Raw genomic sequence first — 72,089 nt, 5'->3', positions numbered from 1 at the left:
GTACATGAAAAACAAAAGATACATGACCCGGAAATGAAGTGGGGCCCACCAAATCAGCTGAAAAGAGTGTACTGCAATCACTGATCAATGCCACCTGCTGTAGAACCACCTGCATCCATTAAAGATGGAGCGCCCCCGGCAAAATGGACGTTAGTACTGTCGAATAGTACTAGTATATATAGCTAAAAATCCACTTTCAAAATAGAATGCCCATATGATCTATACGTGGAACACATAATATAATGTAATTGAAACAACCTGTACAAACAAGGACATCAAAAGGGGCACCTATTGTCTGCATTAATAATGTGTCTCATTAGACCGTACTTAGTGTTCATATATCATATTATACACTTATGCATTTCAGAGACCGTCCATAGTGTTTATTCATACCGTACACCTATACCTCTCATGCACAATGCACCTATGCGTTTCATACACCGTCCACAAGATTTCATATCACAGTGGATTTCATAACACAATGTACCTATATGTTCATAGACCATCCACAGGATTTCATATCACAATGCACCTATAAGTTTCATAGACCATCCACATGATTTCATATCACAATGGATTTCATAACACAATGTACCTATGCGTTTCATAGACCGTCCACAGGATTTCATATCATAATGTACCTATGCGTTCATAGACCGTCCACAGGATTGCATATCACAATGAACCTATGCATTCATAGACCGTCCACATGATTTCATATCACAATGGATTTCATAACACAATGTACCTATGCATTCACAGACCGTCCACAAGACTTCATATCACAATGTACTTATGCATTCATAGACCGTCCACAGGATTTCATATCACAATGCACCTATGCGTTCATAGACCGTCCACAGGATTTCATATCACAATGTACCTATGCGTTCATAGACCGTCCACAGGATTTCATATCACAATGCACCTATGCGTTCATAGACCGTCCACATGATTTCATATCACAATGTACCTAGGGGTTCATAGACAGTCCACGGGATTTCATATCACAATATACCTATGCATTTCATAGACCGTCCGTAGGGTTTCATATCACATTGGAAACAAAAGTACAAATACGTACATCTCATAACCTTTCACACCACATATCACCTAATCCGTACTTTCAACCACTTACATCCTTATTATTCCATTGGCTCTCTTGGCCATACATATGTTTCTTTATTTATGGCGCAATGGCCGTATTTCATATTCCATTCTTTCATTTCTTCCCTTTCATAGATCATCATCATAATTATCAACAAGTAGAATATTCTGGAAATCACAACTTTAAGTTCATTAGTAATGAAGGCTTTAAACACAATCGATTTCTTTCCAATAAATGGAGTAAAATGATTGGAAATCGAAGCACAAGTTAAAATCATACACAATTTCCACTCACGAATATGTAAGAACGCAAGACACATTGAAAACTACTTACAAAGCATAGCATTAGCTAAAACAGCCACATATGGGCATCACTTGAGTTCATAACTTTTAGCCGATTATATTGTCGAAGTTAATATTGGAATAGTTGAGTCAAAGCTCATTTCATAATCTTTCTCACATTATTTCATTTTATGGGCACCATTGGTCACAAGTATAACTTTCACTATTGGCACGTTGGCCACACTTTATATCCCTAATTCACTGATTTCACTTCCAACCATCTTTATAGGTTATGAACAATAAGACATTCCCAATCAAGACTTTAGGTACACATATGAGCAATTAAAAGTCTTAAGAATATTGAGATTTTCTCACACCATTTGGCATACTAGCTTTCATTTGAAATATGATTCAAAGCCACAACATGTTAATACGCAACCCATACTTTGAAACTCACGGAAACATTATCGAATTCAATTCCAAGAGAGAGTTTAGCCAACATACCTCAAATTCTTCCCTTAATGACACTACAACGATGCACTACACTAATCAACTTCAATCTACAATAACAACATCCAATGAGACAAATATTAGTAACAAATCCCATAGATTCATTGTATTCATAAATTTCATCGCCAAGATTACCATTCATCTTCTCTCTTATTTTCTCAAAAGTACTATTCATGCCATGAACTGGAGTTTTATAATCCAATCTTTCAATCATTAAAACTTGTAACAAATTCTTCAAATACTTCTAACTATTCATAATAAACGAGTTTGAAGCATTGGAATTACCTCTAGTAGATCAATCTTGAAAAATTACAACTTTGGTGATTTTTGTGTTCTTGAGGAATTGATGATGAAATCTTGTATTTGGATGTAAGAATGATGTTTGAACTCATGTATATTGAGTAATAATCAACCCAAAACATCATTAACAACTTACCTTGGTCAATTGGACTTGATTTGAGCTCAAAATCGCCCCTTCACTTCAAGAACTCTAACCCCCAAATACACAAAATGCCCTCCTTACCCGACCTTGTATTTATAGGCCCAGATTTCTGGGTTTCGGATGCGGCCCTGGATGCTTCGCATCCCCACTTCACTCCTCTTTGAAGCTCGGATACGGACCTGGACGCTATGGCAGCACTTCACTGCCAGCCTCTCTTTCGGACGCGGCCTCCGATGCTTCGCATCCGCAGGCTCCTCTGCCAGCCATAACTTCTTGTAGGAATGTCCAAATGACAAACGGTTTGAAGATTTAGAAACTAGACTCAAAGTAATTTCATTTTATAGGTCATACATCACCTAACTCCTAACATATATATAGATATGACCGTCCAAATTTTAGTTTTCTGCGTACTCATTTGGAACTTTAGTCTATCATGAAATTTCCAACTTGACTTGGACTTAGGGCTCTCCCTAGATCCCCACATCACTTATAATATGACTCGTACACTTATTATCGTATCCGATTGATATCCATCCCATTAATAGTTATCGTCTGCAAATAAAATAATATAATTAGCGCACATCAACCTTTTTAATAGCGCTTAAGCACATCAACTTTCTTAATGGCGGAAAAGTGCATTTCTGCTGTCCATTATGCGACCGCAAAATCACTCTGTGGACCGCATAATGGCCGCAGAGTGAGGCAGTTAATTGGGTCAGTTGGAAGCAATTATGCATAACTATTATGCGGTGCATTTTGTGACCGCATAATAGCTATGCAGACCTCATAGTGACCGCATACACAGACAATTCTTTTGGCTATTTTGTAACCAATTATGTGACCAATATGCGGTCCGCATATCGGTTATGCGATCGCATACCTTGTTCCAGAGCTCCATTTTTGGGTTTATTAAAACCCGACCCTATTTCGTTAAATACACCCTTTGGGCCATAATCTCATATTTTAGAGTGAGAGAGAGTGCCCTAGAGTGAGAAGGTGTTCTTCAATAAGTTTTCTTCAATTATTGCTCATGTTTTGGAAGATTAAGATGGGAAGCTCACTAGGTCTTCATCCTAGAGGTAAGATTCTACACCCTAAACCCTAATTTCGAAATCTTCTGATAATGGGTAACTAGCAAGATAATTTTTGGGCATGAGAGTTGTTTATTTTACATGCATGTGTTATCAAAGGGTGTAGGAAGATTGTTGAGCTAAAAATGGTAAAGATTGGGTTGTGGGATAAAGGAATCCTTCATAAAAAGGACATTGAAACCTTATGCACACCTAGTTTTGATAAAATGCTCAAGTGAGATAGAACCATGTTCATCTTCCAAATTTTGATTCAATTTGTTATATTTCTATAATAGATTGATGTTGCTAAGAATTTTGGAATGTTTTAGTGTTTAAGGAAGCTCAATTAAGGTATGTTGGCTACACTCTCCTCTTATAATTGAATCCCACGATATTCATGTAAATTGTGAAAGTCCCGAGTGATTCATTATGAAACTGGCTATTCCGAGTGGGTTGAAAGATATATGTTCAACAAGCATCCCAAATGCTTCATTCATGTTATGTTACCAATTGAGGATGTGTTAAAATATGGGTTGTGCATTAATAATGTTTCGACTTTAAGTCAAGTTTAAATGAAGGCTATTATGCAAAATTTTGTAAAATATCTCTATGTGCCTTAGACTCTAAATTGCTCACATGTATACTACACACCTTGATTTGAATTGTATTTGTTGTTGATAATGATAATGATATTTGAAATTGATAAGGTGAGCATGAAGTACTGAATATAGCCAACGTGCCAAGAATGATCATATAATTATGGCCATTAGTGCCAATAAAATGAAAAGATGTGAAAGTAATACGAAATGCGATGATTGATATAAAAAGGCTGATGTCTCAAATAAGACAGCCTAGCCGGTCGGGTCGTGATCGGACACCATGCCGCACACATGGTGGTGATTGTGCTGGAAATTATAATTGAAATTATGATTGTGGTCGATGTCCCTAATGGATAGCCTAGTCGATCAGGTCGTGATCGGACTCGTGTTAAAGACGGTGGTATTGATATTGAGAGAAATAGTGGTTGACGTCTCTAATGAGATGTCCTAGCCGATCGGGTCATGATCGGACTCCGTGCTGAGAGTACGGTGGTACTGGTTTTGTGAATAATGGTATTGTGAATAATGGTATTGTGGACAATGGTATATCGATACAAAAAATATCCCAATGTGAGATATGGAAATTAATTTGAACATTGTCTTGATCCTAAATTGAGGTTTGATGTTGATTAAGGCTTTCATTGATATTATGATAATCTTGTTTGTATTATTTGTCATTCTATTGAGAGGGTGTTTAGTTATACATACTAGTTCTATTCGACGGTACTAACGTTCCTTTTGCCGGGGGCGCTGCATCTTTAAATGGATGTAGGTGGTTCCACATCAGGAGATATTGGTCAGTGATAGCAATACACCTTCTTCCCAATTGACTTGGTGAGCCCCAGTTCATCCCGAGGTCATGTATCTTTTGTACTTTGTGTATTCGATTTGAGGTATAGCCGGGGCCTTGTTGCCGGCATTATCATTGTACTCTTCTTTATCTATAGAGGCTCCGTAGACACAGTATGGGTTGTGTATTGGTGCTGGGAAAAACAAACTATGCTATGTTGTGGTTGTATTACTTGTCCATTTGAGACTTTAAAAATGGTGAAACTTATGGTAAGAAATTGGTAATTGCAGACATGACCACTTTATTGTTTAATTAAGGAAAATATATATTCTCTTTATTCATGAATGAGTTTGGGTAGAAGGAATCTAATAGGCTTGCTCGGTCGGGTTCACTCGGTTGAGCGCCGGTCGCGCTCTACGGTTTTGGGGCATGACACTTTCTTATGGAGTACATACAATGTTGTTGTGAGATTGTTGTTACAAGACCATTTTTTCTTCAAGTTACTATGCTTAGGTTGAAGCCTTCTTCCTTATTTCCTCAGCTAGTCTTTCGTTGTAGTATTTAGGGAAGACCTTCTGAATCAGACGGAATTTTTGATGTTCTTCCCAGTGAGACTATCTTTTATTTCCATAATATTCATACGGTACCTTTAACTACCCCAACTCTTATCTGAATATTTCTCAAGTATTACGATGACATTACTGCGAGGCTGAATTCACTATATTGGGTTTTACTATGTTTATCTAGCATGATTTGCTGACTCGTCTGTAACCTCCTGTTTAGCCATAACTAGGCTCTTCCTGAATCAATTACTAACTACTCGTTGGCCAATTCTCATATCAATATTTTGCGTAATCTATCTTGGGTTATTTCCTTTGTCTTAACTTACGTCTCCCACTGGCTCCTTATCTATCAATAACATCTCGGGCATGGACCCTTACTTCGTTTCCTTGACGTCGTGTTTGCATAATGTTCTTGAATCGTAGCATATCTGTAGGCTTTGAATAAGTGCAATCTCATCCCTTTTTCATATTTTTTTTGTTGCATTCTTCCCTTATCATTCCATAATTACTAGAACCACTTAATTCTGACTTATTACCACGTCACTCCATATTCCCCCCTTTAGGGGAGTACTAAGAGTTAGAGCTACGACGACCTACCTATAGACGTTTTACCTCTTCATCTTTGGCATCCTTTCACATCATCGATGACCCTTACTCGCCTTGCGGTATTCCTTCTGTACCAAGGATAACAAAATTCCTTACTCGCGATGGTGACACTTGTGCAACTGGCACATACAGTCCCTTAAGCTTAACTTTGCTCACATTGCTTGCTTTAGAAAAGCTTCTTCCTAAATGACCTTTAAAGGGTATTCTTCTGTCGTCCATTCTATTATCGCCGGGACGCAATTTGTGAAATTCTCATGATGCCGACTATCACTCAGTCCCTAGTTCATGTTTGGTTTATCTTGTTCATCAGTCCATGCTGATTTCTTATTACTCTGGGGTCTAACTTTTTCTTTTTGGTAGTCGCGTTGGAGTCACGAACTTATTTCTCGAAATGAGGATATGACTTTATGGCCTATACTCTTTTGTCATCTCAAGGCCTGTCACATCTTGTCTTTTCCTTTACTTGACTATAGACTCTGTAATACTATCATTTTTTTGATCTACCATTGTCATCCATGTATCACATCTTACTCATAATGCTTCATTAACTCTCTTCTTATTTTCCGCTAACATTTATGTCTATCACTTTATTCTGAAACTCGAACAAGACATTCTTTTGCTTTTAGCTCTCCTTGCTGCATCTACCGGCCCATCGGGTTGCCTAACAATTTTTCTCTACTAGGGACGGGAGTCACACTAAGATAATATTTATCCCTTCCAGGCTTCCAATGCCTATCTTTGTAGTACTCATATCTAGCTGTACTATTTTAGAGTGCACCATATGGGTGTCTCATAAGGAGATCTATTAGCACATTTGCAATATCCTTCGGAAATGTCAACTACACTAACAATCCATCCACCATTTTGGGTTACTCTAACCCCAGCCGGATCCTAATATCCTGTCCTTTTCTTAAACTACACATGTTAGCCCCCAATAGGGTATAACTGAGATGGGTGTGGCCAATTCTACATACATCTGTTACTATTGAAGGTAAGTCACAATGCTTATATTTTTCTGCCGGAGTTGAAAATACCGATAATCTTCATTAACTGGGTATCTCGTACCCTTCTCATCTTGCTCCTTTTACTTGTTGAAGCTTGTATCTATCTTCTGAATCTCTCATTGCCTTTCACCATAGAGGTGGATAGATATTCTTGCCTTAAGGCTCCTTATCAAGAAGCTTACACGTAAGGTACACACATGTTCTGCTGAAGACCTCACATTTATCCATCATAGGAATGATGCAAACTCGAGTTCCTCTAACTCAACTCTTCCACAATTATATCTCTTACCAACCATCTTTATGGATGTAGGTATCATCGTATTATGAATAAAATAGAGTTTAGGAAATTGAGTTCTTACAACTGAGCTCTACCACACGATCTGGAGTAAGAAGTAAGAGTGAGAGTCTAAAATGCCCTGTAGCCTTCTGCTTATAAGTGTGGTGCACAACACACCCATAAACAAGACTCTATTAGACACGGCTTGTAGACTCCCTAGGACAGAACTGCTCTGATACCACTTTTGTCACGACCCAAACCGATGGACCGCGACGGGCACCCGGTACCTTACTCAACCGAGTACCAACATAACGTATCTTTTCATATCATACTATCATAGATAACTAAGCCGGAGAGGCTGCTGTGAGATATGTAGAATACAACATGTAATACCAACTTATACATAAGACATATGGGCCTCTAAGACCAAAATAACCACTCGTACACTGAACATAGGCCAACAACGCCATACAATCTTTTACGTACATGACATCTGTCTACAAGCCTCTAAGAATACATAATTGTCATAAAGGTCGGGACAGAGCTCTGCCATACCAAACAATACATATCTGAATCATACTTACCATACAAGCAACTCAGGAGCAAGTAGAGTGCACCAACATCTTCCACTGAGCTGATCGCCTACTTGGAGGACTCTCGACCTGTCTATCGAGACCTACGGGCATAAAACGCAGCGTACCCAGAAAAAAGAGACGTCAGTATAAATAATGTACCGAGTATGTAAGGAATGAAAATCAGTAAATAATAGACATGAGAGAAACATGGAGTAAAATACTCGACATGTACGTCTGCATAGCTCTGTGAATCACTTCATTTTTATAATGTCATGCATATGCGTATAAATGTCATACCATGCATAGGTATATGCGTTCATAACATCATCAAGCCTCTGAGGGCATCCCATCATATCATTTCGGCAACTATGGACAAATCATCAATGTATACCAGTTGATCAGGTGGTGGTGCGTATATAACGCCTGATAGCATCAAGGACAAGGATAGAGTTTTGGAAGCTCCAAGGCCATTTACAAGATCTCAAACTAAAGAGGTGCACTCTAAGGTTGCTGGACTTCAATGGCAAATTAAAAAGCTTTTAATTGTAGAGGAAGAGCTCAAGCCCAAAGTAGATGAATTATCCAAGTTTTACAATTATTTGGTGATCCAAATTGAAGTCCAAGAGGAGGAAGATTGGGCCACCAAATCAGCCCTTGAAGTCCACCAAAGGGGCTCAAAATGAGCTTAAAAGAGGTCCAAAAGGGGGTTTTTCAAAGGGAGCCCAATTGGAGTCCAAATCAATGGCCCAAAGGGATTTGACCGCCCCCCACCTAATTGTAATGACTTTTCTTACTCCTTAGCAATCACCCTACCTAATTGTAATGACTTTTTATGCCTTAGCAACTACCCTACCTAATTTTAAGGACTTTTTGTGCCTTAGTACTCCTATAAATAAGAAGTTCTTCTCATTCATTGAGACACTTCATTATTGATTAAGTATATCATACTTTGAGAGTTCTTTTGAACCTTTGTTACTTGTACTTCGAGATTTATCTTTCAACCTTTACTAGTTCATAGTTCAAGGTAGTAAGATTACTTCTCTATTGTGATATCTTTGATTCCTTTGTTGTATTCTTAGAAGGCGATTAATACTAGTTATTAATTATTGTCTCAAGTTACTCGTAAAGCGGTCAAGATCCGAATCTATTATTTTGATTTGCTTTTAAGTAAAGGCGTTTGATTTCTTCAATAAATCAAGTCGTTGCTTTGATCTTGTCAAGGCTATAGAACTTGCGTTCTTGGAATTTCTTGGAATTCTTTCCTTGAATTTTCCCATATCCTTTATTTTCTGCCATCTAGTTCTAGTTGCTCAATTCCTTATTGTTATTGCTTCCGCATTTACTTTTCAAATTTTTACTCTAGTTTGGATTCCCGACCTTGTCGTTATCAAGTGGTATCAGAGCGGTTCTATCAAGGTTTCGTTCTTGATACTTCTGGGGATTTCTTGAATACTAAGAGCAAAAAAAAACAAGTTAAAAAGAAAAACAAAAAAAAAACGAAAATCAATTTTAAAAAAAAAATTGCTTGCTCTCCAGGAACTTTCTTTTGTATTTAATTTGTTTCCGAAAACTATCAAAGGAAACAAGAAGAGGGGATCCCAGATTTCAAAGATAAGAGAAAAATTCAATTTTCTTACTCTTTCTAATCTAAATATATAATCATTTCCTTTTTGTTCGTGTATTGTTTCAACCGAGCCTAATAGTTCTAGGATTTGGTTCTTCTTTCATTTGTTCCCCAAAAATCTATATTTTACTACTAAGAACTTTATATGAGTTGGGTTTAACAATAAATCTACAAAGTATTTCGTTCAAAGGTTATTTCGAGAGAGAAAAAAAGGCAAAGTGTGCGTGAGAACAATTGATGAAAAAATCAATTTTCTGATATAGTTTTATTATTTAAGATGTCACATACAGGTAGTGATGATGAATGAAGGGTTCTCCAAGAAGCCGAAATCAAAGCAAGAAATGATTTTACCTTTCAAGCTATGCATCAACAATTCGAAAGGTGGAATTTGCAACTCCAAGAGATGAGGGACATCATTGCTCAGCAAAATGATACAATAGTTGAACTTAGAAGGGAAAATAATGTTAGGCCCCAAGCTAGAAGAAATATACCCCTTGCTCCCATTGTAAATCAAGAAAACTCAATAGATGATTTTAATGATATCGATTTTGATAGGGTGGGAAGAGATAGGAGGGGACAAAGAAGTAGAGTAGAAGATGATAATATAAATAGTATAAAGATGAAAATGCCATCTTTCAAGGGAACAAGGGATCCAGACTTGTACCTTGATTGGGAGAGAAAGGTTGAAGCCATATTTGACTGCCACAACTACTCTGAGGGTAAGAAGGTTAAACTTGCTATTGTTGAGTTTTCTGACTATGCTGCTATTTGGTGGAAAAAGCTTACTAGGGACAGATTGCAAGAAGGACAAGTACCAATTGCTACTTGGGCTGAGATGAAGAGGGTGATGAGAAAGAGATTCATACGATCACACTTTCAAAGAGAGCTACAACAACGCCTTCAAACATTGAAGCAAGGGTCCATGTCTGTGGATGAGTACTTTAAGGCTATGGATATGGCTATGATCCAAGCTAATTATATGGAGGAAGAAGAGGCTACAATGGCTAGGTTTTTAAAGGATTTAAATAAGGAAATAGCTGATGTAGTAGAATTACAACAATATGTAACAATAGATGAGTTAGTTGATTTGTCTGTAAAGGTAGAAAATCAAAATAAAAGAAAGCAAGCTAGCTCATGGAAAGGTCGGTCAAACACCATCTCCCAGAAGCCATGGTCGAATCAAGAGATGAAGAGTTCTTCTAGACCTCAAGAAGACAAGGATAAAGGTAAATTTGAGAACAAAGAGGGAGGTAAAACCTTTAACCCTAAACCTTTTACACCTTCCAGTTCTATTCAGTGTCATAAATGTAAAGGAAGGGGACATATGATGCATGAATGTCCAAGTAGAAGAAACATCATTCTTAGAGAAGATGGAGGATATGAGAGTGAAAAAAGTGAGGGAGAAGAAGAGGGAGATATGAGTAATGATGATGATATAGAACTACCTAATGATGGCATGATTGGGGTAGTTAGGAGGATTATGACTATCAATTTGGGAAGCAATAGTGAAGAACAAAGGGAGAATATATTCCATACTAGGTGTGGGATAAAGGGAAAAACTTGTTCTATGATCATTGATAGTGGTAGTTGTGCTAATGTGGTGAGTTCATACTTTGTGAAAAAATTGGGACTTGCATGCATGAAACACCCTACTCCCTATAGACTCCAATGGTTAAATGATAGTGGTGAACTAAAAGTAAACAAACAATGCATGATTTCATTCAATGTTGACATATGAGGATGATATTCTTTGTGACATAGTCCCTTTGCAAGCTTGTCATATCTTACTGGGTCGTCCTTGACAGTATGATAGGAATGTTTTTCATGATGGAAGGAAGAATAGATATTATCTTGAGCTAAATGGCAGGAAATTTACTCGTGCACCTTTATCTCCTTCTCAAGTGTTTGAAAATCAACAGAGATTAAGGGAAACAATGGGAAAACCAAGGGGAGGGATTAAAAGTGAGCTTGAGGAAAAAGAAAAGAAAGGAGGCCAAGAGTTGGAAAAAAAGAGAGATGGCCGAGAGAAAGAGAGAGAGGGCAACAATTTGAGAGAAGAGATAAAAAGGGGCTTGAATGAAAAAATAGAAAGTCTTGGTGAGAGGAAAGAGGCTAAGGAAAGAAAAAAAGAGAGTTTTTATATAAAAGCCAAAGAGTGTTTAAATGCAAGAAAAGAGGGGTTGCCCATAATACTACTTACTTACAAAGAAGTTTTGATTAATTCTGAGTTACTAACTTCTTCTGTGCCAAGTAGTATTTCTTCTCTTTTGCAGGATTTTGAAGATGTCTTTCCTGAAGATATTCCTAATGGATTGCCACCTTTACGTGGCATTGAGCATCAAATTGATTTCGTGCCTGGATCACAAATCCCAAATAGGCCTGCTTATAGGAGTAATCTAGAAGAGACAAAAGAGCTTCAAAGGCAAGTTGAGGAGCTGCTTGAGAAAGGCTTTGTGAGAGAGAGCATGAGCCCTTGCTCTGTTCCCGTCCTATTGGTACCCAAAAAGGATGGAACTTGGAGGATGTACGTGGATTGTAGAGCAATCAACAAGATAACGGTAAAGTATCGCCATCCTATTCCTCGTCTTGATGACATGTTGGATCAATTACATGGATCCAAAATCTTTTCTAAAATTGATCTAAAAAGTGGTTACCATCAGATTCGAATGAATCCTGGAGATGAATGGAAAACTGCTTTTAAGACCAAATATGGGCTTTATGAGTGGTTAGTTATGCCTTTTGGCTTGACTAATGCACCTAGCACTTTCATGAGATTAATGAATCATATCTTTAAGGATTTTCATGGAAAATTTATTGTGGTGTACTTCGATGATATCTTGATCTTTTCTAACACTTTAGAAGAGCATGTAGTACACCTAAAACAAGTTTTTGAAGTTCTTAGAAAGCAACTCTTATTTGCTAATCTTAAAAAGTGTACTTTTTGTGTGGATCGTGTGATTTTCTTGGGTTTTGTGGTTAGTTCTAAAGGAGTTGAGGTCGATGAAGAGAAAATTAAAGCAATAAAAGAATGGCCAAAACCTAAGAGTGTAACTGAAGTTAGGAGTTTTCATGGACTTGCTAGTTTTTATAGGAGGTTTGTGAGAGACTTTAGCACCATTGCTTCTCCTTTAACTGAAGTTATTAAAAAGGATAAGATTTTTACATGGGGAAAAGAACAAGATGATGCTTTTAACTTGTTGAAAGAAAAGTTATGTTCTGCTCCATTGTTACAATTGCCTGATTTTTCTAAATCTTTTGAAATTGAATGTGATGCTTCTGGCAAAGGAATAGGTGCTGTTTTGATGCAAGATTCTAAACCTATTGCCTACTTTAGTGAGAAGTTGAGTGGAGCCACATTGAACTATTCCACTTATGACAAAGAGCTATATGCTTTGGTAAGGGCTTTAGCCACATGGCAACATTACTTGTGGCCAAGAGAGTTTGTCATTAAAACTGACCATGAATCCTTGAAATACTTGAAGAGTCAAGGTAAGCTTAGTAGAAGGCATGCTAAGTGGGTTGAATTCATTGAAACTTTTCCTTATGTAATTTCTTACAAACAAGGGAAAGAGAATGTTGTTGCGGATGCACTTTCAAGAAGGTATGTCTTAGTTTCTACCCTGACTTCTAAATTGATGGGTTTTGATCAAATCAAGGGACTTTATGCTAATGATGTTGATTTTGGCAAGATTTTTGCAGATTGTAAGTTGGGTCCTTTTGAGAGGTTTAACCTACAAGACGGGTTTCTCTTTAAGAAAAATAAGTTGTGTATCCCTAATTGCTCTTTACGTGAAGTATTTGTAAGGGAAGCACATTGTGGAGGGCTTATGGATCACTTTGGAGTCCCAAAGACGCTAGACATACTTGCTGAAATTTTTGTTTGGCCTGGAATGAGAAAAGATGTTGAAAGAATGTGTGCACAGTGTTTGGAATGTAAACAAGCTAAATCTAAAGTGTTACCACATGGTCTTTACACGCCACTACCTGTTCCTACTTCACCTTGGATTGATATTTCTATGGATTTTGTGTTTGGTTTGCCTAGAACAAGGTATGGTAAGGATAGTATATATGTTGTGGTCGATAGGTTCTCCAAAATGGCTCATTTTATTCCTTGTTTAAAGACTAAAGATGCTTCACATGTTGCTGATCTTTTTGTAAAAGAAGTTGTCAAATTGCATGGTATACCTAGAACTATTGTTAGTGATAGGGATGCTAAGTTTTTTAGCCACTTTTGGCATGTATTTTGGGGGAAGTTAGGCACTAAATTGTTGTTTTCTACTTCTTGTCACCCACAAACTGATGGACAAACTGAAGTAGTTAATAGAACCTTAGGAAACATGTTGAGGGCTGTTTTGAAAGGTAAATTAACTTCTTGGGAGGCTCACTTACCTATGATTGAATTTGCTTACAATAGAACAATCCATTCTTCTACAGGTATGTCTCCTTTTGAGGTTGTTTATGGTTTTAATCCCTTCACTCCCCTTGATTTATTACCATTACCTACTAATGATATTGTTAATCTTGATGGTAGGACAAAGGCTGAGATGATGAAAAAAATTCATGAACAAACAAGGCTTGCAATTGAGAAGAAAAATGAGCAAACTGCCTTGAGAAAGAATAAGGGTCGAAAACAAGTAATTTTTAAACCTGGAGATTTAGTTTGGGTTCACTTTAGAAAGGAGAGATTTCCCTCCAAAAGGAAGTCAAAGTTGCACCCTAGAGGAGATGGCCCATTTCAAGTCCTTGAAAGGATTGGAGACAATGCTTACAAGCTGGAGCTACATGGTGAGTTCCAAGTAAATGCTACATTCAATGTTGCTGACTTGTCTTTGTTTGATGTAGGATCGAATTCGGGGACGAATTATTTTCAAGAAGAGGGGAATGATAGCATCAAGGACAAGGATAGAGTTTTGGAAGCTCCAAGGCCATTTACAAGATCTCAAACTAAAGAGTTGCACTCTAAGGTTGCTGGACTTCAATGGCAAATTAAAAAGCTTTTAATTGTAGAGGAAGAGCTCAAGCCCAAAGTAGATGAATTATCCAAGTTTTACAATTATTTGGTGATCCAAATTGAAGTCCAAGAGGAGGAAGATTGGGCCACCAAATCAGCCCTTGAAGTCCACCAAAGGGGCTCAAAATGATCTTAAAAGAGGTCCAAAAGGGGGTGTTTCAAAAGGAGCCCAATTGGAGTCCAAATCAATGGCCCAAATTAGTAGTTTTAAGGTCCAAATCTGCCCCAAAGGGATTTGGCCGCCCCCCACCTAATTGTAATGACTTTTCTTACTCCTTAGCAATCACCCTACCTAATTGTAATGACTTTTTATGCCTTAGCAACCACCCTACCTAATTTTAAGGACTTTTTGTGCCTTAGTACTCCTATAAATAAGGAGTTCTTCTCATTCATTGAGACACTTCATTATTGATTAAGTATATCATACTTTGAGAGTTCTTTTGAACCTTTGTTACTTGTGCTTTGAGATTTATCTTTCAACCTTTACTAGTTCATAGTTCAAGGTAGTAAGATTACTTCTCTATTGTGATATCTTTGATTCCTTTGTGGTATTCTTAGAAGGCGATTAATACTAGTTATTAATTATTGTCTCAAGTTACTCGTAAAGCGGTCAAGATCCGAATCTATTATTTTGATTTGCTTTTAAGTAAAGGCGTTTGATTTCTTCAATAAATCAAGACGTTGTTGCTTTGATCTTGTCAAGGCTATAGAACTTGCGTTCTTGGAAGTTCTTGGAATTCTTTCCTTGAATTTTTCCATATCCTTTATTTTCTGTCATTTAGTTCTAGTTGCTCAATTTCTTATTGTTATTGCTTCCGCATTTACTTTTCACATTCTTACTCTAGTTTGGATTCCCGACCTTGTCGTTATCAACGCCGTAACCTTTTTCCATATTATATATACATATATACGCGTATATAACACCATCTAATCATGGGTCAATGTACATGTATAAATGCATGAAATGCATAAGAAATACGTTAATAAGATTTCTCGGAATGTCATAAAAATAATATGCCTGTCGGATAAACTTTATCAAATACGTATTTTTCTGAGCCTTATGAACAGAAGATATAATAATAATTCACATGGGGAATCAAGAATATAGACACCCCTAGTATTTCTATGAATGGAGTTATTTATGGAAGTTGCGTATTTTGTTCGTTTCATTTGTATTATTTGGACCATGCCAAAAGAAAGAAGGGATAGCCTTAACATACCTGAACCGATTCTCTTGACAATTCCTTTAACATCGTTGGTTGCGACAACGCATAACGGCGGATCAAAGTAGGGAAAGATCCGTATGATATTCTTGTGGAAGAAAGCACCGTACTCCCTTAAAATCGCAAATCTCACGCTTTATCGTATTATAAAGTTTCAAATGATCTATTTGAGCTTCATCCATTAGCAAGCTTTGCATCCAACGTTGCTGGTCTAATTCAAGTCCATAATGAGGCAAAATAAGGTAGTAATCATATCCAACTCCTAGGAGATTAAAGCTTCTCCATGTAAAATATGTCTTTCCCACTTGCTAAAATATGTATCTATTATTTTTTGTAGGCTTAAAGGCAATCTTTCAACTAAGTTAGAAAGGGTGTAAAACACAACAGAAACTATCTACCTTAGGATTGTATAAATTAATCATACATATGAAAGTACATTAGAAACCCAACCAAGGTAATTCCAAGAATTCTTACGTGTAAACAAGGCATCTTATGTCTTGTGACTCATAATGACATTGGTGCCACTTTGGCTTAGTTTAATGTCATATGGCAGTCCCAAAAAGGATTCTTATCCACTTAATACCATAATTATCCCCATAATTCTCTAATTAATTAGGTAATATCCCATTACACAATAATTAAGAATCATCTCAATTTTCTTAAAATAGCTCGGGCCGTATTTTATCCCAAAATATCAAACTTTGATGAAATTCCTTTTTTTTTGATTTACTTACCCTTTCTCCTTCACGAATTTACTCGTCACGTGTTTGAAATAGCATAATGCTTATAATTTCAAAAAAACCTCATTCCCGAATTCACGTCGATTAACTTACGACGAAATTTTAACGTACAAAAATGCGGGATGTAACATCTCATTTCTGAGATTTCATTAATTTATTTATGGCGTACTTTCACGTACGAAAATATGGGGTGTAACAATATAATATATACTGGTACTCCGTGTAGCCACACTATCTCCTTAATATATAACTTTTCATAGTCTTTTGCTGTATATGTAGATTTGACCGGTAGGAAATGAGCTGATTTCGTGATCCTATCGACTATCACCCATATGGAATCGAACTTACAATGAGAACGAGGTAAACCCGTGACAAAGTCCATATTTATCGCCTCCCATTTCCATATTAGAATTTCTACAGCCTGCAATAATCCATTGGGTTTTTGATGTTCAATCTTAACCTGCTGACAGTTAGGGCACTGAGCAACAAACTCTGCTATATCCCTTTTTATTCCGTCCAACGAATATACTTCCCTGATATCATGATACGTCTTTGTTGCTCCTGGATGGATAGAATAACAAGAATAGTGAGTTTTTCCCATTACCTGCCGACGCAGCCCTGCAATATTAGGGACATATAATCGTCCTCGATATCTGAGGACCCCATCTTTTGTAATCTCAAACGGTGTCTTCTCCTTCTGAGGGGTTGTATCCCTATAATGAACTAACACAGGATACTCGTATTGGCGTTCCTTCACTTCAGTTACTAAAGAGGATGTTGTCGTGTCCTGAATAGTAATTCCGGTATCACCTGAATCTAATAATCGAACTCCAAGACTAGCTAACTGATGAATCTCATGGGATATTCCCTTCTTCTCTGGCTGTAAATATGACAGGCTACCCATAGATCTACGGCTGAGGGCTTCGGCTACTACATTTGCTTTCCCCGGATGGTATAAAATATCAGCGTCATAGTCCTTTAGTAGCTCTAACCATCTCCTCTGGCGTAAATTTAATTCCTTTTGCTTGAAGATATACTGAAGGCTCTTATGATCCGTATATATATATCAACATGAACGTCATACAAGTAGTGCCTACACATCTTTAGTGCATGAATCACCGCGGCTAACTCTAAATCATGGGTCGGGTAATTCTTCTCGTGCTTTTTTAGTTGTCTAGAAGCATAAGCTACAACCTTACCATGCTGCATCAGTACACAACCCAATCTAACGCTCGAAGCATCACAATAGGTAGCATAACCATCGGTTCCCTCTGGGAGCATTAGAATCGGTGTTGAAGTTAATCTGTCCTTCAATGTATGGAAACTTCATTCGCAAGCATCAGTCCATTGAAACTTATCTCCCTTTTGAGTCAACTTACATGGGTATTCTAATCCTGTACAATTCATGAAGTCCCTTTATTCCAAATCATTACTCGATCGAAGGCCCAAACATCATCATTTATCTACCACAATTATGCCCTTATTCCTTTACCAGGGCAGTATTCCATCTCTTCTAAATGCTACTAGTCTTAGACTCCATTGAGTTCATTCAGGCTATACTGAGCTTTCTATAACTTAGAGAAATCATCAGCTCTCTTATTTTCATGGGCTTAATCCCGAGGACTTATCCATTCTCGTCACCTTGTCACTCACCTTTTCTTATCCTTACTCCTGTCTTCCTGAAACCTTGTCGCTCTACCATACTTTAGCTTGCGACCTATACATATCTATTTATACTTATTCGCAACCCTTCTTCACTTGCTTGCAACATAGATTATCTTATGCTTTTATAGAACATCAAGCGAGACATCACATCGTCACCACTTTTGTCAAAGGTGATAAAAGAGCAGAAAATCCCTTTACAAGTCTCATGCAATAACCTGCCAAACCAAGAAAGCTACGAACCTCCGTCGGTATCATGGGTCTAGGTCCAGTCTTTACTACCTCAATTTTTTGTGTATTAACCCACCTTAACCTGAAATAATATGCCCAAGGAAAGCTACAGAATTCACATTTAGAGAATTTTGCATACAACTTCCCTTTTTGTAGAACTTTGAGCACAGTATGCAAATGATCTGCTTGCTCAATCTCTGCACGAGAATGCACCAATATATAACCAAATAATACAATCATGAATAGATCTAGAAAGGGTCTGAACTCACGTTTCATGAAGTCCATGAATACTGCTGGGGCATTGGTCAAACCGAAGGACATAACACGAAACTCAAAGTGCCCGTATCTGGTCCTGAATGTTGTCTTCGGAATATCCTTCTCTTTAACCCTTACCTGATGGTACCCGGACCTCAAGTCTATCTTCGAGAAACACTTGGTACCTTGCAACTGATCAAATAAATCATCATCCTCGAAGGGGGGGGTACTTATACCTTATTCAACTGTCTATAATATATACACATCTGCAAGGAACCATCTTTCTTCCTCACAAATAATACAGGTGCTCCCCACGGTGACGTACTAGGTCTGATAAAGCCTTTTTCAAGCAAGTCCTTTAGTTGTTCCTTCAATTCTTTCAGCTCTGCGGGTGCCATTCTATAGGGAATAATAGATATTGGTTGAGTGTCTGGTAGTTGGTAAATAGCAAACTCAATTTCCCTCCCTGGCGGAAGACCCGGAGCTCATCGAAAACATCGGGAAACTCATTAACCATAGGGATGGATTGAATGGTTGGTGACTCTACTTTCACATCCTTTACCCGAACTAAGTGATAAATGTAATCCCTTCTGATCATTTTCCTTGCCTTGAGATAGGAAATAAATCTACCTCTCGGCGATGTCGTAATACCTTTCCACTCCGAAAATAAGCTATTCTGGAAATTGCAATCAAACCATCTTTGATCTACACTCGATGTTAGCATAACATAAAAACTAACCAATCCATACCCATTATAATATCAAGTTTTACCCAATGGAGCACCACATATCTTATCCTTGTTTATTATTAAACCTATCCCGGGCCATTACGGGCCACATCCATATATGTAAGTAGCAATATTAGGACTTAACTCGCATAACTAGTTTAGAAAAAAGTTTATATAGATACATAGGGGTCGACAAGGCCGTTGACATGCCATACCCAAAACTATACACGTGATACTGTCTACAAAACCTCTAAGAAACATAACCATCATATATATAAGTCGGGACAGGGCTCCCTACATCCTCATAAAACAACCTAACATATTCAGAACCCTGACTTGGTAATACTCTAAGAAGAAGTGGAGCTCACTAACCAAAAGCTGACATCTGGAGGAAGTCTACAGTAAAGGGTCCTTGCCTCGTCCTATATGAGAGGCTCGATCAGACACACTTCGAAGCGGAATCTTCATATCCTTATCAGTTACCTTCCTCCTCTTGGCCTGACTACTATCCTCTTCCTCTGCATATCCTATAATATACATAGACGAACCTTGATTGACGGACTCCCAAGACTGTGGACAATCTGGAACCTCAGAAGAACTGGTGTCTATAAATACCCTGACATAGTTTTGAGCCTGAGGGAAACCTGGTTGTGCTAATTCGTGCACCACTTCCCTTATACCCTTATCAACGGGCCCTGATAAGGAGACTAAGGGCCTTGGTGAGGTCGGAACTCATCTCACCCCATCTGCTGCTGGCGAGATCGAAATTGCTCGAACGGATGACTCATATGGATCCTCGGAAGGATCCTCCTCAATAGAACCCATGATCTCCGATGGGTCTGTCTCCATAGTGTAACTTATATCTCTTTCTAACACTTTCATAGCCTTCTGACCCATGCTAGCGGCTTGCGCCTGTCGTCCAGTAGTAATAGGCATCACTAAAAACATAAATAAGGCAAAGATTAGGAGTAGATACTTACAACTCAGTTCTATCGCACAATATGGATTAAAAGGAAAAGTAACCATCCTAAATATCCTGTAGCCTCCTGTTTATAAGTGTGATGCACAACACACCCATAAACAAGACTCTACTAGACACAGTCTATAGACAGCCCTAGGACAGAACTGCTCTGATACCACTTTTGTCACGACCCAAACTGATGGGCCGCGACAGGTGCCCGAGTCCTACCTGTCGAACACCCTTAAGCATGCGTCTAAGATATAAACATGAATAACATATGCTGAACTACGAGAATAGCATACGTGAGGAAACCTGTTCAAAAGACATATATATACATACACATGTGAAATACGTAGGGCAATCCGACAAGGCTGCCATAGATAACTACATATCCAAAACTAGAAGCCGACAAAGCCACATACTACCTAACTATACCTAACTGTCTACAGGCCTCTAATAGAATATACAACTGTACAAGGACGAGACTGGGCCCCGTAATACCCATATATGTATATAAGTATATCGTACCAAAATCAAAAGCAGCTCTGGATCAAGTGGAGCATGCCAACTATCGCTGATCAAGGATCCTAAGAAGGGGGACCGTCAACTTGTCTACCTATACCTGCGGGCATGAAACACAGGCCCCGGGAAATAGGGCGTCAGTATGAATAATGTACTGAGTATGTAAGGCATAAAAATTCACACATAACAGACATAGATAAAACATGAAATAAAGAATTCTGCCTGTAAGTCTAGTCACCTTGTAAATCCTGAAACATTTATAATGTCATGCACGTGCATATAAATATTGTGTCATGCATAGGTATAGGTGTACATAACGTCATCAAGCCTCTGAGGGCTTCCCATCATATCATCTCGGCCACTGTGGGAAAAATCATCAACACATATACCAGCTGATTAAGTGGTGGTGCATATATAACGCCGTAACCTTTTTCCATATTCCATATAAATATAATATACGCGTATATAATGCCATCTGGTCATGGGTCAATGTACATGTATAAATGAATGAAATGCATATGAAATACATTAATAGGATTTCTCGGAATGTCATAAAATCAATATACCTTTCGGATAAACTTTATCAAATACGTATTTTTTGAGACCCATGAACAGAAGATATAATAATAATTCGTATGGAGAATCAAGAACATAGGCATCTCTAATACTTCTATGAATAGAGTCATTTAAGAAAGTTGCGTATTTTGCTCGTTTCATTTGTATTATTTGGATCATGCCGAAAAGAAAGAAGGAATAGCCTTAACATACCCGGAGTAGGGAAAAATCCGTATGATATTCTTGAGAAAGATTGCACCGTGCTCCCTTATAATTGACAAATCTCACGTTCTGATATATGACTTTCACGTTCTTAAGAATGGATATGTGACTCTCACGTTCTTAAGAATGAATATGTGACTCTCATGTTCTTAAGACTTACAATGGCTCTCCTTTATTAAATGGATATGTGACTCACGTTATTAAGACTTACAATGTCTCTCATTATTAAATGGATATGTGACTCACGTTCTGAAGACTTGACAAATTTCACATCTCTAATCTTGCCACATAATATAATTACTTAAGAGTCACAATTCTTGGGGTGGCTTGCTGCCACGTGGGGGAGGGTCTAATCTTATCCAATTCTTTAATTAATCACCCAATAATTACTTAATTAACTAGTTAATCTCCCATTACCCAATAATTAATCAATTACCCACATAATTAAGAATTACCTTAACTTACTTAAAATACTACTCACTTTTAACATACCTTATACATCTTACTATTATGGTCATGTAGTACCTTGTGTGGCACTAGTCCATAAATATGGGGTATTATAGCTTGTACCGTATTTTATCCCAAATCGCCAAACTTCGACGAAACTCATTTTTTTCTATTTTCTTACCCTCTCTCCTTCACGAATTTACTCAACACGTGTTTGAGATAGCATAATGCTTATAGTCCCAAAATAACCTCATTCCCGAACTTACGTAGATTAGCTTACGACGAAACTTTAACGTATGAAAATGCGAGATGTAACACTAGGCTATTGGGTACAGACTTGGTTCAGGATGCCTTGGAAAAGGTTAAATTGATTCAGGATCGACTTCGTACAACCCAGTCTAGGTAGAAGAGTTATGCAGATCGGAAGGTTCACGATGTTGCATTCATGGTTGGGGAGCGAGTCTTGCTCCGGGTTTCGCCCATGAAAGGTGTTATGATATTCAGAAAGAAGGGCAAGTTGAGCCCTAGTTATATCAGACGTTTTGAGATTCTTGAGAGGGTTGGAGAGGTGGCTAACAGACTTGCACTACCACCTAGTCTCTCTGCAGTTCATCCAGTATTCCATGTTTCCATGCCCCGAAAGTATCACGGCGATCCGTCTCAGGTGTTAGACTTCAGCTCAGTCTAGTTGGACAAGGATCTATCTTATGTTGAGGAGCCAGTGGCCATTTTGGACATGCAGGTTCGAAGGTTGAGGTCAAAGAATATCGCTTCAGTGAAGGTTCAGTGGAGGGGTTATCCGGTTGAGAGGCGACTTGGGAGACCGGGCATGATATACGCAGCCGTTATCCTCATCTTTTCACCACTGCAAGTATGTCTTTATACTCGTTTGAGGACGAACATTTATTTTAAGAGGGGGAAGATGTAACGACCCAGCCGGTCGTTTTGAGAGTATTAGCCCAGAACCCCTACTTATCGCTCCCTCTATTTCATTTTTGGGTTACGTGACTTGTCGGGAGGATTTGTTTTTGGTTTCAGAGTGAAATGAGACACATAGTCCCTAAAATAGAAGTTTAAGTCATAGGAATTGACCGTAGGTTGATTTGGGTGAAGACGACTTCGGAATGGAGTTTCGACGGTTCCAATAGCTTTGGATTTTGATTTGGAGGTCCAAAGGTCATTTTAGCATCAATTGGCAAAAGTTAGAAAATTGGATGATATTTTGGAATGTTTCACCGAGAATGGACTTTTTCTAATATCGGGGTCGGATTCTGATTCCGGAGAATTGAGTAGGTCCGTAATGTCACTTATGACTTAAGTGCAAAATTTGGGGTCAATCGGACTTGATTTGATGGGTTTCGGCATCGGATGTAGAAATTTGAGGTTTTAAAATTCATTAGACTTGAATCGATGCGCAATTCGTGTTTTTAGCATTGTTTGATGGTATTTTTAGGCTCGACTAAGATAGTATGATGTTTTAGGACTTGTTGGTGTATTTGGTTGAGGTCCCGGGGGACTCGGGTGAGTTTCAGATGGTTAACGAATTAAAATCGGACTTAGAACAAAGCTGGGATTTTCTACCTTCTAGTGCAAACGCATCTGCGGAATTATTCTCGCAGGTGCGCTGCCGCAAGTACGACTGGTAAGGCACAGAAGCAGATTTGGGGCTTGGCCTGGGGATGCGTTGTAGGCGCATGAAGCTTTCCACATCTGCGAGCCCGCAGGTGCGAGCCAGGCGCCGCAGATGCGGAGTGAAGGGGAGCAGCTAGTTCCACAGAAGCGGCAGTGTCGACCGCAAAAGAGAGGCTGCAAAAGAGGACCTCTTGTCCGCAGAAGCAAAAGAAGCACAGAAGTATGGAGGACCTCACATCTGCGAGACTGCAGATGCGTTTAAGTACTCCGCAGAAGCGGAAACACTGGTCAGGCTACAGAAAAACAGAAGGGGTCCGGCATTTTGTCATTTTTGGACCTTTCAAACATGGGTTGAGGCAATATTTGAGCGAGAATTCACGGGAAAACTTGAGGTTACTTGTAATCATTGTTAGTCAATAATATTGAATTATCATTGAGTATTTCGACTAGATTACGTGTTTTTGAGGTGAAATTCGAGGATTTGAGCCTAGGGATTTGAAAATAAGATTTGAGGATTTGAAGGTCGAGTTGATATCGGATTTTGATAAGATTGGTATGGTTGCACTCGTGGTCGAATGGGTGTTCGTATTTTTGTGACTTTAACCCTATTCCGAGACGTAGGTCCGGATTGACTTTTTGGGCCGAGTTTTCAATTCTTTGCTAAAGTCATAATTTCATTATTTAAATTAGTTGCTTGTAGTTATATTTATAGAATGTAATTGTTTTGGATAGATTCGAGCCGATTGGAGTTGGAAAGTCGAGGGAAAGGCATTCTTATCGATTAATTGAGCGAGATTTGAGGTAAGTGACTTGTCTAACCTTGTGTGGGGGAACCTCCCCTTAGGATTTGGTACTGTTGTAAAAATTTTGATATGTGGGGACCGTGTACGCGAGGTGATGAGTGCGTACATGTGCTAAATGTGGAAATTTTGGTTCTTGTTGAGTAGTCTTCTTTTAAATTTCTTAACTGAGTTGCCTTAGCATATGTAGTTGTCATGTTTAGCCTAGTATCGCATGTCTACGTGTCTTAACTTTTACTTGAAATTTTTGCAACATACTTAGTTGAATTACTTGCCTCCATGATCTTGTATTCAGTCTTTACTTGTATGATTCCTTGCTGTAAATTCGTTGTTCCATAGGTTATGAGTTGTGTATTTACTTTTGGGACTACAAGGCGGTACCTCAGAAGCTCCCCGTGTCGTATATTTACTTTGGTGACTATGAGGCGGTACCTCGGGAGATCCGCTGTTGTATATTTACTTTTGGGACTACGATGCGGTACCTCGGGAGATTCCCCGTTGCATATTTACTTTTGGGACCGAGACAGTACCTCGAGAGATCCCCCTATTGTGTATTTACATTTGGGACTACGAGGTGATACCTCGGGAGCGCCCCTGTTGTTTTCCTCTATTTGGTGTGTTGTTACCTTTCTTAAATTTCTCGTTGTTCATTTCTCAGTCACTTCATTATATTATTATGTTTTCTGCCTCATTACCTTTTATTCCAATAGGGCCCTGACCTGACCTCGTCACTACTCTACCAAGGTTAGGCTTGGCACTTATTGGGTACCATTATGGTGTACTTATACTACACTTCTGCACATACTTTTGTGCAGATCCAGGTTCTTCCTACCAGGCCAGATACAAGTGAGCTGGACCGTACGTGGAGACTTCAAGGTATATCTGCCAGCATTCGCAGACCTCGGAGTCCCCCTCTATCCTTACTATGTTGTTTCCCTTATTCTCTCTAGACTCTAATGTATAGAGATACTTAGTATTTTCTCTTAGAAGCTTGTGACTTATTTCTACCAGATTTTGGGAATTGTCATTATTTGAATCGCAGGTTCTATTTATATTTCATGTGTTTAGATTTGAGTTCAGTTTTATATTCAGTTATTCCGCAAATTGTTAGGCTTACTTAGTCTTAGAGACTAAGTGCCATCACGACATCCTACAGACGGAAATTGGGGTCATGATAGTTGAACACCTAAGAAGGAATTAAAAAGTAAAAAAACTATATTAGTGTATTATTGCTTCAAAAAGAAAAAGTATGAAGTTTTTTCTCTGTAAGTAGTAAATCACTTCAGACATCAAAAGCGGAAGTAATCATGCATTAGTTAATTACTGTAGACAAAACATTCTATAGTTAAGCAAAATACAGTATGAAAAAACTTCAGACATGTGTTTTTCTGTAAGCATGAAGTCAAAAAGATCATAAATTCGGAAGTTAATAAATATACTTACAAATATTTTGCAAGCCAAGTCTATCTTCTTATTTATCTCTTCTTCTACCCATATTGATACTTTGTGAAAATTTTCATGTGTTGTTTTTCTCCGTTCATAAAACCATTGTCCCAACTTTTCTTGAATGACATCTAACATTCTTAAAACAGGCATCTCTCTCGCTTTTAGTAATATGGAATTCATTGATTCAACCATGTTTGTTGTCAACATATCATAATGTCGTCGTGGGAACCATGATCAAGCCCATCTCTCTGGTGGCTCTTCCATTATGTAATTGTATGTTTTCTTGTCGACACTTTTGATCTGAGATATTAACTCATTAAAATCTTCACGTCTGTATAACCTTGCAGCACTTTGGAAAAGATTTATTACCGTGCTTTTTGCATGTCTTTGCTTTAAATTCTTCTCAAAGTGATAGAGGCAAATACCATGGTGAGCTTCAGGATAAATTTGTCTAATTCCATGTGCGATCGATTGGTTTCTATCTGATAAGAAAATCAGTTCACGGCGAATTTCAATTACTTTTCTCATTTCCCCGAAGAACCAAGTGTATGAATCATTATTTTCTGAATTTGCTACACCAAAAGATAGAGGAAAGATTTGATTCTTTGCATCCTTTGATACAACAACAAACATAACACCACAATATTTTGACTTTAAAACGTTGCATCTACTGTAATCACGGGTCTACGAAAATGCCAACCAGCTATTGATACCACAGGAGCAAAGAACATGCAAGAAAACTTGTACAGTGAAACACAAAAAAACAAATCATAAGGTATCACGACCCAAATCTCAACCCGTCGTGATGGTACCTATCATGTTACTAGGGAAGCCGACAACCCATTCATACCAACACTTTCAAATTCATATTATACTAAAACAGGTTTAAAATAAGTAAAACTCTCATAAAAACTGTATGAAAACATCACAACTTAATACAGAAATTCCCAAAACTCGGGTGTCACTGAGTACATGAGCATCTACACAAATACTATTACATTTTGCATTTTCGTACGTTAAAGTTTCGTCGTAAGTTAATCGACGTAGGCTTGAGGATGAGATTATTTTTTTGTAGTTATAAGTACTTATGTTATTTATAACAGGTGATAAGTAAGTGCCGTGAAGATTAGAGGGTAAACAAATCAAAGAAAAGGAGTTTCGTTGAAGGTTGTCAATTTGGGATAAAATACGGTCCAAGCTATAATACCCCGTATTTATGAACTAGTGCTATACAAAGTACCACATGACCATGATAGTAAGATGTATAAAGTATGTTAAAAGTGATTAATATTTTAAGTAAATTAAGATATTACCTAATTACGTTGGTAATGGGTAAATTGTTAATTTGAGTGGGAATTTAACAAATCAATTAGAAATTTGTGGATAAGTTTTTTTGTGGAATCATCACCCCAACGTGGCATCAAGGTGGTTATGTTTGCTAAGACCAAACAATGAATCTTGGGCTTATGTGGCTAGGTGGCATATTTAGGGGATTTTGGCAAAGTAATCCATGTCAAGTTGGGCCCACAACCCACTATGATAAGAGACCTCCCTAATTCATTAAAGGGAGATACATATATCTGCAAAGTAATGTGTGAAAGCTAGTGCCATACAAGGTACCACATGACCATGATAGTACGGTGTATAAAGTATATTAAAAGTGATTAATATTTTAAGTAAATTAAGATATTACCTAATTACGTTGGTAATGGGTAAATTATTAATTTGAGTGGGAATTTAACAAATCAATTAGAAATTTGTGGATAAGCTTTTTTGTGGAATCATCACCCCAACATGGCATCAAGGTTGTTATGTTTGCTAAGACCAAACAATGAATCTTGGGCTTATGTGGCTAGGTGGCATATTTAGGGGATTTTGGCAAAGTAATCCATGTCAAGTAGGGCCCCCAAAGGGAGATACATATATCTGCAAAGTAATGTGTGAAAGCTACAAAGGAATTCATACAAAACTACTTAATGTAATAGCAGCGTGACATGCAATTCTAAGGGAGCATGGTATAACCTTTCTCAAGAATATCATACGGATTTTTTCCTACTTCGATCCGTTATTACGTGTTTTATTGCAAAAGACGTGGGTTAGAGGGATTATTAAGAGAATCGACTCAGGTATGTTAAAGCTATCCTTTCTTTACTTTTGGCATGATCCATATGATACAAACGAAATGAGCAAACGCACAACTTTCATAAATGGCTCTATTCATAGAAATACTAGGAGTGCCTATGTTCTTGATTCCCCATGTGTCCTATTATTATATCATCTGTTCACGGGTCTTAGAAAAATACGTAAGTTGATAAAGTTTATCCGAGAGATCTTATTGACTTACTTCATTATGAATTGCATTCATTTATACATGTACATTGACCCATGACTAGACGACATTATATACGCGTATATTATATGTATATGGGATAAGGGAAAAGGTTACGACGTTATATATGCACCACCACCTGATCAGCTAGTATACATTGATGATTTTGCACACTGAGGACGGGATGATATGATGGGATGCCCTCAAAGACTTGATGACGTTAGGTACGCATATACCTATGCATGATATGGCATTTATACGTACATGCATGACATTATAAATATTTCAGGATTCACAAAGTTATTTAGGCTTACAGGCGGATTCCTTTACTCCATACTACTTTTATGTCTTCTATGTATTGATTTTCATGCCTTACATACTATGTACATTATTCGTACTGATGCCCCTATTTCTTGGGGCCTACATTTCATGCCCGCAGGTGCAGGTATACAAGCTGACAGTCCTCCTTCATAGGGTCCTTGATCAGCAAGAGTTGGTGTGCTACACTTGATCCGGAGTTGTTATTGATTTTGGTACGTTATTTTTGTATGTAGATATGGGTACAACGGGGCCCAGTCCCGTCCTTTACACAATTGTACACTCTATTAGATCTCGGTAGACAGTCATGTATAGTTGGATATGTGGCCTTGATGGCTTTTGGTTTTGGATATATAGTTGTCTATAGCAGCCTTGTCGGCTAGCCCTACCGTATTCCGCATGTATATTTATATATGTCTTTTGGACAGGTTTTCCATCACGTATGTTATTCTCATAATTCAGTAGGTTATTGACAAATGTTATTCATGACCTACCATTAATTTATGTTTATATCTTAGATGTATGCTTAGGGGTGTTAGACAGGTAGGACTCGGGCACTCATCATGGCCCATCGGTTTGGGTCGTGACAAAAGTGGTATCAGAGCAGTTCTATCCTAGGGTTGTCTACAGACCGTGTTTAGTAGAGTTTTGTTGATGAGTGTGTTGTGCACCACATTTATAAATAGGAGGCTACGAGACATATAGGATGTTGTCCTCCCTTCTTATCTTAGATCGTGCGATATAAGAATTCATTTTCCTAACGATGTGTTGTGTTTTCAACGATGCCTAAAACGACTATAGCCACCCAGAAGGGCAAGTCCGTGGCTGAGATTCCATCTTAGACTTCACATACCCCGCCCTCTCCAGAGGAGCTCTGAGAGGCACCAGCTCCAGCACCTGCCCCTCTACACCCAGCTCCTCAGCCAGGTGCACCAAGTCAGGAGATAAGAGATTACATTCAGCTATTGACTCGATTAGTAGCCGCACAATCTCGGCATCAGGAAGTAGGTATTGGTCATGCAGATAGGGCTATCAGTGCGAGGGTGTCACGCCCCAAAACTGAGGAGCGCGATCGGTGCTCAACTGCTGAATTAAGATAATAACATACGTGAGGGAAAACCTGTCCAAAAGACATATATACATATACATGCGGAATACGGTAGGGCGAGCCGACAAGGATGCTATAGACAACTATATATCCAAAACTGGAAGCCGACAAGGCCACACACTATCCAATTATACATAACTGTCTACAGACCTCTAATAGAATATACAATTGTACAAGGACTTGACCGGGCCCCGTCATTCCCATATATGTATACAAACACATCATACCAAAACTCAAAGCAGCTCCGGACCAAGTGGAGCACACCAACTCTCGCTGATCAAGGATCCTAAAGAGGGGGACCGCCAGCCTGTCTTCCAGCACCTGCGGGCATGAAACGCAGGCCCCGAAAAAATAGGGACATCAGTACAAATAATGTACTGAGTATGTAAGGCATGAAAATCAGTACATAAAAGACGTAGATGAAACATTGAGTAAAAAATTCCAACTGTAAGTCTAAATAACTTTGTGAATCCTGAAATATTTATAATATCATGCACGTGCATATAAATATCGTATCATGCATAGGTATAGGTGTAGATAACATCATCAAGCTTCTGAGGGCATCCCGTCATATCATCTCGGCCACTGTGGGCAAAATCATCAACATATACCAGCTGATCAGGTGGTGGTGCGTATATAACACCGTAACCTTTTCCCATATCCTATATACATATAATATACGCGTATATAATGCCATCTGGTCATGGGTCAATGTACATGTATAAATAAATGAGATGCATAAGAAATACGTTAATAAGATTTCTCGAAAAGTCATAAGATCAATATGCCTTTCGGATAAACTTTATCAACTACATATTTTTCTGAGACCCATGAACATAAGATATAATAATAAGACACATGGGAATTCAAGAACATAGGCACCCCTAGTGCTTCTATTAATTGTGACAAAACACGTAACGTCGGATCAAAGTAGGGGAAAATCCATATGATATTCTTGAGAAAGATTGCACCGTACTCCCTTCGAATCGCAAATCTCACGCTTTATCGTATTATGAAGTTTCAAATGAGCTATTTAGGCTACATCCGTTAGCAATCTTAGCATCCAACCTAAATGAGGTAAGGAGATTTCTCATAATTGTTGGTTTGTGAGTTCATCCGTAGCAAGCTTAGCATCCAACCTAAATGAGGTAAGGAGATTTCTCAAAATTGTTGGTTTGTGAGCTTCATCCGTTAGCAAGCTTAGCATCCAACCTAAATGAGGTAAGGATATTTCCTAAAATGGTTGATTTGTGGGCCTTACTTTTGTGACAAATCTTTGCCTAAATGCCTCTAATTATGCCACCTATTTTAATGAACTAAGAGTCATTACATAGGCCTTGATCAAGACCTATTTGGGCTGCCGTGTTTGGGGGGGGGGTTATCTTATCCAAAAAATTGTAATTAATTAATTAATCTCCCACCAAAAATTATTAATTACCCAATTATCCACATAATCAAGAATTATCTCAAATTACTTAAAATACTACTCACTTTTAACACACTTTATGTACCCTACTATCATGTTCATGTGGTACCTTGTATGGCACTAGTCCATAAATATCGGATATTATAGCTCGGACCGTATTTTATTCCAAATTGACAATCTTGAACGAAACTCATTTTGTTTCCTTCGTTTACCCTTTAACCCTCACGACACTTATAGACACCCCTAGTATTTCTATGAATAGAGTCATTTATGAAGATTGCGTATTTTGCTCGTTTCGTTTGTGTCGTATAGATCATACCAAAGGAAAAGAAGGGATAGCCTTAACATACCTGAGTCGATTCTCTTGAGAAAGATTACACCGTACTCCCTTAAAATTGCAAAATCTCACGTAAATTTGAATTGTTGAAGGCTTGGGCGTTGCTTATATGACCTTCGTTTGTAATGCACAACATTTACATTTGAATCCTCATCAGATGCTTATGAGAATGAGTTTGTGATTCACGTTGCTTATCCATCCATGTCTCTTAAGTTAGAGATATATTTTATACATGGATGTGCAGCCACCACATAATTCATAATGATTTAAATCTTGCCACCTATTCTAAAATGACTTAAGGACCTCCGAATTCAATTTCGGGCATACGCCCAGGTCCCATAATTCGATACGGACCTACCGGGACCATCAAAACACAAATCCGGGCCTGTTTACCAAAAATGTTGACCGAAGTCAACTAAAATCAACTTTTAAGGTAAAAATTCTTATTTTCATTAGTTTTTAATATAAAAGATTTCCGGAAACCTGTCCGGACTGCGCACGCAAATCGAGGAGGGTAAAAATAAGATTTTTAAGGCTTAAGAGCGCAGATTCGAGTTCTAAAACATAAGATGACCTTTTGGGTCATCATAATCTCCACCTCTAAAATAACCGTTCGTCCTCGAACGGACATAGAAAAGTATCTGGGCTAGTGAAAAGGTGGGGATATCTACTCCGCATATCGGACTCAGACTCCCAAGTAGCTGCCTCAATAGGTTGACCTCTCCACTGCACTCGAACTGAAGGGTAACTCTTTGATCTCAACTGGCGAACTTGCCGGGCTAGAATTGCCACCGGCTCCTCCTCGTAAGTCGAATTTTTGTCCAACTAGACAGAGCTGAAATCTAACACATGGGATAGATCACCGTGATACTTTCAAAGCATAGACACATGAAATACCGGATGAATAACTGCTAAACTAGGTGGCAACGCAAGCCTATAAGCTACCTCCCCAACTCTCTCGAGGATCTCAAATGGCCCGATATACCTAGGGCTTAACTTGCCCTTCTTCCCAAATATCAGAACACCCTTCATGGGCGATACCCGAAGTAATACCCTCTCTCCGACCATGAACGCCACATCACGAACTCTACGGTCGGCATAACTCTTTTGCCTGGACTGAGCTGTACGAAGTCGATTTTGAATAATCTTGACCTTATCCAAGGCATCTTGCACCAAATCGGTACCCAATAACCGAGCCTCTTCCGGTTCAAACCAGCCAACTAGCGAACGGCATCGCCTTCCGTATAATGCCTCATATGGAGCCATCTGAATGTTTGACTGGTAGCTGTTATTGTAGACAAACTCCGCTAACGGCAAGAACTGATACCAAGAACCCCCAAAGTCAATAACATAGGAGCGGAGCATATACTCCAAGATCTGAATAGTACGCTCGGACTGCCCATCTGTCTGAGGATGGAATGTTGTGCTCAACTCAACTCGCGTACCCAACTCACGCTGTACTGCCCTCCAAAAGTGCGAGATAAACTACGTACCTCGATCTGAAATAATAGACACGGGCACCCCGTGAAGGCGAAAAATCTCACGAATGTAAATTTCAGCTAACCCTTCTGAAGAATAGGTAGTTGCCACTGGAATGAAATGTGCTGACTTGGTTAACCTGTCCACAATGACCGCAAACTGCATCAAATTTTCTCTGAGTCTGTGGGAGTCCAACAATAAAATCCATAGTGATACGCTCCCATTTCTATTCAGGAATTTCTAACTTCTGAAGCAACCTACCAGGTCTCTGATACTCGTACTTAACTTGCTGACAATTCATACACCGAGCCACATATGTAACTATATCCTTTTTCATTCTCCTCCACCAATAATGTTGCCGCAAATCTTGATATATTTTGGCGATACCTGGATGAATAGAATACCTGGAACTGTATGCCTCTTCAAGAATTAATTCACGAAGCCCATCCACATTAGGCACACAAATACGACCCTGCATTCGCATAACTCCATCTTCCCCCACAACAACCTGTTTGGCATTACCATGTCGCACCGTGTCCCTAAGGACAAGTAAACGAGGATCATCATACTGCCTCTCTCTGATGCGCTCATATAAAGAAGACCGAGCGACTGAGCAAGCTAGAACTCGACTGGGTTCTGAAACATCTAACCTCACGAATTGGTTAGCCAAAGTCTGAACATGTGCAGCTAATGGCCTCTCACCAACCGGAATATACGCAAGACTGCCCATACTCACAACCTTTCTACTCATAGCATCGGCCGCCACATTGGCCTTTCCGGGGTGATACAAAATGGTGATATCATAGTCTTTCAATAAATCCAACCATCTTCTCTGCCTCAAATTAAGATCTTTTTGTTGAACAGGTACTGAAGGCAACGATGATCAGTAAATACCTCACACGAGACACCGTAGAGGTAATGCCTCCAAATCTTCAGTGGATGAACAATGGCTGCCTGTTCTAAGTCATGAACAGGATAATTCTTCTCGTGAACTTTCAACTGCCGCGACGCATATGCAATCCCATGCCATCTTGCATTAATACTGCACCCAGCCCAATGTGAGAGGCGTCACAATATACCGTATACGATCCTGAACCTGTGGGTAATACCAACACTAGCGTTGTAGTCAAAGAGGTTTTGAGCTTCTGAAAGCTCAACTCACACTCGTCTGACCATCTAAATGGGGCACCCTTCTAGGTCAATCTGGTCTTAATAGTTGTTCATAATCAAATACAGAATCGTAGATTAACTTCATGTTAACAAAAATCTCGTTTCAAACCTTCACAATACTAATAACGAGATGCGAGGCATAAAGGCCTCATAATTATTTACCCGAATTAACGAGTCACATTTAACCACCTGGGCGGGCACCTACCTCGTAGGTTACAACTCAATATTACAACATGAATTTGGCAAGTATGCACAGAGAATTTCATACAAATATTTTTAAATAAGCCTAGCAGGCATGACTCCCTATTAGTACTATCGTACAAATTTAATTTCACAAGGGAGAATTTAAGCACAAGAAATTTTTATCACAAGGATCTCATCCTTATATAACTTCCACCGCAACTCATAGCACGGTTTAAATATATCAATTTATTTTAAAATACGAGGACCTCGGCCTCAGTTCTGAATCACAAGTAATATGCACATCTTGCCAATCGAAACTTTCCATTTTCTCCTTTTAAATAACTTTCGTTAAGCAAAATCACAACATATAATGAACCCCACACCGGTAGGGCATATAATTCATAATTTGTAATTAATTATCTGAAAATACATCAAAACATACCACATAAGTACCAGAGAGGCACCTTTAGACTCACAGATCTTATTAGAGTCCATCATGGAATGATAGGTGTAGTTATCTCCATAAAACCTCCCCACAGAAGTAGACACATAAGTAGATTATAGAATTACGAAGCTCACTCATAAGTGGAGCACAATAGGAGGACTCATCTAGATACTCAGAACAAAATCAAGTTAAGGAAATTATTCCTTTATTTTAAATCGAGGTCGTACCTATAACGACACCATCTGATGTAACGATCTCCACTATACCATAAAACAAATATAACAACGGCTGGGGTCTCCACCTCTAGGATGCCTTCTACCCGCCTGTCCTCCACCCTTAACTGATCGTGCGGGTGATGTAGTAACTGCAATGGGGCACGTAGCTTGAGTGCTTTGATGAAATATGCCTCTCCTAAGTTTGGGACAATTTTCTCATGATGTGCCTAGTATCGCCGTATTCATAACAACCCCTTTGCGGGTTTGGCTGCTCATATTGAGTCTGTGCCAGATAACTGGAATAACCATTATAGGAAACTCATGTAAGTGGTGCATTAAAAGAACTTACTGGAGCACCTCGATTAATCCGATGTGCGAACTGGGCTGGCCAACTACCCGAGCCCCCGCCATAATGATTTATACTCACAGAGTAGAATCCACTGAATCCCCCAGAACCTCGACACGTCTTGGTCTCTTTAGTTTCCTTCCTCACCCTGAACACGTTCTAATATCTTGGCAATTTCTACCACTAGTGGAAATAAAGTATCAGTCTGTAGCTCCCGAGTCATACAAAATTTTACGATCATAATTAAGTCCTTTAATGAGTATGTGGACTCGCTCTATGGCTGTAGGAAGCAAAGTAGGAATATGACGAGCTAACTTATTAAACCTGATGGCATATTATGACACCGTCATGGTGACCTGACGAAATCGTTCAAACCCTATGCGCCATGCATTACGGAGAGTCCGGGAAACAAACTCTTTCAAAAGCATTTCTGAGAACCGAGCCAAGTGGGCGGTGTTGTATTGACTGGTCTGCCCTCTTCATAGGCTTGCCATAGACACCTGTGGAGAATTATCTCTCCCAAGGCCAATTTCTTCTTTTGTTATGCTGACTCAACACTGTTGAGCTGACCCATTTCTTAACATACTCTTTGATTCTTCTTTGGGGTAAACTTTACCCCTATTTATATACAATGATCATAAAAGTAGAGCTCCATACAGATAATTATTAGTCCAGAATCTCTTCAACCACTGTACTTCCTTCGAAGCACCCCAAAATCCACAACTGTGACGTCCAAGCTGAGTAGACCTTATGTAAATTTAATGTTGTTTCTCTAACTCCTTTGGTACTGAAGTATAAGATCATTACGGAGGCGGACATACCGCAAGTCCCAACCTTATCCTCTACAAAATCTCAGGCCTTAAACACATGTAAATTTTGGGAGAACCTTTCAGTACCACATATATACATTTCAGGCCAAAACTGATATAACACATGACTCGCAATCCATTCATTGATAGTGGACTCCCCCACTCGGCGTGAAGTCATAGTTCACCACGTCCGATGGTCCACAATATTAACCTTCACAACTCGTATAAATCAACCAGATGCCAAGTTACGTTGCCCCCCCCCCCCACACACATATTATTCACTGGGTGATCTCTTTATATGTCCGCATCTTCAGTCGGAATCACACGTTGAGGCAATGTTTGAGCATCTCAGGTCCCTCGTAGTTCATCTGCGGCATCACGAGCCTTTGACGCACAACTGATACCAAGTGCGCAATGTCATACACGAGTGGATACAAAGGAATACGAGATATAGGTTTCAAGCAAAAATCAATGCCGCACGTTAAGGAATGAAAGAAGTGAAATTGTTCCTAAAATCCATAGCCTCTGAGAGATAAGTACAGACGTCTCTGTGCCGATCCTTCAGACTCTACTAAGCTTGCTCGTGAATCGTGAGACCTAATCAACCTAGTGCTCTGATACCAACTGTCACGACACGAAATTTCCCACCAACGGGACCGTGATGGCGCCTAACATTTCACTTGCCAGGCAAGCCAACGTTAGAGAATCATTAAACCAATTCCTTATTTCCATTCAGTAAATAATAATAATTAACTAAGATAAAATATAATAAGTGCGGAATATCATTAAACTGTATTAATTACTACAACCCGGATCTGGAGTCACAATTCACGAGCATTCTAGAATTTGCTACAAGTAATAGTCAGAAAGAAATACAACTATCTGAATGAAAGAAACAGTAGAACAGAAAAGATAGACGGGGACTTCAAGGTCTGTGAATGCCGACAGATCTACCTTGAGTCTCCGGACAGCGGACCAATAGCAAAATCTCGATCAACCCAAGTCGGTATCAAAATCTGCATAGAAAGTGCAGAGTACAGTATCAGTACAACCGACCCTATGTACTGGTAAGTGTCGAGCCTAACCTCGACGAAGTAGTGACGAGGCTAAGGCAAGGCACCTATAAATCAACCTGTACAATTTAACAGTGTATATGCAAATAACATAAATGAAGAACTAAACAGAAAATGTCGGGAGGAGAACATACCGAGGGGAATACAAGATAAAGAACTACAACAGAATGATCACCGAAGCAGTCAATATATCATGAATCAACAAGAATAGTGAATACAGTAAGGAAAAATGCACGGCATCACCCTTCGTGCATTAACTCTCATATCATGGCACGACATCACCCTTCGTGCATTAACACTCACAAATATGGCACGGCATCACCCTTCGTGCATTAACACTCACAATATGGCACGACATCACCCTTCGTGCATTAACACTCACAATATGGCACGACATCACCCTTCGTGCATTAACACTCCTCCTTACCATAATGCAATGCATAAATAACAACAAGGAGATAGAATAATAAGTACAAACCTTACTTCAACATTTGGTTCCATAATATCAATCTCAACTTTGAAATAAAAACTCAATTATCACCAGAAAATTTGTAAACATGATAAGAACGATAAATTGAACAATACTAGTATAACACGTAGCAATTTGACATAGGAATGAGACAATATAAGAAAAACAGAGAAACATGAAAAACAGGTAAATTGGCGGTGCATAAGTACTAGTCACCTCATATATACGCCGCTCGCATGAATTTCACTTAGCAAGAAATCTAAGGTTCCTAATTCCCCCAAGTCAGGGTTAGACACAATACTTACCTTACTCCGAAGGCCACTTAATTCTCAATCACAACTTTTTCTTTGGAATTCACCTCCAAACCACTCGTATCTATTCAAAAATGACTCAATAATATCAAATATTGCTAAAGGAATCAATTATATTGTGTAAGTTAAACTTTTCCAAATTTTCCTCCAAAAAGTCGAAAAATCGACCTTGGGCATGCTTGTTCAAAACCCGAGGTTTGGACCAAAATTTTTTTATCCATTCACCCCGAGCTCGAATATGTAATTAGTTTTGGAATCCGACCTCAAATTGAGGTCTAAATCCTCAAATTTCGAAATTTCTAAGTTCTACCCAAAATACTAATTTCGCCATAAAAATTCTAGATTTTAGGTTGAAATCTTGTTATAAGATATAAAAGATTGAAAGAAAAGAGTTAGGAATCATTTACCTATGATTTGGGAAAGATTTGGTCTTTAAAAAATCGCCTCTTACGGTTTAGGGTTTTGAAAATATGAAGAATGAATGAAAAATCCTGTCTAAGTCCCTTTTACTCAGCTGTAGGTGTCGCAATTGCGACATGAGCTTCGCAAATGCGAAGGAACAATCGCAATTGCGATGCCCTTCACAATCCCGCTGCCTTCGCAAATGCGAGGAAAGTGTTGCATTTGCGACCACTGAACCTCGCAAATGCGAGTAGATGTTCGCATTTGCGAACCTGCCCTTCCCAGACTCCCATCGCAATTGCAAAGAAAATCCCGCAATTGCGAGAACATGCTGGCCCAGGCCTTCTTCGCAATTACGATAGATACCTCGCAATTGCCAGGCCTGCCTATTTCGCATTTGCGAAGCCTGATCTCGCAATTGCGAGATCAGAGGCCTGCAACAGGTTTAGTTATACCAGCAATATTTTCTAAGTTCAAAACATCCCGTGGCCTATCCGAAACTCACCCGAGCCCTCAGGGCTCCAAACCGAACATGCACACAAGTCTAAAAATATCATACGAACTTGCGCGCGGTTAAATCGCCAAAATAACACATAGAACTACGAATTTAGCACCAAATCAAATGAAATTCTCAAGAACACTTCAAAATTCATATCTTCTCAACTGGACGTCCGAATCACGTCAAATCAACTCCGTTTCTCGCCAAATTTCACAGACAAGTCTTAAATATCATAATGAACCTGTACCGGGCTCCGAAACTAAAATACGGACCCGATACTAACCATGCCAAATATCAATCAATTCTTAAAAACAAATAATTTCCAAACTTTTAATTTTTATCAAAAATTCATAACTCAAGTTAGGGACCTCCGAATTCAATTCCGGGCATACGCCCGGGTCCCATAATTCGATACGGACCTACCAGGACCGTCAAAATACGGATCCGGGCACGTTTAACAAAAATGTTGACCGAAATCAACTAAAATCAACTTTTAAGGCAAAAATTCTTATTTTCATTAGTTTTTAACATAAAAGCTTTCCGGAAACCTGCCCGGATAGGCACACAAATCGAGGAAGATAAAAATAATATTTTTAAGGCTTAAGAGCGTAGATTCGAAATCTAAAACATAAGATGACCTTTTGGGTCATTACAATAAACATAGCCAACCCTATCTGTAGCTAGATTATTTATAACATAAGGGGGCAGTCTGTCTAGTAGTTGATGTTCCTTTGGAAGATTGAGAGCTTCCGATTTCACGAAGCCAACACCGCAACACATAGTTTTAATAAGTTTTTATTTTTAATTTTATTTTACGTTCCTCACTCCTCAGAATCTATGTTTTGCAGCTATATATATATGCCGTTTTTTCAATTCACAATATGAAATTTATCAGACTTTGTTTATTAAAACGGCTTAAAATTACATAATAGAATGACAGTAGCACATAATTGCTAGACATAGTTATCTGATATTTAGTCAATTTTATTTACTCCTATTTGTTTAGTAGGATCATCATCTTTAAGCACAGTAAATTAAGTTAAATCTTAATTTCAAAAGTTTTTTCTACTTATATAAATATTTTTGAAACATTGATAAATTGAAGTATGTCAAAATTTCATTTCACGTCATATTACTTTATAAAGAATATTATAAACTCTACGGACAAAGCAACAAAAGCGTAATTTATTGAAAACCATGAGGGATTTTGTCCAAGTTGAAAAAATTACATGTAAAAAAGAAAGCTTTTTATTATATGTTATATTTCTGATTGTGGAAACAAATAATTTTCAAAGAATAAGGTGTTGTTTTAGAAAAAGAGGAACAAAAATAAAATAAAATTAAGTTTTAGAAAAGAAACCTAGCAATCCGAAAAATTATTTATATAAATTTATTTGCAGGAAGTGGGGGAAATATATTTTAATCGACGGAGGAACCAAAGATTCAAATTTTTACTATTATTCTTTCTAACTCCTTACTGGTTAGTGCCTTTTTTTCTTTTTGGGTATAATATATAATTCCTTGCAATTGGTGCATAATTCTTTTTATGTTCACCCATTGAAGCTAAAGTAACAATAATATATGTTGGTTATAAATTTTAAGTATACATCGACTACCATAAAGATAAAAAATACAATACAAGACAAATCTACTGATTTTAGTTCATTTTTCCTTTAAATTTATTTTTAACTCCACCCAGTTTTTATTTATGTAAACTTTTTAAAACTTATATTCATTAATATAGGGTTTCACGCACGTAATATAAATATCTGCGAGGCCTAAGGTGGCGTTATGATTTAGGGTTAAACCCACCCCTAACGCCGTTATATGTCTGTTCACAAAGAACAGAAACGGGGACGCCTATTTTCTCCTTATATTTGTAATATATATACAGATAGTCACCGCTTCGCTAGGTTCAGCCATTTTGATATTCAGTCTGCTGCTGCTGCTCCTCCTCCTCCTCATTAGCCACACCGCACACGCCCATTTTCTCTCCAATTCACGTGCTGCACTTTATTGGCTTGATTGATTGAGATAAACCCTAGGATTTTCAGGCACTGGTTTGGAGTTTGGGCATTCATTTTGACCTACACAAGGCGTGCAATCTCCCTTCCGTCTTTTTCTTTTATATCTATATATATGTTACTTTATTTATGTGTATCGGAGTGATTTTTTTGGGATTTGCGTTTCATATCTGGTGAATGTTCGTGAGTGGTGTTTGTGTCCTTTTTATTGTTTAGTGATTTTTGATCTGTGAATACTTCTTAGGATTGAAATCCGTCTAATCATGCTCCTAATATTAAATTTTTTTTTAAGATATGAAATTTGATTAGGTTATCATACCTTCTATCTAAACTCTACTAATCTCATTTTTTCCTTCCAGAAAATGATTCATTGTCTATTTGTTAACTTTTGTGTTTCTGTTACTGTGTGCATTTTTCCCAATTCAAAAGGGTCGAGGCTTGTAATTTCTTGTAGTAGGATAGATTAAGAATGAAGTTAGATTAAGAACAAGCTCTCAGGGTTTACGGAATTGGCATCACTGGAATTTTCTTTGCCTGTGCTTATTTTTTTGCGTGTGTGTGTGTGTGTGTGTGTGTGTATATATATATATATATATATATATATATATATATATATATATATATGCATCCTTTCCCGTTACATTCAGCATATACAAGTGGTAATGCATGGGAGTTAATTGCTGGTGGATCTGTGGCTTTTTAAGTTTTGAGCTTTGACTTGTTAATTTTCTTGCCTTCATTTATTATCTGAATATGTGTTTCATTTATTGACATGTTTTTAATTGTGTAGTTATTTGACGAGCTTTGGAATTTGCACGTAGGGAGCAACTTTCATCTACCAGAGGAGGCAACCATAAATACATTGGATGCGTTGTGGGAACTGACTTTGTACTCCTGATTTGATATGGGTTTTGATATTGAATGCATAGTTGACATCCATACCTATCCTGGGGAGTATTTCTGTCCTGTTTGTCGCACTCTTGTCTTCCCCAATGAAGCCCTCCAATCACAGTGCACTCATCTCTACTGCAAACCTTGTCTGGCCCATGTTGCCAATGGGAGCCGGGCCTGTCCCTATGATGGATACTTGGTGACTGAAGCAGACTCTAAAGTGAGCTCCCTGTACATTGTCCTTTTAGATAATTGCTGATGGTTTTGCTACTCGTGGTATTTCAAATGTGTTGCATTTTGCTTTTTCTTGCAGCCCCTTATTGAGTCAGACAAGACACTTGCTGAAAGCATAGGCAAAGTTAAAGTGCGTTGTCTCTATCACAGAAGTGGATGCACATGGGAAGGTCCCTTATCTGAATGCACTTCCCATTGTTCTGGCTGTTCCTTTGGGAATTCTCCAGTTATATGCAATAGATGTGGAGTCCAGATTGTGCATCGACAAGTGCATGAACATGCCCAGAGTTGTCCTGTGAGTGCTTTTCATGCATATGTAGTACTCATCTTTTCCTATAAGGAATGATTTCTTAGTATATCTTCTATCCAGGGTGTATATCCTGCACAACAGGCAGCTAATGGTGCCCAAGATAATCCTAGCTCTGGAGCAGCCACCACTGCTGCTGGTGATGACTCGAATCAAACGACAACTCATTCAGGAACTCCAGCTTCTCAAACACCAAATCCTCAAAGCACTACTGCTTCCCTGCTTCATGGACAAGATCCTAATCAGCAGACAAGTGCCAGCTCTCTGGCTCCTGCTACAGCTTCAGCTGGTGTGCCTACTTCAGATCAGTGGTATCAGCAACAATATCAACAGTATGTTCAGCAATATGCTGGATATGATCCTTATCAACAGCAAACTTATCAACAATACTATCCCTATCAGCAACAACCCGTCCAACAATATCAGCAGCAACCTCCAATTTACATGCAGCCACCAGCACAACCCCAGACCCCAATCCCAGCACAGCCTCAATCCCAGCCCCAGCCGCAACCATTGAATCCTCTACCTCAACCTCAAATTCAACCTCAAATGCAAGCTCTACCTAAAGGGCCAACTCAACCACAGGTTCAAGCTGTGGCTCAGCAACATCAAAACCAGGTTCAAGTCAACCCACAGCAGCAGCTTCCACCTACTGGGCAGTCTCATACCCAAATTCCATCACAAATATTTCCGGCTTCTCATGCTCAGCCACCTACTCAGCCTCCGCCATATCCTCAGCCCTATCCGATGCAACCTCATTCACAACACAATGTGCAGGTGCCACAGTATCAGCAGCATCCTGCCCAGGTTCACCCTCCCCAGTCTTCTCAAGCCCAACCGCAGCCGTTTGTGCATCAACCTCATTCACAACTTCAACCGCAGATAAATGTTCAACATCATCAACAATCTCATGGCCAATTCCGCCCACCTCAGGCTGGCCAATCTGCTCATGGACAGACTCAGACCCTCCATTCAACAGCCAATGCAGTTTCAGGGTACAATTCCTATCCACAACCCCAGCCCATGCAGCAAATGCCTATAGGGTTTACACAGCAAACTCCAATACGTCCGCATCTTACTAGTGGGCCTATTCCTCCAGTTCAAACTCATAGTCAGGTTCCTCAACAACCTCCTTTGCGCGCCAATCAGCAATGGGGCTTGGTACCTTCTCAAGGTCAAACTCCTGCACAGTCTCAACTTTATCCTGCTCCACAAGCAGGACATTTAATTCAGCAACATCCTGTTCAGCCTAATCAACAACCAATGTCTCAGCAATACAGTCAACAGCAGGCATTTCCTGGTCCATTGCAGAGTCAGTCACACCAACAGGGTCATCTTACTCACCAGCAGCCTTTGCAGTCTCAGTTTCGCCCTCAAGGTCTTCCTAGTGTGGTTCCTCAGAATACGCACACGTATATCCAACCACAGCAAAATGTTTCCTTACCACCTCCCCCACAGCTTCAACAATCTCAAACATATATAGGAAGACCTGGGATGCAAAATCATGTCCAGGCAATTTCTCAGGCCCATGGTGGGTATAATACTGCACCCCAGGTCAGATCTGTCCAGCCTGCTTCAAGCCAACCACAACTGAATCCAAGTTATGGGAACCACATGAGCAATGAGCTTGAGTCTATGGATCAGAAGAAACGTTCAGCCCTAGAAAGCCATGGCGATCAGTTACCTGACAAAACTGCCGGAAGGCCAGAAGTGGGAGTTCCTTTCCAGGATAATGCTCAAAATGATCTAATTTCCTCTGCAGCCAAATCAACTGATGCAATGGCCCCAAGATTTGAAGCTGACTTAAACGCTGAACAACAGAAGCTTAAGAAAACTGTTGATGAGTATAGACAGAGGGCCAGCAGTGATATACATGTTCATAAGGGTGATTCGGACGAGCTTATGGGCAAAAGAACGGTTAAGGAAGAGGGGAATGAGAATTCTTTGGAGCCTAGATCTGCTAACAAATCAGCTGATGTAACAGTTAAACCAGAGAAAGATGCCTATGATGATGCTCCAAAAGAACTGGACAACTCTTTGGCAAACCATGCATCATCTGATGCTGCTGATGGTTCAATTATGAATCTGAACGCTGGAAGAAATTCACATGACGTTGCCGTTGACAGAGGGGGTTTTCAGCAGTATGGGCATGAGATGCCACCACCAAACTCTGGACCATCTTCTCAACAAAGGCCTTTTGGTCCTATGATAATACCACCAATGCCACCTCCAGGTTGTGCTCCTCATGCCCAAGTTCCCAGATATCCCCCCACTGCAATGATGCCTTCAGGGGATGTGCCCCAGTCTTGTCAGCCATTGAATTCTCGTGATCATCATCCACAATTCCTGAAGCAGCCTAGTAATGCCTCCGTTGGTGCTATACCTGGTCCAGGTTCTACAACACCCTTTGGTAGAGGGCCTGGTCAGTTTCCTCCAGCAGGTGATTACCGAGAGGAGATAAAGGGAATGGGACGAGCACCATTAAGTGGTCCTGAAATTCCCAGTGGAACACAACACTCAGTTAATCCAGCAGAATCTGAAATGTTTCAAAATCAAAGTAATCAGTTCGATGGAAATCAACCAAACCCGTTTCCGCCAGGGTCTTTTGAAAAGGTTCCATTTGGCCAATCTAGAAGTATGGAATCAGCTAGGAATAAAAGGTTGAAGGCGCCTATGGGAGAGCATTTAAGTCCTTTACCAGTGCCTCATGATCAAGGTGAGTTGGAATTTGATATTCAACAATTTCCATAATCATTTAATTTATCAGAAGAAAAATAATCAGTTTCCTAAATGATTACATTAAATAATGAACTTGTTGATGCAGCATCACGGCCACTTGACAAGCCACCTCGCGGATTAGTATATGATTCAGGATCAAAATTGGAGGTCAGTGCTGGGGTTCCACCTAACAGATTATTGCCACCATATCATCCTCCTGGTTCGATGCATTTCAAGGACAGTGGAGAAAGAGAAGCACAACTTGGTCCTCATGATGATGATAGAAGAAGGGCAGGACCTGGGTTTGGTGTGCATCAGATAAGTTACATGTCTGCCCGAAATCCTGATGGGGAGGTCTTTAACATTCCACCGCGCGGATTTCGAAGTCACTCAGGTTTTGAAGATATTGGTGGCAGAGAGCCCTGCCAATTTATTGAAGGGCCTAAACCTTTAAATTTTCCTTCCAATGTGGCTGGTGGTTTATTCTCTGATGGTAGGTTCCAACCTTTGCCTGGCCACTCACATGGACTTGAGGTTGATGGTGTTGGGGACTTGAGAGGTACCGAGCATACTACCTTTATTCGTCCTTACAACCATGTCCATAGTGGTGATATGTTTGGAAAAGACGTTCCGAATCATTTGCATCATCTTGAGCCTTTGGATCCTCAGAAATTACCAAGTCATTTACGTTTTGCTGAACCTGCTGGTTTTGGTACCTTTGCTGGCCGAGCTTATAGGGGGGAGTTGTCAGGGCCTGGTGATTTTCCTGGTTTTGGTGAACAAGTTGGATGCAACAAACCGGGTATACCACGGTTTGGGGAGCCTGGTTTTAGGAGCAGGTATCCTGTCCCGGGATTTCCAAACGATGGACTTTATGCGGTAAGTGTTACATTATGAATCCTGTAATTTTCTTGTTCTTTTCCTTCCATTAGTATATTATTTCTTGAAAATTGAGCTTTATAGCCTGGCAATCTTGTGATGGTCATTATGTGCATGAAATGAGTAGTGTTTTATTAATTTTTTTAACTACAACTTCTCAGGGTGATATGGATTCCTTTGATAGACCAAGAAAGAGGAAGCCCGTGAGCATGGGGTGGTGCCGCATTTGCAAGGTTGATTGTGAAACTGTTGAGGGCCTAGATGTGCATTCACAGACAAGAGAGCACCAGGATATGGCTATGGATATGGTCAGGACTATCAAGGAGCAAAACCGAAAGAAACAGAAGTGAGTGTTCTGTAGATTTTGTAACACCGGCAAATTCCACCGTGTAGATTGTTATTCCATCTGCTACCATTTTGTAGGACTTTTAGTGATCGTGCTGCAGTTGAAGAGAAAGGCAAGCCTAGAAAGGCCGTGTTCGAGGGCCGTGGTAGAAAAGCATGAGTTTGGGATGGTAAACAGGAAGTGGAAGGCAGTGGTTGATGGTTGTAACTAAGCTCTCAATCGGGCGTTTGCATTGCAATGTAGGTGCGAATTACAGTGTCTTTCTTCCTTTTCTGGGGGGTTTTTATCTTAGCTTTGTCATTTCAGGTTGCTGCCCTGTTGTTGGAGATGGTTTTGGATTGGAAGTTTCTGTGGCAGTTAAGTTGTTTTGCCTATGGTTTTGAAATTTTACCTTTCCCATATCAGGACGATTTATGTCAACTTAGTCCTAGTGGATTTGTAGCTATGTTAATGCACTTTCTTGCTTATGCAATCTAGTTTAGGGAAATATTTCCTGCGAATTAAACGTTGCTATGCATTAGGTTCAGCTGTTCAGTACATATGAGAGTTTCTATAAAATGTATGCTCTAGAATTACCTTTATCTTCTAATGCTCCTTCATGCTTCGGGAAAGAAATAATAACTAGTTGTGGTACTTCTTTGGATATGGGATAGTGAAGACTGATCCTTATTATAACCTTGAAATCATACCACATCATAGCTTTTTCCTGTATTCCTTTTTTTGTTAGTCAATAGAAGAACACTTTTCCACAAGGAATGGTATAGAAGTAGTCCTGCTATCTGCTTCCTAACCAAAAGTTTACAATCTATTAGATGATGGATTTTTGGAAAAATAAGAAGGAAAAAAAAACAGTTTGTGAAGGTCAGTTTTGGCCCTGACAGTGCAGTTTGCTGGGCATAGATTGGAAATCTAGTTTACTTTTTTGGTGATCTGAATATCCACTACGCTTAAGAGGGGTTCTTATGCCAGCTTTGGGTTGCTGTGACTACATAAAGCAGCGATGCACACACTTAACCAAACAAAAAAAAAGCAGACACACAAAGGCAGAAGATGTGATCGATGAATGCATTGTGCACTTAGCAACCAGAGATAAAAATATAACCTCCACTCATCAAAGCAGAAAGATAAAAGTAGGAACTCTCGTTTATACAATTTACCATCTTAGTTTTTAGACATGTACTTCTATTGGCTAGAGTCTAAATTATTGAACACTGGAATGAAACGGGTTTAAATGGAATGAAATCATATGACGGTCCTAATAGCCGATCCCAGCTAGCTTGGGATTGAGGCGTACTAATTGGTAAGACATTCTTTTCATTGCTTGAAGATGCTTTCCCGGTCTTAACATTGAAGTTCAGTAAGCACTGTCTTGTGTGCATGCTGTATGGTGTCTGTTCCAAATATGACAGGTCTATGTCTAAGCTGTTAAAATACTGTACTGTAGCATCCATTAGATTGGTAGATTGGTACAACTGTATTATATCGTGTAAAGTTACAGCTGGTGGCCGTCGGTTAACAGACTGTCGGTATCGGATTGCTCTTTTTCTTGATTGAGGGGAGGGGGCTTGTATGGAAGATTTTTATGCAGTTTCTTCCTCTTTTCTGATGTTATGGTTGTAGACTTTGATGTTCTTCTGAGTTAGTATTTTCCTAGAAATTGAGTTATCTAGTTTACCTATTTAGATAAAAGATTACGGTAAGTTAAGAATTGAACTCCACCATAGTTATCTTTTTTTTAAGTTTATACTTCAATTTTGAGCTTTGACCGAGGGGCAGTTGGAGTTCAGACTCAAGGGTGGGTAAATGTTGTCCTGGATCCTCTTTGTTTAGGTGATTAGGATAATGTGGTGTCTAAGTTTTGTCACCAACTCACAATGTTCTAATGCTGATTTAGTAGCCAACCAGAAAAACTATGAAAAGACACGTGTATGCTCTAAACTAAAATCCACCAAGTTCAGATGACATGAAAATGAAATTTTGTTAGAAGGGAATCAGTTTTAAGTAGATAGTTAAAGCTTGTTCTTGAATAAATGCTTATTGCATAAAATGTGAGTTGTGGTAGGGAGAAGCTTCTCTTATTGATCGTGACACATAGCACTTATTTATTTATTTATTTTACAGAGGCTTTTTTTGTGTTATCTCTTTTAGCACTTCCCAGCAGTTTTTTATTTTGTTATGTTCTTTCATGTCTCGGGGACACATCCTGGTTTTCATGATTCTTAATCCATCCATCTTGTAATTCCTGCCTTGGTCTTTTAAGCTGGTCTGCCTATTGCGCAAGCTTAATCGTCAATCTAGGTTGCTTATTTCGCTCTCTCCTTTCCTGAGACTGGTGATGTGACATATGTAGTTTAGTCCTAAAGAAATAATAACAACGTGATTATGTTTGCCCACAAAAAGTTACCCTTTGGTGATTCGAACAAAAGTTAGTAGCAATAGTATGAAATTTAGTTAGTGTGACTCTATTTGGAGCCTCCCTAGTTTATGTTCCTCTTTTCATAGCCTCTTTTCTACTAGGTTCTCTGTTTATTTCTTCTTTGCAAGTTAAAGCACTGCTCTGTGTTTCACTGGTTAATCAGCTGTCGCAAATGTGGGAAATAGTTTCTTATTATTTCAAAAGTTTATCTTTCTCTCTGGGGCTACATTTTGAAGTTAATTTTCTTCTGATTGAAATTTCTACAATAGATCTTTTCCATTCAACCTGTCCTTTTTGGGCGAGGCAGAAGAGATAAAAGGTTGACTCTTCAGCAGAACAGTTTACCTGCAACTTTTTCGGTGGTAAGGATATGCTTGATGTATAAAACTTGTTTATCAGCATATGTAGTGTTTTGTTGGTTGAATTGGTAATCTGCCGGATCATATTCTTTTCTTTAGCCTCCTTTAACATTCTTAGACATCTGTTTAATACATTGCTCTTGTAGTTGAGTAATTATTTGGAAGTATTTTTAGCTGTGCTCTATTTTGGAGTTTAGGTATTAGCTGCTACACTCAAGGGTGCCTTAGTGTTTTTGTCTCATGCACTATGCATGTGGGAGCTTCTATGTGGAAGCTGACATTTCTCAGTGTCCACCCTCAGAGGGTGGGGTTTGGAGATTCTTTTTAAAATAAAAAATAAAAAAAAATTATGATTCGGTGATTATCCTATTATGACTAGTGTAGGCATAATTGTTTGAATGTTGGTCGTTGCTTAGTAAGTGTTTAGATTCTTTTAGGTACAAACATAATCCCATTAGTTGTGAGTTCAACAAGTGCCCCTTTGCGTGCAGCATTTGTCTTTTCAATAGCAACAAATGATATTTTAAGGGAAATCTTGATTGGTTGTGTCTCATCAACGTTATAACATAGATTGATTGTGTATAGCTGGAAATTCACCGGCGAACTTGGCTGTAAACAGGCATATTTATGGCATAATTTGAAGCGACAAAAATTGATGCTTGCTTCACAAAAAATCCACTTTGTGCGGCACTCAAAATGTCACAAGGCATTTTTGAGCTTTTGCTATGTAGTATGTTGCTTTTCAGAGGCTGCTGGTGCTAGGGCTTATAGCTACTGGTATGATGTGTTTATTCTAATCTGTGATACTGTAAGAGTAACAAACATGTCAATTAGCCATTAGCTACTCTTTCTTTAAGTGTAACTTCCCCACTGTCCAACCAGTTTCCACTGCGGTATCTAGTTTTTACCCTTGTTCACTATTGTCGCGGAGCATTTTAGATGATAGAGTCGAGCTACTTATTCTCATGCCGAAGGATTAAACATTGTAGTGGTTAGATTTACTTAATAATGGTAATATTTAAAGAAAAGGGAATACTCGGAACACAGCTAATGGTATGAAGTTAGGATTTTGGTTGCTTCCTTAATGAAAATTTGGCGGTCCCAGGATATGATTTCAAAGCTGTAGAGATGTTTTTGCGATGATATGGAGTTGAAATAATACTTGCCTTATCTTATAGGTTTCTGGTTCATTGCAGGTATGATTATAGGAAATATATGAGATCCATCTACTTGGTCACATGATGTAGTTGACTATAAATTAAAGAGATGTTTAAATTTAGGTTCCCTTTCGTTGATCCCTTTTAAATTTGACTCAAAAATTGATTACCTGATATCTGTGTCCTTTGACCACAGGAAGATTCAAACTCCATGGATTGCCAATGATATATTAATACTATAATAACTAGCTTCCGATGAAAATAAATTACAAATTGCTTAGATGTGTTGTATAATAGTTGTTGCACATCATCTAGGTTCTATGGATGCCAAGTACTATTTAGTAGCAGATGTATGTATCCAAATCCATTGCATCCATGTTGATGCTATAAGAGTTTAGAATTCACTGGTGTTATTAAGGCATCGTTTGATTCCGCATATGGGGGTTTGAATGTAGATTGTTCAGATTTCAGCACGCTTAAGTGCATGTTTTTTCTTTTATAATCATTTTTCTGAATTGGTCCGGTTCATAAATGTTGTACAGAGTTTTGAAATTACTAAGAAATTGATCACTATAAATATTCCGTTCATAAATGCTGTACAAAGTTTTGAAATTATTAAGACATTGATCACTTCAAAAATTCATGTTAATGTCATCTTATATGATTCCATTACTAATGACTACTTCCATCCAACCTCCATGGAACAACTGTCATTGCTACTCAACCACTGATCGTATCCACGTGCGGCATTACAACACTCCCACAACTGCATAACTATCATTGCTGACCTTTGCTATTAGCTTATTGACCGTGCCTCAGCAAATAAATAGTTTATGCTTATGATTTTCTTTAGTATTTCGGAGATTATGTAAGTATCATTTTGTTGAATTTAATATCTTATTAATTTGTGAGTTGAAATAAATTAAAACAATCAGATGTTGAGACGGGTAGAGTTAGATTTTTAGTGTTCATAAGTATAGGTAATATAATACTACTCAGATACATATTCATGTTCCGACGTTTACAGTTAAAAAAAAAAAAGGGGTTTTAGAATTTCTTGAACATAGTCGTACGGATATTGATATGATATATGGGTTCTTACGATCTGTAGTGGCTGTTGCATTCAAGTTTTAGCTTTTGAGGAAAGTGGATCCAGAACGCGCTAGGTACAAAATGATCTTTCTGATACAATATAGGGAATATTGGATGACAAACCAGCGACATGGCTCCTCTCTCGTAGAGTGGCTTTAATCATTGGAAGTAATGGCTAGAAAGACTAAGTTCGAGATGATTGAATGCTTTGTATCTGGTGCACTGCATGAAGATGTGACAGATCGTTCAAAGTTGATGATCAAGAGTGTAAAATCCCGCTTAACTGGGGTGCATTTGACTTGGTGTGGTGTGTATGTTTGCTTCGTTTGGATGCTTGTCTCATGGACCTTGGTCATTGAGGAGTTGCAGATGTTGATCGTGAATCGTCATAGCGTTAGCTGAGTTGTGTGCTGATGGTGAAACTTTGGGTCTTCACTTTAAGAGCATGTTTGGAAGGATACTTAGTAATACATTTGTTTGTTTGTCATAATGTAATTATAATATAAGTGTATGTGTTATGTTTGGTTGCACATGTGTAATTACATATTTAGATATTTTTTTTTATCTTAAAATAAATTTAACAATAAAAATTAAATATCTTTTCTTTAAATGGATAAGTAAATCGACCTTTTTCTGGTACGAGAGATTGCTCTCTTTTCACATGGGGTCATTGTTCAAAAGACTTGCTACAGACTTTGATTTTCCTAGTAAATATAGTTCCTAGGATGTAGACAGACTGTGCATCATTTGCAAACAGCGGAAGAACTACCACACTTCAAGCCGTTCAAAAAATTGCTTTTTAGCTCATTCCTTCCCAAAGAGGTTCGCTACTTGGTTCTGCTCTCTGTAACTATGCTTTATTGCTGGATTTTCCAGTTGCTCCATCAGTGACCTGCATTCACAAACAATAGAGTTATAAGGAAGGTGGCCCTCTATGATCATCTTTATTACTTCTATAGAATCAATAATAATTTCTAAAGGAATCATTCTTTGTTGAAGGGCAATCTTCAGGCCGTGCATTAGTGTAAGAAGTTTTGCAATTGTGTTGGTAGTATGAGGAATGCCTTTCATGTAACCCACAGCCCAGTCTCCTCTATTATTTCTAAAGACTCCTCCTAACCCTCCTATTCCTGAATTAGTTGTTGAAGCACCATATGTATTACATTTAAAAAACCTGCATCTGGTGGTTCCCACTTCAAGTGAATAATGATTGATTCAACACTTACCCCATGGTGTCCTGCCACATGGTAGTATTCTACAGCTTTATTTATGGCTTGGTTCGCAGAAATTGGATTCTTCTTCTTATCAAACAAATTATGGTTTTTAGTTAGCAGAATATTTCAAAAACAGAAAGAGAAAAGATTCTTCCATGAGATCTTGTTATTGAACTCCATGTTTTTTTAACTTATTCCAGGTGTAGATCCAGGAGGACAAAAAAGGAATGCATGCCTGGTTGGTACAAGCATTTGACAGATTCTACCAGAAGAGTTTATCATTAGGGCATTCAAAGAAGATATGTGGGATATCTTCTTCAGCCACTTCACACAAGAAGAGTTAAGATTAATGTTCAGGCCAATGTGGTGGAGGGACTGACCAATAGGAAGCCTATTGTGATAGAAGAGCCATGTAAAAAAGTTCATTTGTTGGGAACTTTGAGCTTCCATAACCAACCAAAATGGTCCTCCTCTCTCCAAAATGGTCCTCATCTCTTCCGGTTGGCTCCCAATTGGAGTTAATGAAGGCGTAGGTTGATTTTGCAGTGAAAAAACCATTACTGGTGAGATTTCAAATGATTCTGTCCTCAATAGAAGTGTAGGGAGGGATGAATGTGTTTTGAATGATTTTGATTATGGACTCAGGGAGGGGATATGAGATACCACTAAAATCCCAGTCTCCATTGTTGAACATGGTATTAATTTTGATGGATTCCTCAGGCTCTTGTCAAACCGCAGGTGCGACACACCAGCACAACAACACCAAAAATAGTCTGAAATCAAACTGAAACACAACCGAACCTCCTGGAACCTCATCCAACTATACCAACAAGTCCTAATACCTTACCCAAAACCAAGAATTGATGATCAAGATCAATCTCTTAAGTTCCAAGCCTTCTAACTTCTACAAACATGTCTGAACCATGCCTAAACATTTCGGTTTCCAACCAAACTTCACACACAAGTTACATATTACTAAATGAACCTATTCCAAATCCCAAAAAAACAAACCAAGTCCGATATCATCAAAGTCAACTCATGATCAAACCTATGAACTCTCCAAACTTTTAAATTTCTAACTTTTGGCAATAGTGCCAAAACATCCTAGGAATCTCCAAATCCATATCCGCACATACGCCCAAGTCCATAATCACCATACAAACCTATTGGAACCATCAAATCATTAATCCGAAACCGTCTACTAAGAAGTCAAACTTTGGTCAACTCATAACAACTTAAGCATCCAAAATGAGACTAAGTGCCTCAAATGACTCTCAAACCTTCACGAAGCCAAACTATCCAATTCCGCAAGTCACAAAACAACAAACACACATACGAGAAGCATCAAATTGGGGAATGAGGCTCAAATATACAAAAAGATCGGCATGATCATTACATTCTCTCCATCGTAAACAAACATTCATCCTCGAGCGGGTTTTGAATCCTGGAAAGCCAAAAAGATGAGGATATCAGCTCCGCATATCATGCTCGGTCTCCCAAGTCTCCTCCTCGATCGATTGACCTCTCCATTGAACCTTCACTGATGCAATATCTTTCGATCTCAGCTTCCGAACCTGCCTATCCAAAATGGCCACTGACTCCTCTCCATAAGCCAAATTCTCATCCAATTGCACCGAGCTGAAATCCAACACATGTATGTGACTGATCTTCATGGTACTTTCGAAGCATGGAAACCTGAAACAGTAGATGAACTCCTGACAAGCTGGGTGGCAAAGCAAGCTTGTAAGCTACCTCACCCACTCTCTCCAAAACTTCAAATGGACCAATATACCGAGGAATCAACTTGCCCTTCTTCCCGAATCTCATCACACCTATCATAGGCGAAACTCTAAGATGAACCTTCTCATCCTCCATGAGAGCCACATCTTGAACCTTCCTATCAACATAACTTTTCTAGTTGGACTGCGTTGTATGAAGTCGCTCCTGAATCAAATTCACCTTCTCCAAAGCATACCAAACCAAATCTGTACCAACAATCTAACCTCACCTTGCTTGAACCAACCAACCAGAGAATGACAACGCCTCCCATATAAGGCCTCATACAGAGTCATCTGAATACTAGACTGGTAGTTGTTGTTGTAGGAAAACTCCCATAGAAACTGATCCCACTAGCCTTCGAAATCAATGACACAGGCTCTCAATATATCCTCCAAGATCTGAATAGTCCGCTCAGACTGCCCATCCGTCTAAGGGTGAAATGCAATACTCAACTCTACCTACTTGCCCAACTCACACTCTAAATAACTGTCCAATGCAAAATGATCAGAGTGCCGTGATCCGAGATGATAGAAACAGGTTCACCATGCAAGCGAACAATCTCCCTGATGTAGATCTAACTTCTCTGAAGTGTAGGAAGTCATAACTTTGTCAACTGATATACAATGACCCATATGGTATCAAACTTCCTCAAAGTCCGTGGCAACCCTACCACAAAGTCCAGAGTTATGCTCTCCCACTTCCAATCCGGTATATCAATCTTCTGAGGCAAACCATCCAGGTTTTGATGCTCATACTTGACCCGTTGACAATTTAAACACCGTGAAACATGCCCATTAATGTCTTTCTTCATCCTCCTCCACCAAAAATGCTGCTTCAAATCACGATACATCTTTGTAGCACCTGAATGAATAGAATACTACGAGCTGTGTGCCTCTTCAAGAATCAACTCTCTCAAGCCATCAACATTAGGAAACAAATCCGACCCTGAAGTTGCAATGCATCATCATCACCAATAGTCACCTCCTTAGCACCACTCGCTGCAATATGTCCTGAAGGACAAACAAACGGGGGTCATCATACAAGTGATCCTTAATGCGCTCAAACAAGGACGACTGTGAAACAATACAAGCAAGGACTCGCTAGGCTAAACAATATCCAATCTCACCAATCTATTAGCCAATGCCTGAATATCCATAGAAAAAGGCCTCTCTACAACTAAAATGAATGCCAAACTTCCCATACTCTCCGCTTTTCTGCTCAAGTCATCCGCTGGCACATTAGACTTACCTGGATGATACAAGATAGTGATATCATAGTCTTTTAACAATTCCACCACCTTCGGTGCCTCAAATTCAAATCCTTTTGCCTAAACAAATGCTGAAGACTCCCATGATCAGTATAAACCTCACAAGACATGCCATATAATAACGCCTCCAAATATTCAGCGCGTGCACAATAGCTGCTAAAGTATCATGAATCGGATAATTTTTCTCATGGGGCTTCAATTGGCGCAACGCATAGGCAATCACCCTACTGTCCTGCATCAACATACAACTAAGGCCAATGCGTGAAGCATCACAATAAATAGTGTACAACACTGATCCTGAGAGCAATACCAAAACTGGAGCTGTAGTCAAAGCAGTCTTGAATTTCTGAAAGCTCTCCTCACACTCATTAGACCATCTGAATGGATCACCCTTCTGAGTTAACTTGGGCAATAGAGATGCAATAGACAAGAACCTCTCCACAAAGTAATGATAGTAACTAGCCAAACCTAAGAAACTCCTGTGTAGCTGTAGAAGGTCTAGGCTAACTCTGAACTGCTAACCAAGTAAACCTAAGAAACTCCTGTGTAGCTGTAGAATGTGTAGGCTAACTCTGAACTGCCTCAATTTTCTTCGGATTCACCTTCATCCCATTACTACACACTACGTGGCCTAAGAATGCCACTGAATCTAACCAAAACTCACACTTGGAGAATATGGCATACAACTTCTTCTCCCTCAGACTCTGAAGCACTATCCTAAAATGCTGCTCATGCACCCTACAATGGGAATGTACCAAGATATCATCAATGAACAGAATAAAAAAAGAATCCAAATAAGGCTTGAACACACTATTCATCAAATGCATGAAAGGTGTTAGAGCATTTGTCAAGCCAAAAGACATCACTGAGAACTCATAATGCCCGTAGCGAGTCCTGAAAGCCGTCTTAGGAAAGTCCGAAGCTCTAATCTTCAACTGATGATACCCCTGACACCCCGAAGCTAATAAAAGAAATCATCAATGTAAGGCAGTGTATACTTGTTCTTGATGGTAACCTTGTTCAACTGTTGGTAGTCAATACACATCCACATGGAACTATCCTTCTTCTTCACAAATAACACCAGTGCACCCCAAGCAGAAATACTCAGTCGGATGAACCCTTATCCAACAACTCCTGCAACTACTCCTTTAACTCTTTCAACTCAACATGAGCCATGCAATACAGTGGAATAAATATGGATTGAGTGCCCGACACCAAGTCAAATACCGAAATCAATATCCCTATCAGGTGGCATGCTCGGTAGGTCTGGAAGAAACACATCTAGAAAGTTTCTCACTGCGGGGACTAAATCTATGGTAGGAGTATCAACACTAACATCTCTCACAAAAGCCAGATACGCCAAATACCCCTTCTTAACCATCCATTGAGCCTTTAGAGAATATATAACTATACTAGGAATGTGACCTAAAGAACCTCTCCATTCTAACCTCGCTATGCGTGGCATAGACAACATCACGGTTTTAGCGTGACAATAAAGAATAGCATGATACAGAGATAACCAATCCATACCCAATATCACCTCAAAATCCACCATATCCAATAACAACAGGTCCACCTTCATCTCATAACCACAAATAGTGACCACACAAGATAGCGATCGATCCACAATAATAAGATCCCCCACCTACGTGGACACATAAATAGGAACATCAAGAGAATCACGTGGAATATCCAGACAAGAAGCAAAATATGATGACATATAAGAATAAGTAGAACTAGGGTCAAATAATACTGAGGCATCCCTGTGGCACACTGAAACAATACCTGTGATCACAACATCTAAAGCAATAGCCTATGGCCTGGCCGAGAATGCATAACGACAGGCCTGTTCTCCACCTGATTGACCTCCCCCTCTAGGAAGACCTCGAACAGACTGGCTTCTACCCTTATATGTCTGTGCGGGTGGTGTAGCTGCTGGCCATTGACTGGGTGCCCTGACGTGGTACACTGCTTAGAAAACTGGGGCAATCCCTCTTGAGATGACTCAAGTCTCCACAGTCAAGAAACCTCTCATCTGATGTGGTACACTACTATATTACTACCCTTGAGAACATGAATACCTGCCCGAAAAACCTTGGCGGAGTACGATATGAGCTTTGTGCTGGCAATGCACTGAAAGACGACTGGACTGGGTAAGCATTGTATGAACATGGATGACTGAAAAACCATGAGGAACCTGATGAGATGACTGAACATGCTTGAAAGAACGACCTCTATTGTGATGCCCCTAGACTCCAAATGAGGCACTACTGAAGCCACCTGAACCACAGAGCCTCTTGGCATCCCGCTCCTCTCTCTTCTCAGTCTCGATCTCTCAGGCCATACCATATAAGATACCAAGTTGAGGCCCTCAATGAACATTTTGACCCTCTCCCTCTTAGTAGGGACCCACAATACAACATCTCATGCCAACTCTATGAACCTCATCTCATACTGAGTCACGATTATGCCCTCTTAGTGTGGATGCTCAAACTCACTACGCACCTCAATTTTGTGAGTGTGTGGAATAAACTTCTCCAAGAAGAGATTTGAGAACTAAGATCATGTGAGTGGTGCTGCGCCAGCTGGTCTGCGCAACTCATAAGTCTGCCACTATCTATATGTTTGCCCCTTCAACTAAGATCTGTATGTTTTTTTGGAAGGTAGTAAAGTCAATCCCATTCGAATCCACTATACCCAAAGTGCGTAGAATCCGATGACACTGATCAAGGAAACCTTGTGTTTCCTTAATAGGCTCTCCACTGAACTGGGGAGGATAAATTCTCTAAAATCTCTCAATCCTCTTCTGCTCGTCAGTAGTCAAGGCTGGCCTAATCTTGGGCTGAACTGCAATGGCTAGATGCACCGGCGAAACCCCTGATATATGATAACCACAAGCCAGCTGCTCTAGTGTGTGTGCGATGGGAGTCTGGGCTCCTCCCTTAGTATGTGAGCTAGATGATGCAACCATAATCATACCCGACTGAGTCAAACTCTCATACATGCTCAGGATATGAGCCAAAGTATCCTTGTTACTCTCACGACCCAAATTGATAGGCCGCGGCGGGCACTCGATACCTTATTCAACCAAGTACCAACATAATGTATCTTTCGTATCATTCTATCATAGGTAAATGAACCGGAGTAAAGCATGAGTGAATACAAACTTATACATATGACATACTCACCTATAAGACCAAAATTATACTGAATATAGGCCAACAAGGCCGTACAACCTTTCACGTACACGACATATGTCTACAAGCCTCTAAGAGTACATAAATATCATAAAGGTCGGGACAGGGCCCCACCATACTAATCAATACATGTCCTAATCATACTGACCACATAAGCAACTCCGGAGCAAATGGAGCGTACCAACACCTTCCGCTGAGCTGATAGCCTACTTGGAGGACTCTCAACCTGTCTATCGGGACCTGCGGGCATGAAACGTAGCGTCCCCCGGAAAAGGGACGTCAGTACAAATAATGTACCGAGTATGTAAGGAATGAAAATCAGTAAACAATAGACATGAGAGAAACATGGAGTAAAAGACTCGACATGTATGTCTGAATAACTCTGTGAATCATTAATATTTACAATGTCATGCATATGCATATAAATGCCATACCATGCTTAGGTATATGCGTTCATAACATCATCAAGCCTCTGAGGGCATCCCATCATATCATCTCGGCCACTGTGGGCAAATCATCAACGTATACCAGTTGATCAGGTGGTGGTGCGTATATAATGCCGTAACCTTTTCCCATATCCCATATACATATAATGTACATATATATGCGTATATAATACCATCTGATCATGGGTCAATGTACATGTATAAATGAATGCAATGCATGAGAAGTACGCAATAAAATCTCTCGGAACATCATAAGACCATTATGCCTCTGATTAATATCATGAAATAAACTTTATCAACTTACATATTTTCTGAGATGCATGAACAGATGATAGAATAATAAGACACATGGGGAATCAAGAATATAGGCACCTCTAGTATTTTTATGAATAGAGTCATTTATGAAAGTTGCATATTTTGCTCATTTCATTTGTATCATTTGGACCATGCCAAAAGGAAAGAAGGGATAGCCTTAACATATCTGGGTCGATTCTCTTGACAATCCCTCTAACACCTGTCTTTTGCAAAAAAAACACGTGACAGCAAGATCGGAGTAGGAAAAAATCCGTGATATTCTTGAGAAAGATTGCACCGTACTCCCTTAAAATTACAACATCTCACGTTGCTAAGATGCTAAGAGATCTTGTCTGAATTTTGTTTCAATAAAGTCACGTTACTAAGGATGCTAAGATGCAAATTTTTGTTTGAATTTGCTGAAGTGAATTAGAGACTTTACTAAGATGTTAAAGAGATATCAACCTCTCTTTAAGATGCCAAATCTCTCTTTTAAATTGATATATGTTCTTAAGATGCCAAATCTCACGTTCTTATCATTTGATATATGTACATCTCTAATTTAGAGGGGCCGTATATTGGGATAGGTATGGGCCCCACTTCATGTGGTGGCTTAATCACATAATCCTTAATCTTGCCACATAATCCATAATGACTTAAGAGTCATAAATCTTGGGGTGGCTTGCTGCCACGTGGGGGGGGGGGGGTTAATCTTATTCAATTTCTTTAATTAATCACCCAACAATTTCTTAATTAACTAGGTAATCTCCCATTACCTAATAATTAACCAATTACCCACATAATTAAGAATTATCTCAACTTACTAAAAATACTACTCACTTTTAACATATCTTATACACCTCATTATCATGATCATGTAGTATCTTGTATGGCACAAGTCCATAAATACGGGTATTATAGCTTGGACCGTATTTTATCTCAAAATATCAAACTTCGACGAAACTCATTTCTTCGATTTGCTTACCCTCTCCCCTTCACGAATTTACTTATCACTTGTTTGAAATAGCGTAATGCTTATAATCTTCAAAAAAAAAATCTCATTCCCGGACTCTCGTCGATTAACTTATGACGAAACTTTAACATATGGAAATGCGGAATGTAACATCTCATTTCCGAGCTTTCATCAATTTATTTATGGCGTACTTTCACATACGAAAACATGGGATGTAACAGTTACACCCCATATTTTTGTACATAAAAGTACATCGTAAGGCGGTTGATGAAAGCTCAGAAGGAATGAAATCCCTCTACAAGAATAAGGAAGGTTTATCGAAGTCTTAAGTAAGTTAAGTTGAATGAGACTTGGAAAAAATCAAATGAGATAATGGATACATAAAATATGGCTGCTTGCTTACCGAGATACTTGTTTGAGCTACTTGCTTACCCGTCCTACTAACTTGAGCTACTTAACACATGTCGTGACGATTAAATGAGGGTAAGATACATGTCTAAGTGAATTAGGGCAGCATGTGACACCTATTAATTAACCAAGCAGGTGACAAGTAGGTGTGTCACCTACTTGCTAAAAGGGAAGGCCCAAATTAGTCCACCTAAATGGACATGTGTAGGTTAGCCAAGAGGGCCCTTTTAGGGGCTGAATCAAGTCACATATCCTCATAATATCCAAGTAGTAGAAACTAAAGAGAGCCACAAAATTCTCTTCCAAATTGACCTACTCCAAACTCTCAAGACGTTATTGATAATCTTCTTCTTCTTTCAATTCAAGTTAAAGGGTAATCTCCAATCTTGAAGGATCCGATGTGAAGCAAGTTAATGGCCATCAAGGGAAATATACTACCATTGTTTCATCCCTATAAGATCTGATATAGGTAAGAAAATCCCCCCTCCTTCATATATTTGAGTTTATCTAAGTTCTAGCTAGGATGTTTGGTGAAAGACTTGTGAAGTAGGGCTGGAAATTGAGTTGAAGTTGTTGTGGTGTTATGGACTGTTTGGAGTAGTTTCACATTATTATATGGCTGTCATATAAGAGTATTGTCTTGGACATGTTGTGTTTAATCTTATTGGTGCCTTAACTATGTTGTGGGAGTAAGAATTGATGAAGTAATAATCTAAAAATCAGTTTTCAGTTGTTGTAATTTGTGGACTGTTAGGAGTTCATTTTTATGTGGTGTTGTGGCTTCAAAATCAGTATGTATAACTTGAGTATATTATGGTTGTCATTATTGAAGTGTATTCAAGTTCTAGCTAAGTTATAGGGATGGAAAAGCGCAAAGTAGCACTTGGCTGTTGTATGAGATTGTGTGGACTATTTTGGTGATGTATTGCGATGGATATAAGGTTGGATATTGATGTAATATGTTTTTTGATATTTTGGACATGTTGGTCTTGTTTTTGGATTTGAGGAAAGTGAAAAGAATAAGGGGAGGAGCTGTCCAAAATTTCGTAGATGAGCTAGTCGCTCATTTGTGTTGAGTTCTAGCTTCCGTAAGCTTAACAATGGTCCCTTATTGTTTGTTGTAGATTAAAGTACTAACGGGATGAACGAATGTCGTATGGTTAGGTAAACGGCAAAGGTATGTTAAGGCTATCCCTTCTTTCCATTTGGCATGATCCATACGATATAAACGAAACGAGCAAACACATAACTTTCATAAATGCCTCTATTCATAGAAGCATAAAGATGCCTGTGTTCTTGATTCCCCATGTGTCTTATTATTATATCTTCTGTTCATGGGTCTCAAAAAAATACGTAGTTGATAAAATTTATCCGAAGGCATATTGTTTTATGACATTCCGAGAGATCTTATTGACTTACTTTTCATTGCATTCATTTATATGTACATTGACCCATGACCAGATAGCGCTATATAGCATATATATATATGTGTGTGTATATATATATATATATATATATATATATATATATATATATATATGGGGTATGAGGAAAGGTTATGGCATTATATACGCATCACCACCTGATCAGCTGGTATACGTTGATGATTTCGCCCACAGAGGCCTATATATATATATATATATATATATATTATGAGGAAAGATTATGGGGTTATATATGCATCACCATCTGATCAGCTGGTATACGTTGATGATTTCGCCCACAGAGGCCGAGATGATATGATGGTGTCACGACCCAAACCGATGGTCCGCAACGGGCACCAGGTGCCTTACTCAACCGAGTACCAACGTTACATATCATTCTTATCGTACTGTCATTGGCAAATGGGCAAAACGGGCCGTCATGGGCTAACCAGAATAAATATAAGGGAATACTCAATATAAGACGGCCCAATCTGACATAAAAACTTATACATGTGACATAGGGCCTATAAGACCAAAATTACACTGAACATATGTAACACCCCGGAAAATTTCGAAGTACTTAAGTGTAAAGCCCGGTAAAATTTGCAAAAAAAATAATGTTTCATGGTACCGGACTAGGCTTACGTGTTTGAGAATTGTAGAAATTGTTCGGCTCGAACTTTTTGAGTTGAACAATGCACCGGAAAGTAAAGGAAAATGTTTGGCAAAAAAACGCATTTATACGGTCCATTATGCGACCGCAGAATCACTCTGCGGACCGCATAATGGCCGTAGAGTGAGGCAGTTAATTGGGCCAGTGGAAAGCAATTATGCGGTCGACTATGCGACCGCATAATTGTTATGCGGTGCACTATGCGACCACAGAACAGTTATACGGACCGCATAGTGACCGTAGACACAGACAAATTTTTGGTCATTTTGGGCACCAATTATGCAACCGGTATGCGGTCCGCATAACCATTATGCAGTCGCATATACGACCGCAGAACCCGTTCCGGAGCTCCATTATTTTTTGAATTTTAAAACCCGACCCTACTTCGTTAAATACACGTAAAGGGTTATTTTTGAGCAAATATTCTGATGTTTTAGAGAGAAAGGAGAGTGTTTTAGAGAGAGAGAAAACCCTAGGCTAATTATTCATCAAATCTTGCTCAAATCAGGAAAACCCACAAGTTCTTCATCTAAGAGGTAAGGTTCCATACCCTAGTTTCGAATTTCGAATTTGGGTAGAAGATGGTTGATTAGGAGTATGATTCTTGGGTATGAGAGTATTATCTATACATGCATGTACCAAAAATATTTGTGGGAAGATTGTTGAGCTTAAATAAGTAAGGATTGGGTTGTGTAGTGAAAGAAATCTTGTAGAAGAATCTTGTGGTTAAATTTGCACACCTAGTATTTGATAAAATGCTCAAAAGAGCTGAGACCATGAATATCTTCCTAATTGTTGTTAAATTTTGTTATGTCTCAAAATAGATTGGGATTGCTAGAATTTTCGGAACGTTGTAGTAATTTAAGGAAAGCTCAATTGAGGTATGTTGGCTAAACTTTCTCTCTTGGAGTTGAATTCCATAATGTTTCCGTGAGTTTTAAAGTATGGGTTGCGTATTAAAATGTTGTGGCTTGAATCGTATTTCAAATGAAAGCTAGTATGCCAAATTGTGTGAGAAAATCTCAATATTCTTAAGACTCTTAATTGCTCATATGTGTATCTAAAGTCTTGATTGGGAATGTCTTATTGTTGATAACCTATAAAGATGGTTGGAAGTGAAATCAGTGAATTGGGAATATAAAGTGTGGCCAACGTGCCAATAGTGAAAGTTATACTTGTGACCAATGGTGCTAATGAAATGAGATAATGTGAGAAAGATTATGAAATGAGCTTTGACTCAACTGTTCCAAAATTGACTTCGACAATATAATCGGCTAAAAGTTTATGAACTCAAGTGATGCCCATATATGGCTGTTTTAGCTAATGCTATGCTTTGTTAGCCTTTTTCAATGTGTTTTGCATTCTTACATATTCATGAGTGAAAATTGTGTATGATTTTAACTTGTGCTTCGACTGCCAATCATTTTACTCCATTTATTGGAAAGAAATCTATTGTGTTTAAAGCCTTCATTACTAATGAACTTAAAGTTGTGATTTTCGGAATATTCTACTTGTTGATAATTATGGTGATAATCTATGAAAGGGAAGAAATGAAAGTGTCGAATATGAAATACGGCCATTGCGCCATGAATAAAGAACCATATGTATGGCCAAGAGAGCCAATGAAATAATAAGGTTGTAAGTGGTTGAAAGTACGGATTAAGTGATATGTGGTGTGAAAGGTTATGAGATGTATGTATTTGTACTTTGTTTCCAATGTGATATGAAATCATGTGGACGGTCTATGAAATGCATAGGTACATTGTGTTATGAAATCCTGTGGACGGTCTATGAAACGCATAGGTACATTGTGTTATGAAATCCTGTGGACGGTCTATGAAACGCATAGGTACATTATGTTATGAAATGCATAGGTACATTGTGTTATGAAATCCTGTGGACGGTCTATGAAACGCATAGGTACATTGTGTTATGAAATCCTGTGGACGGTCTATGAAACGCATAGGTACATTGTGTTATGAAATCCTGTGGATGGTCTATATAACGCATAGGTACATTGTGTTATTAAATCCATTATGATATGAAATCCTGTGGACGGTCTATGAAACGCATAGGTGTATTGTGATATGAAATCCTGTGGATGGTCTATGAAACGCTTAGGTGTATTGTGATATGAAATCCTATGGACGGTCTATGAACGCATAGATACATTGTGTTATGAAATCCATTGTGATATGAAATCCTGTGGACGGTCTATGAAATGCATAGGTGTATTGTGATATGAAATCCTATGGACGGTGTATGAACGCATAGGTACATTGTGTTATGAAATCCATTGTGATATTAAATCTTGTGGAAGGTCTATGAAATGTATGTGTGCATTGTGTATAAGAGGTATAGGTGTACGGTATGAATAAACACTATGGATGGTCTACGAAACACATAAGTGTATAATATGATATGTGAACACTAAGGAAGGTCTAATGAGACACATTATAGGTGCCCCTTTTGTTGTCCTTGTTTGTACAGGTTGTTTCAATTACATTATATTATGTGTTCCACATATAGATCATGTGTGCATTCTATTTTGAAAGAGGATTTCTAGCGATACATACTAGTGCTATTTGACAGTACTAACGTCCCTTTTGCTGGGGGCGCTGCATCTTTAATGGATGCAGGTGGTTCTATAGTAGGTGACATTGATCAGTGATAGCAGTGCACTCTTTTCAGCTGATTTGTGAGCCCCACTTCATTTTGGGGTCATGTATCTTTTGTTTCTCATGTACTTTGTGGTTGAGGTATAGCCGGGGCCTTGTTGCCGGCATTTCCATATTACTCTTCAGTTGTACTTAGAGGCTCCGTAGACAGTTTGTGGATGGTATTTGATGTTGGGAATTGGATTAGAAATGTTGGTATTTGGCAAAATATTTTTTATTAAATCTATAAACTCGTACTATTTTGGAAATATGGAATGATGCTGTTAATGGGAATGAAATGGAAGCAGTTAATGAAATCTTTTCAGTATTTGATTAACGGAGTACATCTCCTCTTTATTCACAGATGAATTTGGGTAGAATAAAATCTAACAGGCTTGCTCAGTCGGGTTTACTCGGTTGAGCGCCGGTCGCGCTCCTCGATTTTGGGGTGTGACAACATAGGCCGATAAGGCCGTACATTCTTTTACATACTCGACATATGTCTACAAGCATCTAAGGATACATAAATATCATAAAGGTCGGGACAGAGCCCCACTGTACCAATCAACATATGTCCTAATTATACTGACCAATAGCAACTTCGGAGCAAACGGAGCGCACCAACATCTTCCGCTAAGCGGATAACCTACTTGGAGGATTCTTGACTTGTCTATCGGGACCTGCGGGCATGAAACACAGCATTCTCAGGCAAAAGGGACGTCAGTACAAATAATGTACCGAGTATGTGAGGAATGAAAATCAGTAAACAGTAGACATGAGAAAAACATGGAGTAAAAGACTCGACATGTATGTCTGAATAACTCTGTGAATCATTAATATTTACAATGTCATGCATATGCATATAAATGTCATACCATGCTTAGGTATATGCATTCATAACATCATCAAGCCTCTGAGGGTATCCCATCATATCATCTCGGCCACTGTGAGCAAATCATCAACGTATACCAACTGATCAGGTGGTGGAGCATATATAACGCCGTAGCCTTTTCCCATATCCCATATATATATATATATATATATATATATATATATATATATATACACACACACGTATATAATGCCATCTGGTCATGGGTTAATGTACATGTATAAATAAATGCAATGCATAAAAAGTACGTCAATAAAATCTTTCGGAATATCATAAGACCATTATGCCTTTGATTAATATCATGAAGTAAACTTTATCAACTTACGTATTTTCTGAGACCCATGAACAAATGATAGAAAAATAGGATACATAGGGAATCAAGAAAATAAGCATCTCAAGCATTTCTATGAATAGAGTCATTTATGGAAGCTGTGCGTTTGCTCGTTTCATTTGTATTATTTGGATCATGCCAAAAAGAAAGAAGGGATAGCCTTAACATACCTGAGCCGAGTCTCTTGACAGTCCCTCTAACACACGTCAATTGCGACAACATGTAACGGCTGTCGAAGTAGGGGAAAATTCGTATGATATTCTTAAAAAAGGTTGTACCGTACTCTCTTAGAATTGCATTTTACGTTACTATAGCGTTATGAAATTTCACATGAATTTATGTTGAGAATCCCATCCGTCACTTGTTGAATTTTTTACTGAAGTGATTCACGTTACTAGTGAAAAGTATGATCTTTGTTGAAGCATTTCATCCGTTAGTAAGTGTGATGATCCTCCTTCATTTGGTGATTTTAGAGAAGGCATTTTGTATTAGTAGGTGTGGGCCCCACTTGTGATGACTAAGCCACAAAGATTCCTCCAAATGTGCCACTTTTTATGTGACTTTAAAAGTCACCATTTGGCTTTGATGTGCTGCCACGTTGGGAGATGTATTTCTTATCCAAATATTTAAATTAATTATCCACTAATCACTTGATTAACTTATTAATTTCCCATTAACTAATAATTAACTAATTACCCATATAATTAAGAGTTATCTCAAATTACTTAAAATACTACCCGCTTTTAACATACCTTATACACCTTACTATCATGGTCATGTGGTGCCTTGTATGGTACTAGTCCATAAATACCGGGTATTATAACTCAGACCGTATTTTATCCCAAATTGTCAAACTTCGACGAAACTCGTTTTCTTCGATTCGCTTACCCTCTCACCGTCATAAATTTACTTATCACTTGTTTGAAATAGCATAATTCTTATAATCTCTAAATAATCTTGTCGTTGAACTGATGTCTATTATCTTACGACAAATTTAACGTATAATACTACAAACATCGTCGTAATATAATACTGTGGGGCGTAACATCATCCCCCCCTTTGGAACATTCGTCCTCGAATGTTGACTGATGCACTTATCATTTTCACAACTTATGTCTTCCGAATACTTTAGTACTCTCCTTGCCATCTAGGAAACTGTTCTGTGAATAATTCCGAAGGCCAGGGCATTCCCCCCTTTAGGCCTCTTTTTCATATCACGGCCTGTGGTCGAAATCCTTCCAATCATGTAACTCTTGCTACCTTTTATTATGTAGTCTGTACGACTTTGACCTCATAAGTGCGGCTATGCGACTCTTCTTTCCTTTTTCCCTTAGCTGATCCCTAGGCCTCACTTTGTAAACATATACAGAGCTTGACAAGATGTCCCTCTGGGCATCTATAGGTATACTGAAGTTCTTCGCTCGATACTTTGTCGAACTTACGAATATTGCTATATCTTATTTCATAGGCCAGGTTATCTATCCAAATGACTTTACTGCATTTAAGTAGGTCATAATATATACCATAACTCTTGCCTCGATTTATCATTACTGAGGTCTGCTACCAAACTCCCTGTTACGTTCGTTGCTTATCCCATATGTATAAATTTATGTCCTTTAATGCTTCCTCATTACTGTTCATCTTAAGAATTCACTGGTGTTATTAAGGCATCGTTTGATTCCGCATATGGGGGTTTGAATGTAGATTGTTCAGATTTCAGCACGCTTAAGTGCATGTTTTTTCTTTTATAGTCATTTTTCTGAATTGGTCCGGTTCATAAATGTTGTACAGAGTTTTGAAATTACTAAGAAATTGATCACTATAAATATTCCGTTCATAAATGTTGTACAAAGTTTTGAAATTATTAAGACATTGATCACTTCAAAAATTCATGTTAATGTCATCTTATATGATTCCATTACTAATGACTACTTCCATCCAACCTCCATGGAACAACTGTCATTGCTACTCAACCACTGACCGTATCCACGTGCGGCATTACAACACTCCCACAATTGCATAACTATCATTGATGACCTTTGCTATTAGCTTATTGACCGTGCCTCAGCAAATAAATAGTTTATGCTTATGATTTTCTTTAGTATTTTGGAGATTATGTAACTATCATGAAATCCCCTTTTCTTTCTTCAATTCATTATTCAATTGAAGGCCCAAACGTCATCCTTTATCTATCACAATTACACCCTCATTCTACTACCAGGGCAGTATTCCATCTCTTCTAAATGCTACTAGTCTTAGACTCTTTGAGTTCATTCAGGCTATACTGAGCTTTTTATATCTTAGAGAAACCATCAGCTCTCTTGTTTTCTTGGGCTTAATCCCGAGGACTTATCCATTTTCGTTACCTTCTCACTCGCCTTTTCTTATCCTTACTCCTTTCTTCCTAAAATCTTGTCGCTCTACCATACTTTAGCTTGCGACCTACACATATCCATTTATACTACTCGCAACCTTCCTTTAACTTGCTTGCACCATGGATTTTCTTGTGTTATTATGGAACATCAAACGAGATATCGCATCGTCTCTAACTCTTCTTTTACCCTCTTAACTAGACCTCTCGATGCCTAGAAACCATAGGCTGGAAGATATGCCACTGACGACGCCGCTATCATTCTTGGATATTGAATCCTCGCGCTTCTAGCCTTCTATTAGAAGTATGGACCATTCACAATCTTCTGCATTTGAGTATTTCGTACGTTGTTCACCTTTACCTTACTTACCTTAAAGTCTCACATCACAACTTCTATCTCTTTCATGACCTTCCTTCCACATAGGTATAATTCACATCCACAACTTGAACTTCTATTATAATACTTGTACCTCTTTACATGATTCGGTGAGAGCTTCATACTGACTTCTTATGAGGCTGGTACTTTTCTAACTGGCTTTATCGTAGGGTCGTTATAGAATATGGTTGTTTTACTTTCTCTCTTGTACCTCTGATATTAAGAGTGATCCTGCAATATTCTCAATCACAATTTCTATAATTTTCTGGGTCCAATAATCAGACTCCTGATTTACTTGGTTGATGTAACTCTTTAGTTTCCTCTTCCTTCTGATCAGCCTTTATGTAGGCTTAAGCTATCTTCCGATCTGCGGCTCCTGGTATTAGTTATTACTTTGGCCTTTCATGGGCGTTATGGAATATCCATGATACAATCTTCTAACAACTCAATCCTTTGTCTATGCCCCGGGCTCAATTCTTTCTTTTAACTTATACCGGAGTCTTCTATGTCTATACGATTGTCAACATATATGCTGCATGTATAAAACTCCGAACTCTTAAGTGCGTTCATAATGTACTCTGGGTCATTAATCGAATAATTCCTTTCGTTCTTTCACATCTTTCTTTAAACGTAAGCTATTACTTTTCCTGATCTTTCTGTCCCCTTGTTGCGTGCATACTTAACTTATCTTAGTTCCCATGCATGCCGGAATTTTCGTGCAACTCATATGATTTCGAATATCACTTGATTTTACTTCCCGTTCATTAGCCACGGTAGGTGCCACTTCCTTATAGTGCATACAATGTTGTAGCGAGACAGGTTTTTTTTACAAGACCATTTCCTCTTTAGGTCACTGTACTTAGGTTGAAGCCTTCTTCCTTATTCCCTCAGCTAGTCTTTTCATTGTAGTACTTAGGGAGGACCCTCTGACTCTTGTAAAGCCGCGAGCTTATTACATCGTATATTCGACGGACCTTTTGATGTCCTTCCTTGCCTATAATTATCCGTAGTTACTTACTTCCATACTCATGTGCTTGTACGGTTGCTTCAGAACTGAAGTTTTGACTGTCTTTCCAGTGGGACTCTCTTTTATTTTTGTAACACTCATACGGTACCTTTAACTACCCCAACTCCTATCTGAATATTTCTCGAGGATTACAATATCATAACTGCGAGGTTGAATTCACTATGTTGGGGATCTCGCACGATCTGTTAATTTGTCTGTATTATCTTGTCTAGACATAACTAGGCTCTTCCTGAATCAACTACTAACTACTCGTTGGCCCCTTCGCATATCAATATTCCGCGAAATTTTTCTTGGGTCATTTTCTTTGCCTTAACTTACGTCTCGCACTAGCTCCTTATCTATCAATAACATCTCGGGCAGGAACCCTTACTTCCTCTCCTTGACGTCGTGTTTGCATAATGTTCTGGAATCGTAACATATCAGGTGGTGGTGCGTATATAATGCCGTAGCCTTTTCCCATATCCCATATATACATAGATATACATATATACTCGTATATAATGCCATCTGGTCATGAGTCAATGTACATGTATAAATGAATGCAATGCATAAGAAATACATCAATAAAATCTTTCGGAATATCATAAGACTATTATGCCTTTGATTAATATCATGAAGTAAACTTTATCAACTTACGTATTTTCTGAGACCCATTAACAAATGATAGAATAATAGGATATATGGGGAATCAAGAAAATAAGCATCTCTAGTATTTCTATGAATAGAGTTATTTATGAAAGCTGTGCGTTTGCTCGTTTCGTTTGTATCATTTGGATCATGCCAAAAAGAAAGAAAGGATAGCCTTAATATACCTGAGCCGATTCTCTTGACAGTCCCTCTAACACACGTCAATTATGACAACACGTAACGGCTGATCGAAGTAGGAAAAAATTCATATGATATTCTTGAAAAAGGTTGTACCATGCTCTCTTAGAATTGCATTTTATGCTACTGTAGCGTTATGAAATTTCACATGAATTTATGTTGAGAATCCCATCCATCACTTGTTGAAATGTTTGCTGAAGTGATTTACGTTACTAGTGAAAAGTATGATCTTTGTTGAAGCATTTCATCCGTTAGTAAGTGTGATGATCCTCCTTCATTTGGTGATTTTAGAGAAGGCATTTTGTATTAGTGGGTATGGGCCCCACTTGTGATGACTAAGCCACAAAAATTCCTCCAAATGTGCCACTTTTTATGTGACTTTAAGAGTCACCATTTGGCTTTGATGTGCTGCCATGTTGGGAGATGTATTTCTTATCCAAATATTTGAATTAATTATCCACTAATTACTTTATTAACTTGTTAATCTCCCATTAACCAATGATTAATCAATTACCCACATAATTAAGAATTATCTCAAATTACTTAAAATACTACCCGCTTTTAACATACTTTATACACTTTACTATCATGGTCATGTGATACCTTGTATGGTACTAGTCTATAAATACCGGGTATTATAGCTCGGACCGTATTTTATCCCAAATTGTCAAACTTCGACGAAACTCGTTTTCTTCGATTCGCTTACCCTC

At 38.7% G+C, this 72,089-nt stretch overlaps 2 protein-coding genes across 5 annotated transcripts; both read left to right on the top strand.

Annotated features, from left to right (window-relative positions):
- Positions 1 to 40,654: 40,654 nt before the first annotated feature.
- On the top strand, positions 40,655 to 46,782 carry LOC104086521 (uncharacterized). Of its 4 annotated transcripts, none has more exons than XR_684116.4 (8): positions 40,655 to 40,898; positions 41,617 to 41,937; positions 42,031 to 42,246; positions 42,322 to 44,974; positions 45,083 to 45,855; positions 46,017 to 46,201; positions 46,279 to 46,444; positions 46,508 to 46,782. XR_684116.4 is itself a non-coding variant. In XM_009590796.4 (7 exons), exons 2-7 carry the CDS (start codon positions 41,731 to 41,733, stop codon positions 46,358 to 46,360), a joined length of 4,116 nt encoding a protein of 1,371 aa, XP_009589091.1. In that variant the 5' UTR covers positions 40,655 to 40,898; positions 41,648 to 41,730; the 3' UTR covers positions 46,361 to 46,782. The 4 variants fall into 4 exon arrangements, 2 of the variants coding, with proteins under 2 accessions (XP_009589091.1, XP_009589090.1); XR_684114.4 differs by having other exon boundaries at positions 40,656 to 40,898; positions 46,279 to 46,440; XM_009590796.4 differs by having other exon boundaries at positions 41,648 to 41,937; positions 46,279 to 46,782.
- Positions 46,399 to 50,774, top strand: LOC138896523 (uncharacterized). Its single transcript, XM_070181684.1, has 4 exons — positions 46,399 to 46,557; positions 48,887 to 48,979; positions 49,596 to 49,753; positions 50,330 to 50,774. Exons 1-4 carry the CDS (start codon positions 46,399 to 46,401, stop codon positions 50,373 to 50,375), a joined length of 456 nt encoding a protein of 151 aa, XP_070037785.1. The 3' UTR covers positions 50,376 to 50,774.
- Positions 50,775 to 72,089: the final 21,315 nt, after the last annotated feature.

The sequence above is a fragment of the Nicotiana tomentosiformis genome, chromosome 7, assembly GCF_000390325.3.
Source record: "Nicotiana tomentosiformis chromosome 7, ASM39032v3, whole genome shotgun sequence".
NCBI classification, from domain to species: domain Eukaryota; kingdom Viridiplantae; phylum Streptophyta; class Magnoliopsida; order Solanales; family Solanaceae; genus Nicotiana; species Nicotiana tomentosiformis.
Note: the sequence above shows the minus strand (reverse complement) of the source record. Positions and strands in the feature narration are given on the sequence as shown.

Coding starts and splice junctions, on each gene's coding strand:
- LOC138896523 (XM_070181684.1), top strand. CDS start 46,399: ATGGTTGTAACTAAGCTCTCAATCGGGCGTTTGCATTGCAATGTAGGT. Junction 46,558..48,886: donor GATTGGAAGTTTCTGTGGCA/GTTAAGTTGTTT, acceptor TTTCTACAATAG/ATCTTTTCCATTCAACCTGT. Junction 49,754..50,329: donor GCTAGGGCTTATAGCTACTG/GTATGATGTGTT, acceptor CTTTGACCACAG/GAAGATTCAAACTCCATGGA.
- LOC104086521 (XM_009590796.4), top strand. CDS start 41,731: ATGGGTTTTGATATTGAATGCATAGTTGACATCCATACCTATCCTGGG. Junction 41,938..42,030: donor TGACTGAAGCAGACTCTAAA/GTGAGCTCCCTG, acceptor TTTTTCTTGCAG/CCCCTTATTGAGTCAGACAA. Junction 44,975..45,082: donor ACCAGTGCCTCATGATCAAG/GTGAGTTGGAAT, acceptor TTGTTGATGCAG/CATCACGGCCACTTGACAAG.